The sequence below is a fragment of the Triturus cristatus genome, chromosome 1_2 (genome assembly GCF_964204655.1).
Source record: "Triturus cristatus chromosome 1_2, aTriCri1.1, whole genome shotgun sequence".
Classification (NCBI taxonomy): domain Eukaryota; kingdom Metazoa; phylum Chordata; class Amphibia; order Caudata; family Salamandridae; genus Triturus; species Triturus cristatus.
Genome location: NC_140580.1, coordinates 799250199 through 799322287, shown reverse-complemented (window position 1 = coordinate 799322287; position 72089 = coordinate 799250199).

Genomic DNA, 72089 nt, shown 5'->3' with positions numbered 1-72089 from the left:
AATGCCAAGCTTATAAAGGCGGTTAGTCAGAATGTCGTGATCGACCGGTTAAAACGCCACTGAGAGATCTAAGAGTATCAAAGCAGCATTGTCTGTAATATAGATTTTAAATTATTAGAGGTCACCATGATGCCCTTTCAGAATTCCTTATTTTTTCTTTTCCCCTGTCTTTCCTTCCTGCCACATCTAGTTGCATTAATTTGGTCCTCTTCGTCTTTCTGCATGTATTCCACATACTGGTTTCCATGTGGTTTGAGTTTTTGAAGACCCACATTTTCTGAAACTGTTTAAATGAGTTTAGAATCAGTCCATAATCAATTATTACCTATTTTCCTTATTCTGGTTTCTCAAATGATCTTACACACCCTTGTATTGTCCTGAGTAGGCCATAAATAATTTATCTGAAATGCGTCAATACTATGTAGTTCGAGAAGCTCACTGTGAAGATTTACGAATGACAATTTATTTTTGGACGTTCGCTTTAATTCAAATAGATGCTTGTCATGCAAGTTTATTTGATGGTCACAGCTTGAGAGGACTATCTCCAGATGATTCCTACTGGAAACAACTTAATGACCGTCCCTTGATGTAACTTTGAGCGAAATGCAAAGATAGTGTACAGACCCATCTCCCTGCTCCCGTTCCCAGCGAAAGTCATCAACAGCCAACATTCATCGAAGAGCACAACATCCTCGACTCCTCCCAATCCGGTTCCAGAAAAAACACAGTACGGAAACCGCCCTCCTTGCTGCAACAGACGACATTCGCACCCTACTGGACAAAGGAGAAACAGCAGCCCTCATCCTCCTCAACCTCTCAGCGGCGTTCAATACAGTCTCCCACCGCACCCTAATATTCAGACTCCACGACGCAAGGATCCAAGACAAAGCCCTCAACTGGATCCACTCCTTCCTAACCGGCAGAACGCAGTGGGTCAGACTCCCCCCTTTCCTCTCAGACCCTACACCTACCACCTGCGGAGTCCCCCAGGGGTCCTCCCTCAGCCCTACACATCTACATGGCTCTGCTCGCCCCCATCGTCAGAACCTACAGACTCAACATTGTGTCATTCGCAGACGACACCCAACTGATCCTTTCCCTATCCAACGAACCCAATACCGCTAGACACAATTTTCGAGAAGGCATGGAAGCCGTCGCTAAATGGATGAAAATAAGCTGCCTACAACTAAACACCAACAAAACAGAAGTACTCATCATGGGCCCAAACCCCAATGCCTGGAGCGACACCTGGTGGCCCCCCGCCCTCGGAAGCCCGCCCACCCCCAGGGACCATGCACGCAACCTGGGAATCATCCTTGACTTCGAGCTCAAAATGGACCGCCAGATCAACTCCGTTTCATCCTTCTGCTTCCACACCCACCGCCTCCTACGTAAGACCTTCAAATGGATCCCCCTCGAACACAGAAAGATCGTCACTCATGCCCTGGTCACAAGCAGACTCGACTACAGCAACGCACTCTATGCCGGAATAAACAAAAACCTCACCCGCAAGCTGCAGAACATCCAGAACACCACCGCAAGACTCGTCCTCAACCTGCCAGCACCTGCACATACTTGACTGGCTCCCTATCAAAGCTAGAGGCACCTTCAAGATTGTTTCTCATGCCCACAAGGCCCTCCACGACCCCGGACCAGAATATTTGAACAGCCGACTCAAACTCCACGCACCCCAGAGGACCCTACGATCAGCCCAGCTCTCCCGCGCCGTGGTTCCCCGCACCAGAGAGACCAGATCGGGAGGCCGCTCCTTTTCCTTCCTCGCGGCCAGAGCCTGGAATGCTCTTCCGCTCCACCTCAAACAGACAACATCGCTCCCCATCTTCGCAAGAAACCTCAAAACCTGTCTCTTCGACATACCCCCCCCTTGATGGACTAGAACCTGCTAACCCCCCCCCCAGCACCTTGAGACCCTTATGGTGAGTAGTCGCGCTTAACAAACGACTGACTGAATGGTGTATAATTCTTTCACAAATGACTTTGAGATTTGTCAATCAAGGATTTATAAAGCACAGCAAATCACCTGTGAGGGTCTCAAGGTGCTGGAGTTGCTAACTGCTTTTTTTTTTAAAACAAGGTGGAAAGTAAGAGTTGGCAGAGGTAGGTACCTATGTCCAAATAGGGATCCTTCATCCTAGTCAGGATAAGGGAGTTACACTCCCAAAATAACCCCTGCTCACCTCCTAGGTAGCTTGGCACGAACAGTCAGGCTTATCTTAGAGGCAGTGTGTAAAGCATTAGCACATAACCAACAGTAATACTGAGTATGCACTACAAAAGGACACCACACCATTTTAGAAAAATATCCAATATTTTTATATACTCAAGACAAGACCAAAACGATAAAAGTCCACAATACAGTATTCAGAAATCTTCAGTTATCAATATAACCATATAAAACAGTTCCTTGAAGTCGATAGTTCCCTCTGGGGCTATCACGGCATCGTGAACACACAAATCCAAACAGTTCTGGCTGACTGCGGCATCGCGGGCCAGCTACGGTGTCGGTAAGACCCACAAAACAGTACCTTTAAAAATGCAGGGTGTCGGCGACCTCTCATTGAGCTTCTGAAAGCACCGTGTCCGCAGGCGTCAGTTCTGGAGGTCGGTACAGGAGTCCTTGGGCCCTTGAAGTCACACGTGTTGCAGATCGAAATCCTCGTGGTTGTAGTCAGGAGCACCGGTAGGCGTCGGGTGCAGTGGCGTGAAGTGCAGAGGTGCGGCATGCAACGCCCTCAGGTCACGGTGTAAAGTGATGCGGTGTGAAGTGATGTGATGCTGGCAGGTCACGGTGCTGACAGGTCACGGTGCAGCCAGCGGTGGCATCGTTGCTGAATCGCTGTCGTCGGCTGACGAACTGGAGTCGATGGCACGGACGTCGGTAGGCCAAGGCTGCGGTGCAGGATGAGGGTGGTGCGTCTTATAACTTTATAAGAGGTACCCTCGAACCACGATGCAAGCAGCGGCGTTGATTTTGGCATGGAGCAGCGGCATCGGGGATAGCAAGGCGGCGTCGTGAGGCGATGCGGAGATTGGTGCCCACAAAATAACAGAGTGAGCCCAGCAATGGGTCTGGCTTGGCTTCAAGAGCTTGTGCACCATTTGATCCTTGGAACCATATCATGTAAATCCTTGAAAAAGGCATGTAAAAATAAGAACTTATAAAAATGTGCATTTCTGCTTACTAGGTCAGATTATATCAGTGCATTGAGAGGCATTTAATTTTCACAAAAACTTTTAAACATGAACTTACAAACTTTTATGCATCCCCCCTCTTCTGCCCAATAGCATTAGCCAAATAAGTAGCAAGTTAGTTGTCATGCACTGCCTATTTGTGGCCCAGATTAATATAATTTATTGAGCAGCAATATGATGTATTAAAATCAAGCAGTAGAACCACTTCTGTACAGTACTCATCCCGAACTCACGCACTTCAAGGTGGTCTCATGTGTGATAAAGAAGAATGAGATCATATATTTGCTATGGATTACACACTGTGGTCAAGCAAGTATGTTGGTATTGAGTCACTGTTTTATAGTTTCACAGTGTGCAATTGATCAACTAGGTTTGTGGCAGGAAGAAGCTGCATGGAATCTGTGCTCACTTTTGACTCTATGGTCCCTGAGGACCTAAAGCTAAGCCAGACATAATGCATGTGACTTGAGCCTTCAGTGGTTCACCACTTCTAGAATGCTCTGCATTGAAGTTGTAATTTGATCCCAACTAAGGGGCCGATTCCAATCCTGGAAAAAGGCTGTACAAATCGTTGTATGGAGCGTTTTTCCCGTACAACTCGTACCCGGTAAACTTTTCTTACAACCTAGGAAGTACGATTCGTACAGAAAGCCTCTTTCCATACAAATCGTACAAAAGACCATACAGCTAAAACAAACCAACAATTCTGATCCGGAACAGCTTGCACGCGACGTCTGTATGTATTTAAGCAGCGGTTTCCAGCCCAGCAAGCACGATTCGTCCCTACGGCACTCCGTATGGCTCTTTTCTTACGAGGGCCAAAAACAGCTGTAAAAGCAGAGTCCCCAGGGGTACGAGTCGTACAGACATACACCCCCGTGCACTGTGTATGTACAGTGCGTACCCCAACATCGCGTATGTACTGTGCGTACCCCAACATCGCGTACCCCAACATCGCGTACCCCAACATCGTGTATGTACGGTGCGTGTTGGGGTACGCGATGTTGGGGGTACGCACAGGGCATTCGCGATGTTGAGGTACGCACCGTACATACACAACGCACGGGGTGTATGCCTGTACGACTCGTACCCCTGTACGACTCGCACCCCGGGAACAACTTTTCCCAGGTTACGAGTCGTACAAAGTTCGCTTCATAGCGGGTAATGGCATTCCCCGTGTACGGGACGTTTTCCGCACAAATCGTAAATCGGAAAGCCGGTCTGGATCGTACTAGTACGGTTGGACTGCATTTTTACATTTTGTACGGAAAAGTGTCCGGGTCCGTCTGGTACAACTTTTCCCGATCCAATTTGTAAGGATCGGGCCGATCCGTACAAATCAGATCGGGAAAAGTAGTTTTTTTCCCGTATGAATCGTACTTCATGGGTCGGACGGGACTTGTACGATTTGCATGGAAAAATTTACCGATACGAGTCGGACGGGAAAAAAATATACAGGATCGGAATCGGCCCCTAAATATGAGGTTGAATTAGTTAGGTGAATGTGTTGGGTACATGGAGACTGCAAAAGAGAGTAATTTAGAGAGTATTTTTGAGGTATTCATATAAATATAGTTCAGAAAAAGTATACAGAAGGCACCAGGTCTCTTTCCTATTGGGACAAGGCACGTTGATACAATGCATGCAAGTACATGTACATGATGGGTCAGCACACCTAAAAACCTAGGAATTTGGTTTGACGAAAATCTCCAGTTCTCCACACAGATTAAGAAGCTAGCTGGGCAATGCTTTGGCACCCTCAAATCACTTGTGAAATTCCTTCCCCTCCTCCTTAGGGCAGCCAAGGAAATGGTTACACGTGCCTTAATGCTTTCACGTATTGATTACGTGAACGCCCTTTATATTGGCCTGCCTGGTTGCCTGCTGAGGAGGCTGCAGGTGGTTCAGAATGCTGCAGCAAGATCTCTGCTCAACATTTCTGTGAGATCTAGCACAGCTGTGTACAAACTTGGCCCCGTATACCTTCGGAAACGCTTTAGGGTTTAGGTCCCTGCGCGACAGCTGTGTTCAGCGGCGCAGCTTCTGGCTTCATCCCTTGCTTTCACCGTACGAGAATTGTTCGTAGTTCTCTGGCATACAAGGCAGCGGTGGCCTGGAACTCGCTTCTGCATGACCTTCGCGGTATCCAGGACCCTAAGCTCTTCAGGAAATGGCTGAAGACTCTGCTTTTTATCTAAATGATCCATTCACCTCCACCCCTATTTGGTTCGCGTTGGGACACTCTTCGAGTAGCTGTGGGTGTTATAAGTGTTAATAACATAACATAACATGATTGCAGTGTCCAAAGTTGGACACATATGCAAAGTGCTGCTTTGACCTTGTTTCTTAGTACAGCCATTTCACTTTATTAAATTGATGCACACCTCTGTTGCACACAAACCATTTCAGAAATTAACCATGGCATATTAGATTTGTAGATACATTTGTAATAAGGTAGCTGTTGGTTTAAACCCTATTGAAACATAGCATTTCATTGAAATGCACCAATGAAGGAATAATTAAATTAGCATGTGTAGATTCCTTTGCGGGAAACATCGTTCACAACGCATGTGATACATCGCATGCCATTACAACGCAAGTCGTTATAGCGATGCATTGTTACATTGCATGCCATTACAACGGAAGTCTTTACGACTTACTGTAGCGGGCAGAAGGTGTTGGATTTGTTTGATTTTCAATCTAACACCTTCCCTACTGTTGCACACACTGGAGTTGGAATAGTAAATTATACTATTCCAAACTCAAGCGCCCCTCCTACAGCATGTCGTTGGAATGACTTGCGTTGTAATTGCATGCGATGTAACAATGCGTCATTGTAACGACTTGCGTTGTAATGGCATGCGTAGAAAATGCATGCATTGTAACGAGTACTATTCTTCCTTTGCTAATGCTGGACTGCTGTCAATGCATAACAAATGGTACTAGTGCTCGAAGTTCAGCATAGTTGCAAAACTTTTGTGTTGTGTGTTGTCCTTGCTAATATACTCAGTCAGCTACTTATTTGAAGAAAATGCTCCAGAACATGTCCCAGCATTAACCTCTGCCTGAATTATAGCTCTTTGATTGAAGTTGTAGCAGGTCACTGGACTCTTGCCATGGCGAGGGTAAACTTGTTCTCTTTCTCTCCTTATTGACAATTGGCAGTGATTATTAAAAATGATGATTGCTTTTTCTACATTTTTCCCACTTGCCTTATGCCAAAGATGGTATGCACTGCACATGTCATTGAAGCCTCGCTGATAGCTATTTGATGTCATCACACCACGTAAACAGTGCAAACAAAAACAAGAGCTGTTGTTTTCCTGCAGCACTATGCCTGAGTGTGTTGTCAGGCCTTGACAACAAAAGTAATTGCAGTTTTAGTAGATTTGGGGAGTTGATTATGTGTTTTCTGTATTTAATTTATCCCTACCAAATTAAGATGTTTATTTTTAAATTTTCATCCATCTCTGTGATATCATAAGCTGTGATTTTAGCATTGTAAAAATTTGCATAATGTTGGCTCCAATTACAAGATCAGGTTACAGGTCATGTGATGTCACTTCCTTTGATGTCATTCAGGGGTCAGAGGGCACTTGATGTCACTTTCACTACCCCTGGCATTTTGCTGAATTGACGTCCACTTTTAAAAGATGTCAAATAAATCCATTTTGATGTACCTATTCCAATTTCACTGGATAATGTACCTATATGAGGTGGGCAGTATGGGACATCCATCTAGAAAGATATAATTCAATGTATGAAAAATTGTTAAAATACATTCAATATCATTTAAGGTGTTATTGTTGATAGATAGTTGAGACAGTTTAGTCCCACTAGACCTTTTGGTTTAATACTAAAATTGGCAGCAATAAGGCTGATGGATTGTTATTTGTATTTGTTTATTTAAATAATAAATGCAAAGTTAGTCCCCCATAGCATCAACATGCTGTCTAAATGAACAAATGATGGACGGAATGCTGAACAATGCAAACATTCACTCCCAGTAACAAAGATCTGAGTTTAATCCATATTTCTTTTGCTCATTACGCCACCCCAGTTTGGACCCAGCCATATGCAAATCAGTCTTGATCCTGGTTCTCATTGGAACAATCCAGCCCAAACTGCCAAGACAAATGCTCCCTGGCCCAGAAACAAGCATTCTAGGGCCGGTTTCAGGACGTTACCCTATATCAGCCAGGCTAGCTTGAATCCAGTGGTACAGTGAGCAGGTCTGGGCTTACCCTTCCCACTTAGGGCAACAAAAGCTAAAGAAACAAATGATGAATGGAATGCTGAACAATGCAAACATTCACCCCCAGTCACAAAGATCTGGGTTTAATCCATTGTTCTTTTGCTCACCACACCACCCCAGTTTGGACCCAGCCATATGCGAATCAGTCTTGACCCTGCTCATCATTGGAACATGTTAATCACGGAAGCCAAGTGAGACAGGTGCTGCTGTTTGCATGACTTTAATGCAGACAGTTCTGTGCACTCCTCTGAATATTGGTGCCTTCAGCATGGGCCCTGCTTGCCCATGCCAAAAGCCCACTCTATCCATGCATGCCAACAGACCCAATGAAAGCGTGGCACTCCCGAATGTTAAAGCCAAAATGTTAGCCTTCCACTGCCTATTATTGCATCTGTTTCAATGATAGTCAATGCGGGAAATACATCAGGGGCGGCCTTAGGCATGTGCAAGCTGTGCACCTGCACAGGGCCACCAAAACCCAGGGGCCACCACGAGGAATCAGATACAATACATATTCGTGGCGGCCCCTGGCAGGGATTTGGCGCATGAACGACTGAGGCGTGCTAAATCCAATGTGATGCACGCTGAATGGTTGTTCTTATACTCTTTTCCTTTCTGACCCAGTCTCGTCTTTGTGTGGGGTCGGCCTTGTTTCGGACTCTTCTGGTAGGTCTTGTGCTTGTTTAGAACTTTTTTTCCAGGAGAATCGAGCTTTTTTTAATAGTCCAGATCTGGCACCTCCGGAGGCTCGCATGCGCGTGCATGCGCAGTGCCCGCGAGTCCTGCAGCGAAGGGGTTACAGAAGCACCACGCATCACTGGCAGCAGGAGGGGTGGCAGCATCCGTGCCCGGCGTGCAGCGAGCAGCACCGAGACCGGCCGAGGCCATGCACCGGCGCGCCTAGAGACCGTGGGCAAGAAAGGCCGCCTTGCAGAGGATAGCATGCCAGTGTGCAACCTTTGGTGCCAGCTGCGAGGTGAGCAGCCCGAGGGTCAGGGCATGGGGAGGGGGAGTGAGGAGGTCAGCGTGTGCCACTGCAGAGTGAACCCGAGGGAAGGTGAGCCATTGGACGAGGGTGTGGGGAGCCCAGGGGAGGAGGGCAGATCAGGCGTAGGAATGTATCACAGCCCGTGGGGGTGAGGAGCCGGGGGCGTGGGGAAGGTTGGGTGAGGATGTTATTGTAGATGGTGTGTGCTTTGGGTCTGGGTGGAGGTAAGCCATGTGAGGTGGCGAGCTGAAGGTATTCTGGTGGTCATGGGAAGGGAGGACATGATGAATTGTGAGAGAGAGCCTCTCTCTCACGATTCATCTCTGAGAGGGCTCGGGCCGGAGAGGTGGTCACCGTGCGCCAGGGGTAGGGAGTGGTACAGATCGGCGCTGTATGTTGAGGGAAGAGTGAGTCAGAAGTGCAGGGTCGGTGTTTACTTGTGGCTGAGGGGAGGCATGGTGACTTTTGGAAGTGTAACTTGGGAGGCACGGTCGTATTGGGGGAAGAGGAGAGCAGGGTACGAGGTGTTAGACGTAATGTTAAGGATTCATTAAAATGATTACAATTACTTATCAACAATCATGAAAACAGAGTATGAAGCTGATACTTGTGATCTAATGAGTGGATCTGCCTGCACAAATCTTTTAAAACATCGAGTGTTCGAATGTACTTGGCATTTGGTTATGTCTGTTTATATGGTGTTGAGGCAGACATGAAATGCAAGCACCTATGGATAGACGCCTGGAATAGAATGGCAGTGCCTACCCATGTTAACTCAATCTAATGCCCTTTTGCAGAGACCTTGGTAGGAGACTGGCTTCTTGATCATTTCTTTAATTACATTCCAGTGCTTGTCATGTGACTAGCAGAGAAAACTAGTTTAACTAGTCCTCAGTTTGCAATTGGTGAAGCAGCCTTCTCTGTCCATACTAGGGGCATAGTTACCATTGGTTCAGCAAGTACAGTGGTACTGAGACCCAAAACCCTCAGGGGCCCATTGAACCCTGATAATTGCTATATTTTACTTCCTGAGCAGCAGCCAAAGGGGCCATTTTCCTTGCTTATGCCACGGCCCATGGGGTCGTTGGTACGCTGTGCTAGTGATTCGTACGTCTGCTTGAAAGTTGTCTCCTGACTGGATGTTCCTTGCACATTAATTTTGCTTCAGTGAACCTCTACTGCCTTTTCATACCCTTAGGACTCACTGTAATTAATCCTTGTTTAATAGGTGCTCTGAAAGCGAGCAGAACTGGTTGCTGGAATATGGCACTATACAAGAAACCTTAATTAAATATATTGTATTTTGTCTTTTGACAATGTGGTAAAGTGGACGAGTCTTTGGTTCCCTGTAGGCTGTCTTCAGGATCAGTTAGTGACGTACTGAGACAGGGCTCTGTGTGCCATGATTTCAAGGTAGCTTACTCTCTTCCTGCTAAGGTCACTTCCCAAATAGATCATGAACTATTCTCCAGGCTCTACTGTTCTCAGTGGACTGAGAAAACAGACCTTGAATGCCAAGTCACATGATCTACCCTATAGTTTTATAACACTGTTCAAATAAACCTTCCATATGTGGCTAGTCCTCATAATGTGTCATACATGTAGTGGGAAGGGTAATTACTATCAATCAGTCAGGGTTTGTAAAGCTCAGCTGCTTCACACATAAGGGTCTCGAGGCGGTGTGGGATTCATGCTGCTGGATCATGCTGCTTGTTGGTTGAACAGCGAGGTCTTGTGGTCCTTCCTGAACTGCTGGAGCGATGGTGAGGCTCTAAGGTGCAGGGGGAGGGTTTTCAGGTCTTCACTGCCATGTGGGAGAAGTAGCGGCCTCCACTGTTTTATCAGCGGCTGCATTGGGTGGCTGCTAGGGAGATGGTTCTGGAACATATTTTCCTGGTAGGTTGGTGGAAATTCACTCGTTCATTAAGGTATGCTGGTCCTTCATTGTGTAGTCCAGGGAAGGCATGGCTTGGCAGTTCGGGCTGGACTGTTCCCATGAGGCACAGGGTCAAGGCTGATTTGCATATGGCCATGTCTGAACTGGGGTGGTGTGGTGAGCAAAAAAACGATGGATTTAGGCCCAGATCTCTGTACTGGGGTGAATGTATGACATTGTTCTGCATTCTGTCCATCAACTGTTGTTTTTGCAAGAAAATAAAAATGACACATCAAAATCTTTCAGCAGCCGCCACTGCTGATTGTCTTCTTTTTTTCCCTACCCACTGCTAGCCTCGCCCGCTGCATTGCAAGCAAAATGAAGAGAATTAGAGTACACAAATCTGGTTATTCGAAACGAAAGAGAAAGGTGGCTCAGCAGGCTTTCGTAGTGTCACAGGAAGGAGCAATCCTGAACTTTATCACCCAAGGGAAACCTAAAGATGGAGAATCCTCTGGCCAGAGTACTGCTGATGCACTCGGTAAAACAGGCGCTGACGACCATAAAGAAGAACAAAACAATGATGATATCCATGAGCAGAATGATACTCATGAGCAGACCAATGAAAATGAACAAGGTGACTCTGAAATTGATACAAACATGCAGCAATTACCAACTCAGGATGAGGATTATTACAAAAGACCCTCAGACAGAGAAACTGAAACATCATTCATCGGTCCATCAACATCTGGCATTCTGAAGGAGGTTCAGAGTTTACAGACGGATGATGCTGGTATTGAAAAGGAAACCAAAGAGCAAGACCATGTTACAGACCTATGTTCTGAATATGATTTATGTGATTGGAGGGATCCTGCTTTGTGGCCGAACTCTCTTACGGACACGCAACGTGTTTTTCTTGTTGAAAGGGGTCCCTCCGGAGACCCAGATTCTAAAACAAAGTATCCAAGTGATGAGCACTCAAAAAGTAAACGTCGTTTTTCTGTTACCATGTTACTGGTCATCTAACGCCTTTTCTGGACGTTTTATTAAAAACACCTTCCTGAGCTCCGCCCCGCCCGGACCCCCTCTTCCGGGGCCCCCTACCTGCGCTCCCTGCACAGGGCCACCATGAGCCTAGAGCCACCCCTGAATACATTTCCCGATTTATTTTGGACTAGCTCCCTGATTCGAAATGTTAGTATGCATTCCGTCCTTAACTAGCTGCCTGTTCTTAATTGAAGCCATTTTGGCTTACTGCATATGGATCAGCTAAAATAATGGTGAAAATGCATACCATTATCGAATCAAAATGGAAGCCAATCAATTGTTAGGTAATCACAGTTAAACCAGAAAGAACAACTTAAACACCGAAAGCCATTATTGCTTTTGCTTACTACAAATCACCAACGGCTGAAAGGCCAAATCTAAGGAGCGAAAAGGGACTTTCCAGTCCAAATTTTTCTGCAAATGTTCTGCATTAGTTTAGAAGCAACCCTTATTGTGAATTGCTGGTTGCACAAAATGGACAGCAGTAATCATTTTGGGGTATAAGTAGTTTTTTTTTCATCACCAAAATTTGACCCAAGAGAGAGAAAGGCAGAAAAGGGGAGAGCTGGAGGAAGAGATACATAGAAAACAGTAGAAAAGGGTGAAAACAGTGAAGACAAAGATATTTTTTCCAAACTGAGGACAACTAAATTGGACAGTGTCACAAGGTGCTGTATTTAGTGTAGTAGGTATCGATTAAGCAGCTTGTGCATTGGCACCGGGCCCAGTGGTGAGAGGGGCCTACTACTCACAATTGTGGCTGTCTGTCACCAGCGCACAAGGGCTCATTTCTCTTGTTTGTTTTAGGGCCCCTGACACTCTTCCTAAGGCAATAGCTGTCCCGCCCCATCCCTTGGAAGATGAGTCCTCCAATTATGCATTGGTGGCTGGGCGGTGGATGCTGTGTTCTCTCTCCAATGCAGCAGTAGTAACACGTCTGAGCTTTCTGAGAACGCCGTAAATGAAGATTTAAATAATGCATCAAACGCTTGAAAGCTTTGAGCCAATTACAAGCCTTGCCGAAGGCGATTGCCCCGTTTCATCGCACTGAGTGGCTGGCAGTCTGCAGAGTACGTGTTCCCGATTCTGTGCATCTGTTATGAGTTGCGCTTTTCACATCTGTGTTTACTTCACTGAATCTGCAGGCGCGAGATCTCGGCTACTGAGCGTCTCTTTTAGCCTGGCATTTTTCCAATTTTCTTTATGAAAGAAAGGACAGAATCAATATGGCACTCGCCGGAGGTCCGAGTCTTATTGTTTCTGTCAATGATGAAGCGAGAAGTAAGTCGTGTGTTGCTTCTGAATGAGCTGCGCTGCGAAGGGCCTCAGTGTACTCACGGGTGGCTGGGCGAAATGGAACTAGCATCCCAGGCCTCCACCTCCAACCCACTGCTGGACCTGCAAATCCCCAAACATGCAAATAACCTCCAATATAAGGAGAACGCTTCATTGAGTAATAAGGGGAAATATTAATAATGGCGCAAAATATGACTATTTACATTTGTCACAAATTAACTTTTTAACCCTTCTTATCATTAACTTTTTAATCCTCCTTATATTAAGGCGCTAGTGTCTATGATTTATTAGCTTTCTACTTGAAGATTTACTTATTCACAATGTTTATGTTTTGTTACGTTATGAGTTGTCATGTTATGTTATGTTATGTTATGTTATGTTATGTTATGGTGGACCAGCAGGTCATTGTGGTTTCTGTGGTGCTTGTCTCGTTGTGTTGGAAGGGGGTGAGAACGAAAGATGGGTCCAGTTGGGGAACAAAGTTGCTGTAGATGTTGTTGATTTTGTCACTGAGGTAGGGGAGGAGTTGTAGCCAATATCTCGATACATGTAAATGGTTAAAGGCAGCCATTTGACTGCAGTTATATTATTTAGAGGCAATCATCCAATGGGGCTTTACATCTCTTACTTTTTGCGAAGACGGAAGACACTTTTTATTTATTAATGCACATATTATGCAGTCCCACTCCCAAAGCCTGCTTCATTGGCTGTCATAAGATATATATTGCCATACCCCTTTCAAACAGGCGTAAGCTCTTGGCTTGTATGTCTCTACACCAGACAGTCACTGTTACTAGCAGATGACCAGTTTGTGTAGCCTAACGCTTCCATGCTATAACAATGACAACGGACTATGGATGTTCCGAACTGAACATCTTCAAAGAATGGTGGGTCAGTTTTGCTCCTGACATTTCAATGCGTGGGACTTCAAAAAGCAAAACTGCCTGCACCCTCAAGCAAAAAATGTGCATGGAATATGCAGTCACAAACGTGTTATCACACATCATACATGTGCCATATCCAGGGATTGCACCTCCGCTAAGGCAGAGGAGCAGCATCACCCCACTGCTCTTGGAGAAGTGTAACGGGAAAAATAAAATGATAATAACAGAATTTATTATCATTCTTTTTTTAGAATCAGGTTAGGGCTGGGCAGGGCTGGACTACTGTGACGTCGGGGAGGAGGAGTGGTTGCGACACTCTAAAGTGAGCATGACGGTTTAGCCGACCGTCTTTGGCCAGCCTAACAGTCATGCGAACTTTGCATGTTCTCCTTCAGGTTGTAAAACACAGCCTGGTGAGGAACATGCACAGACTGCTAGCCCCAGTCTGAGCACCGAACCACAGCACTCAGACCAATCTCAACGCTGCATTGCAGCATTGTGATTGGTTTAGGGGAGCCTGTGTGCTTTCTGGAAGAGGAGCAGAGGAGAGGCGATGTAGGAGGGACGGCATGCTGAGGAGTGAATTTTAATTTAAATTTATTTCCCCCCTTCCTCCTCCCTCCTCCCCCGCCCCCCCTGTTCCATTCCGGCCACCACTGGCAATGTCCCTGCATTAATATAATATTTCAGAACAATCATGCAGAACACCAGCTGGAATAGGTCAGAAGAAGGGGGAGAGACTGCTCATCCTGCATGGCAGTATTGAAATATACTAAATTACAGTTTTTTTGTGGGTAGCCAATGAATTTCAGACCTAGTTTTGTAAAACAAATTATCGTCTTCCACTCTAATCTTCAGTCCATTGAAAAATCATTGTTTAAGCCTCTTGTATAATGCTATAGAGAACTGTTAATGTTGTGAGGAATCATAGTGCTGTTATTATAAAAATGTTATTATATATATATATTTTTTTTTAATCAAGTTCATTATTTGCTGTAGAGTACTCTTGGGACTGGTCGTTGCCAACTCATCCAGGCAAAAGAGTAGAGCTGCAAGGATTTCTGGAAGACAAAGTTACACCTTCACCTATCACCGGCAGTAGGTCCACATGGGTTTTTTATAGGTACCAATGGGCGTCTGATGTTAGTGCGCTTTAGATTAGCCCATTCTATAGCCTTGCCCTAGACCCTGACAAGGCCTTTGGTTGGTAGAAACTTACCGTTGCTAGATGCCTGAGAGGGGCACACACTACTTACCAGCTGGGCTAAGCAGAAGAAGGAGCTAATCAAGAGGACTCATTTCCAATCGACTATCTGCAAAGAGAGTGACATCATTGGATTTTCCATCATCCATCTGCACAGGAAGTGACATCACTTGATTTCAACTCCTCCATCTCCACTGCAGGTGACATCACTGGTTTCCCGCCAAAACTGCCTTCACTTAATGAAGACTTGAATGTGGACATGCAGTAGATGCCAGCAGCTGGTGCATCGCTGGCGCACTGAAGGCACACTAAAGGTAAGCCCATCTGCACCCATTTGCGCCCTGTCGAGTCCCAGCACCATTACCACTGATCCTCCTCTCAACCCCACCCCCCCTGTTAATACTCCACCATCGCCCTACATGCCCTGAAGCCCAGTCGCATATGCCATTGCTGCTGCAATGTCTTGCTACAGAACTCTGAAGGTGTATTCTCCTGTGCCACCTAACTTCTCCATGCACCTTACACATCAAACATATTCAACATACATGACCACACAGTTGCAAGCCCCACTATACCACACCACTCATTGTCCTGAATGCTTCTCAACACTCGCTCCCTCATTAAAAATGCCACTGAAATTTGGTATCTTCTACACTACTGCTCAGCTGATCTGCTCTTCCTGACTGAAAGCTGGCTGACTTTCTTGTTTGCCTCCGTCATTGCAGCGTAATGATCCCTTGATACAAGATCACAAGACAGGACAGGACAAAGAGACCAGGAGGCGGAATTGCTATCATCTTCACAGAATGAATCCATTGCACCACCACCTCAGAAAGCACCACCAGCAATATGGAACACTTGATTTTCAAACTCCTCATCACCTCTAACTACACCCTGAGTGGCACCCTTGTCTACTGCTGTTCCGGACAATGCACCAACTGCAGCAGCATCATTGCATACTTTGTCACCCCCCAGATCCTTGACTCCAATGCCTACATCCTCTTGTCCTCCTGTCCTTCTGGAACTGTCCAACCTCAAATTCACCCAGCGAGTTAAAGGCCCAATACACACGCTCCCAGACACCAACTAGATCTCAACTTCAGTAGACAAGCCTACACCAATCACCTGGACTGACCAAATCCTTGCCACTTCAGCAAACCCATCTCATACCACTGCAGAAACACCATCACCAAATCTTCACAATGGCACTAGAAAAAATCTATCTCCAAATTCAATGCCTGGATTTCCACTTGCCCAGATACCCTGGCTCCTCTCAAAGCTACATAAGCCACAAGAACCAGACTGCAAGCAAGCTGGTACACAAAATAGCTCAGGTTCACCTAACAACACAGAGGACAACTTGAACTCAATTAGAGACAAATTCAGACTAACACAGACAAGAGCACCTACACACCTGCCGACAGATGACACCATCAGCAACTCAGAGCTACCAAGCACTCCATGCTCATTGACTGCATTGAAAGCAGAGAACACTCTCATTACTGCTATGGACAACATCCAGATGATTATGGACAGAGGTGGCACTGCTGCCTTCATCCTACTGGATCTATCTTCCTGCAGCCTTCAACGCTTTCTCCCACTCCATCCTTATCCAACAACTGCATAAAGCCAGCATCCAAGGACCCACACTTCTCTGTATTGCACTTTCCTGGTAGGACGCACTGGCTCTTCACCTAGCCCTGACACCAGCTCGGCCCATACAGATCCTACTTCAGTGCCTCCCGGCTGAGTTATGCACCATACAAATACACATACCCTACCCTATCCTACCCTACCATACCATACCATATTATACCATACCATACCATACCATACCATATCATACCATACTATACCATATCATAAAATAACATAACATACCACAACACAACATAACATAACTGTTGCAAACCTCAAAAGCCAGACTCATTTTGAGCTTGTTAAGTTAGCCTGCCTGACTTTGATCCATATTAAGCAAGTCATTATCTTTTGCAAACTTGTGAATGTATCAATTCTTCTAAGCAATGACTTTGCTAACACCTAGGTTGACATGTCTGCTGTAAGCTACATGATATTTACATTTCAAGTTCTTAGAGTGAATGTGTAAAATAAACATGTAGTCCAAGTTGATGTATTTTCATCATGCTGGTTCGGGATTCAGTCAAAATATCGACTTGAAAATGCAGACTAAAACTACTATCGAGTTTTAAATATCGTGACACAGAAATAACGACAGCAAAATTATTGTGGTGAAGAATATCGACTTTAAGGTAAGAAATATTGATTTTTTAATTAGTGTTATATATTTTAGTATATATTTGAAATCTATGTGATGTTTTTTTATGTAAGTATTGTTTATGTTTTTAAATATGTGTTACTTTTTTAGTAGTTATTAATTTTATTTTAATTACATTTTGCATTTTTTAATTCAGTAGCGGGTTGTAGGTTTACAGGGGAATAGGATATAATTAATGTAATAATAATAAATGAATTAATATTTTTGATCTAATAATATTTATTTAATTGAGATTGTATAATATTAATTAATTAATTGACAATAAGTAAGGTAATTGTTTAAATATTATTTTTTTTGTGGGTTTTGGGTTTATAAGGGTGAAGAGTACATTCATTTTACTCACTTTATAATAAGTTGTTCACTACTATTAGCTATTTCATTGAATTTGTTTTTAATTGTGTAATTAATTTTTTTACACTTTCATTTTAGGTGTTGGTTATGGGGTTTATGGGTGTAAAGGCTGGGAATTTAATTACATTCCATGTGTTTTAATTTGTTTTTAGTTAATAATATTTGTTTAATTGAAAAAAAATTATGTTGATTATGCAAATACATGTTTTTCTATTTTCGATGTGGGTTGTGAGTTTTGTGGTGTTGTAGGGTAGGAAGTAAATAGACTAAATCAATGCAATAACTAACGTTTTTGTTAATAAATAATTTCTAAATAAAAATATTCATTTGTCTGCATTATTTTTTAAATGTTTATATATGTAGGTATTTGTAATATGTATTTAACATTTTAATATGTTTTTATTTTTTATTTTTAATATTAAATATATTTGTATTTTTGAACATATTTGTTTTGTATTTACTTCAAAAAAAATATTTATTCTGTTGATGATATTTTGTTTGTTTTTAATTTTGAACTGAATGGAGTGAGAATAGTAAATTTTACCCCTCCGCAATCCAACATTTTCCCTACTTTTGCATTCACTGGAGTGGGAATAGTAAATGTTATCCCTCTGCTATCCAACACTTTCCCTACTGTTGCACTCACTTGAGCGGGAATAGTAATTTTTACTCCTCCTCTACGTAATGCTTTCCCTACTCTTGCACTCATTGAATTGGGAATAGTAATTTTTACCTCTCTGCTATCCAACGCTTTCCCTACTGTTGCACTGACTGGAGTGGGAATAGTAATTTTTACCCCTCCCCTATACAACACTTTCCCTACTGTTGCACTGACTGGAGTGGGAATAATAAACTTTATACCTCCGCTATCCAATACTTGCCCTACTGTTGCACTCACTGGAGTGGGAATAGTAATTTTTACCCCTCCGCTATCCAACACTTTCCCTACCGTTGCACTCATTTGAGTGGAAATAGTAATTTTTATCCCTCCGCTATTCAACACTTTCCCTACTGTTGGTCTCACTGGAGTGGGAATAGGAATTTTACCCCTTCGCTGTCCAACACTTTCCCTACTGTTGCACTCATTAGAGTGGGACTAGCAATTTATACCCCTCCGCAATCCATCACTTTTCCTACTGTTGCACTGACTGGAGTGCAAATTGATTTTATTTTTTGTTAGTTATACATTTTATTGTTGTGTTAAATGTAGTGGTAACACTAAATTGTAGTCTTTTGTAATGTTATATTTTATGTGATTTTATATTTATTGTAATTAGAATAGTAAATCATATTTTTGTGTGGTGTAAAATATTTAGTACTGTTGTGCTGTTTTAGGGGGGAGTAATTATTTTTATATTTATTTAGTGGTGAAATGTTTTCTTTTTAATGTGGTGAAATATGTATATGTATGTATTTGAATCAGTACACATTTATTTTATATTGTAATTTATGTAATTATGTTTTTTATTTATCCTAATAATATTATAATTAGCAATTTTTTTCTTTGTCATTATGTTTAATTTCATTGTAAAATATGTGTTGTTTAATTTTTATTTAAATTACATTGATGCCCTTTTGAAATATTTTATGTATTTAAATATGTTTACATATATTTTTGATAATATGCTATTTTTTTTTTAACTATAATATTATTAAAATATTAGTTTATATTTTTTATAAATGTATAATTATATATACTATTAAATATCACCTACTGGCTGTCGCCAGTAGGCAGTTATAGTTAGGACCTAGTTTCCATAGGAAAAGCGTTTTTTGATTTGCCAATATCTTTACAGCCTTTTAATGAATCTTCCCAAAACTTTCAAAACTAATGTCCCGCTCACTTCAGCTGCTGTTTAGAAGGCTTCAGGGTGATTCGTTGAACAGGGGCCGAGAAAACAGGGGGGTCCCCAAACGCGTTTTCTAGATGTTAATTTCCATAGGAAACTTTAGACAAGGCTACAGCCTGAACTGCTGAACGGAATTACACCTTACTTGGCAAAAAGAGAGCTCTTGGTTCAGAAAACATTCTTCATGTTAAATGGTGTAAATCTGTTCAGTAGTACTTGAGAAATTTAAAGAAATTGCAAATTGTATATCTAGGTACAGGAAGGACCCGCAAACCCTCCCGTTCTGATTGGCTGCCAACACTTCAAACCAGGAGGTGTTGGCAGCCATCTTGTGACTCGGTTGAACCAAGCCACAAGAAAAAAGGTTAAAAATGAAGAAAAGGGGGCAGGGTAGAAACACCCTGACCCCCTAGGCCTGCTTAGGGGGTCCCACAGGGACCCCAAGGCCCATAAAAAGCATTTTTGTTTTTACATTTTTGGCAGGTGTCACGTTGCGTATGCGAATCCCACCAATTTTATTTTAAAATGAAGGGTGGTCTCCCTTGCTTTGTTTCATTTAAGCCCCCGGGTGGGTCAGGTCCCAGGGACAATTTCTATTTGTGATTCTGCACCGGTGACCACCACTTCCATGGGGCGATCATCAATCAATGCATGGGCACACGGCCCCCTGCAGCACAGGGGACTGCCTCCTCCTCAGGGCTTTATTTTTATGTAAAATAGCCTGGGGGCTCTTTCCCCACCAAGCAGCTCTGGGGACTGCCACCTTCTCAGGGCTTTCATCATTAAATGTGGGGGGCCACACTCCACGTCCCTAGGGCTTTAGTATTATAAAAATTGCATGGGGCTCTTGCCCTCCCACACAGCCCTGGGGACCGCCACCTCCCCGGGGCTTTAATGATTAAATGCGGAGGGACCATGCAGCCCCCCGCAGCCCCGGGGACCGCTATATCCCTGGGGCTATCTTGAAAATTGTGGCGTGGCGGGCTAGTGCCCCCCCACACTGCCCCTGGGACCAGCACCTCCCCAGACTACACTTTTTTATATGTTGGGATCTGTTGCAAACCCCCAGCCCCGTGGACCAACATCTCCTGAGGCTTCAAACATGATGGAAGGGGGGCTGTGCGGCCCTCCTCATAGAGCCCTCCATTGCCCTAAGGACCACCACCCCCCAAAGCTGGCTCCAGCAATGTCCCTCGGTGCCCACACCTGGGACATTGCAGTTTGCTATGGCATGGCGGTAGCACTGCTCCTGCCATGCCATAGCAAACTTCTGCTTCGCTTTATGGAAGCAAGAGGAGGAAAACTGCTCTCTCTTCCATGAAACAAAGCAGAATTACTTTTGGGCACAGGGAGCTGCATCTCAGCAGCTCCCTTTTCCCAAAAGCAATGCGAATCCCACAGGAGGCGGGGAGCGTGCAGGGACCGCAGGGGCCTTGGGGCTTCCCCTGTGGTCCCCAACGTGAGCCCAAGCCCGGGGATGGGGTCCCCTGGGGTCCAAAATGGCCCAGGTAGGAGATAGGGCAGGCCACCCCACCCATATAAAAAAAATAGTAATAAAGGATTGACTATGCCATGGATGATGGGGTCTCTGGTGCTATATCAACCTCAGGATAGGGGCCACTTGTGTCCTAAGGACTTCAGGACTAAAATGGCCTTCATCCCCCAAGCAGCAGTGTGCCAGGAGGTGCATCTGCAGAGTGGTGTAAAAAGGAGGCTTGGCCTCTGATCACATCCCAGCAATCCAGCCGTGTAGTGCTTAGTAGAGATAACAGGAGGTCTAGTTGGCCCACAGGGACCCTCCAAAGGCAAGGAGACTTCATCCCCCAACCAAGAGCGTGCCAGGAGGTGCGTTTGCAGAGTGGCGGAGAAAGGGGGCATGGGCAGCATCCATGTCTCAACAATCCCACTGTGTGGTGCTTACTGGAGGTACCAGGTAGGCTAGTTGGCCCCTAAGCACCCCCAGCAGCAAAGAGGACTTCAAACCCCATCCAAGAGCGCACCATGGAGCGCATTTGCAGAGTTATGGTCAAAGGAGGCGTGGCCTATTCTCAGAACTTTTCAATCCTGCTTAGTTGAACTTAGGAGGGGTAGTTGGCCCCCAAGAATGTCCCTGGGGGGCAACTACCCCTTCTGTTACCTCTAGTAAGTCTCACACAGTGGGATTGGAAGAGGTCTTCAGAGGTCACGCCCCCTTTCTCCACCACTATGCAAAGGTGCCTCCTGACACACTACTGGTTGGGGCATGAAGTCCACTTTACTCCTGAAGGACTTTGGGGGCAACAAAACCCTCCTGGTACCTCCTATATGTCCTACACAGTGGAATCCTGAGTGCTAGTTGAAGGCCCAACCCCCTTTCTCCACCACTCTGCAAATACGACTACTACTTAAACAAGCACTTGCAATGCAATAGGTCTTGCATTTGTGAGAGTTAGAGCTATGGCATTATAAATGTAAAGGTTTTTTAGTAATGTTTTTTGGAGTGGAGTGGATTTACTTTGTAATGTGGTATTTAGTGTATAGGAATTATGTGGAGTGGGATTATGTGTTTGTGGTATTCAGTGTATTGGAATAATGTGGAGTGTGATTATGTGTTATGGAGAGTAATTATGTGGTATGGAAGTCTGTGTTGTGGAGTGGTAACCTCAGGTTCAGTCTTCCTTGTTTCCATAGAAGCTAAATTATAAACTCAATGAGACACAAAAAAAGAAGCAATCACAGAGGTGCACTTCTGGACCTAGTCAGAGGTATGAGGAGGGCCACTGAATTGATGTACCTGTTCGGCTGCATCGAATTTTGCATGATTATACATTTTTCACATCTGCAGCCTAATCTGCAGATTTGAACAAAAAAAACATTGTTTCTAGCTCAAATGGCTCAAATGTTACCAAAAATGCAGCAACACGTGTTACAGTGTGGTGGAAGGCCCTTTCCAAAGCTGGAATGGTCACGTGTTACTGATAAATGTGAGTGTTAAATTGGTACTAATGGTGCACAAACCTCTCTTGCTTGTTTCTGTACCTCTCTTGCTGCTTTCTGCACCTGTCTTCTTCTTTCTGCACCTCTCTTGCCTCTTTCTGCACCTCTCTTGCCTCTTTCTGCACCTTACTTGTCTCTTTCTAAACACTTCTTGCTTCTTTCTACACCTCTCTTGCCTCTTTCTGCACCTCTCTTGCCTCTTTCTATGCCTTTCGTCCTCTTTCTGCACCTTTCTTGCCTCTTTCTGCACCTTTCTTCTTTTTGCAACTCTCTTGCCTCTTTCTGCACTTCTCTTCCCTCTTTATGGACCTTTCTTCCTGTTTCTGTACCTCTCCTGCTTCTTTCTGCACCTTTCCTGCTTCTTTCTATACTTCTCTTGCTTCTTTCTTCACCTTCCTTCCTCTTACTCTACCTTTATTCCTCTTTCTGCACTTCTCTTGCCTATTTCTGCACCTCTCATTTGTCTTTCTATAACTCACTTGTCTCTTTCTGTACATTTCCTGCCTTTTTCTGCATCTCGCTTGCCTCTTCCTGCACCTCTGTTACCTATTTCTTTACCTCTCTTGCCTCTTTCTACACCTCTCTTGCCTCTTTCTGCACCTCACTCTCTTCATTCTATACCTCTCTTGCTTCTTTCTACACTTCTCTTGCTTCTTTCTGCACCTCACTTGCTTCTTTCTGCACTTCTCTTGCTTCTTTCTGCACCTTTCTTCCTCTTTCTGCACCTCTCATGCCTCTTTCTGCACCTCACTCTCTTCTTTCTCACATCTCTTGCTTCTTTCTCCACTTCTCTTGCTTCTTTCTGCACATTTGTTCCTCTTTCTGCACTTATCTTGCCTTTAAGCATCTCACCTGCCTATTTCTGCACCTCTCTTGTCTTTTTCTGTACTGTTCTCTCTCTTTCTGCAGCCCACTCTCTTCTTTCTGCACCCCTCTTGCTTTTTTCTGCACTTCTCTTGCTTCTTTCTGCACCTTTCTTCCTCTTTCTGCACGTCTCTTTCTCTGTTCTGCACCTCTCTTGCCTCTTTCTGTACCTCTCTTGCCTCTTTCTGCATTTCTCTTGCCTCTTTCTGCACCTCTCTTGCCTCTTTCTATACCTTCCTTACCTTTTTCTGCTTTTTTTTACTTCTTTCTGTACCTCTCTTGCCTCTTTTTGTACCTCCCTTGCCTCTTTCTGCTCCGCTCTTACCTCTATCTGCGCTTTTCTTCCTCTTTCTGCACCTTTCTTGCCTCTTTCTGCACCTATCTTCTTCTTTCTGCACCTTTCTTGCCTCTTTCCGCACCCCATTTGCCTCTTTCTGCACTTCACTTCCCTCTTTCTGCACCTCCCTTGCCTTTTTCTGCACTTCTTTTGCTTCTTACTACACCTTCCTTGCCTCTTTATGCACCTTTCTTCTTTCTGCACCTCTCTTGCCTCTTTTTACTCCTCTCTTGCGTCTTTCTGAACCTATCTTGCCTCCTCCTATGCCTTTCTTCCTCTTTCTGCACCTTTCTTGCCACTTTCTGCACCTTTCTTCTTTCTGTACCTCTCTTGCCTCTTTCAGTACCTCGTGCCCCTTTCTGCATTTGTCTTGCCTCTTTCTGCACCTCTCTTGCCTCTTTCTGTGTGTTTCTTCCTCTTTCCTTACCTCTATTGCCTCTTTCCGCACTTCTATTTGATAGAAATTAACTGAAAAAAGCACAGCTTTCAGGGATGTTATAGTTGGAAATTAGCATTAAAAAAACCTTACATATTCACTGAAAAAACCACAGGTTTCAGGGATGTTACCGTTAGAAATTAGCATTTAAAAAACCTTAGAAATTCACCAAAAAAAAACACAGGTTTCTAGGACGTTATAGTTAGTCTGACATTTCACTCGTACAAACTAGAGAAATTCAGTCGTTATAATTAGCTGAGCTAACTGTAACTCATGCCCCAGCAATGCACTGCTGATGATGTCAGTCTTTAAGTCTTTCATGGAGGAGGAGGTTAATCAGGTCATTAATGGGCTGCTTGGCGACAAAACCCCCGGCTTGGATTGCCTTACTGCTGCCTTCTTTAAAGAGTATGCCCCACTCCTCACCCGCACCTCCTAATGATGTATGAAGAGTCACTGTCAACTGATGTGCTCCCCCATTCCTCATGAAAGCCCTGATTGTCACTATACTTAAATAGATAGGGATTCCCATTATTGTGAATCTTACAGACTACTTTCCATGATAAACATGGATAACCAAATCTTGGTGAAGCTGATGGCATTCCAGCTCCTTTTGCTCTTGCTTAGCATAGCATGCCCGGACCAATCCGGGTTTGTACTGGACTGCTCGATGGCCCATAAGTTGCACACCCTCTTTGCCCTTTTGCATACCATTGACCGTGGCCTTGGTGCTGAGGTACTGTTAGATGCCAAGGCGTTTGATTCACTCAAATGGCCCTTTGTGTTTTACCTTCTGGCATGTCTCGGTGTGTGAAATAATTTATTAGACTGTTACAGTTATTATACGCCTGGCTAGACTGCATGTAAATAGGTCCATAATTTCTCCATTTGCGATATCTTGGATGCTCCCTATCACCAATACTATTTGCAATCAGGATGGAGCCCTTGGCGGTTCACCAGTAGCAGCATGACTCTAATCACAGACTGGAGTTCACCCTGCTTAGAGTCCTAGTATCTATGCACGTGGATGACATCACGCTATATGTGATTCACAGGACAATCTGGATCTGCTTTCAGGTAGTTCACTAGATTTGATGGCATTACTTGTGTTAACATCAACTGGACCATATCAATAATATTCCTCCTGATGATGGCAACCCAGGAGTTTGACTTTGAATTCCCTTTAGAATGGGTGCAGTAACCAGTTAGATATTTGGGGATCTGGCTCAGCCATGACCTTGATGGCTCCGGCGTGCCAATTATGGCAGACTGATGGCCTGGCTGGGAGAGTGAGTAGAGGGATGGATGAAGCTCCTCCTGTCTTGAAATTAGGAAAAATTGTGGTTCTTCCTAAACTGCTGTATGTTTTTGTTACCTGCTCCTTCCACTCACAACGCATTTTCGCAAGTGCCTCAAATCTTACCATATAACGTTGGCATGGGCAGGCAGACAGCCCCGTGCAGAGTGGGATATCTGGACACTCACCTTCAAGCAATGGGTCTGAGAGCCCCAGATATGGATTTATATTATTTTAGTGTGCAAGCGCAATTTGCAAATTAGTAGCTTTACCCTCTACAATTCCAACAGCACACAGTGCCTGAATTTGACCACAGTGCCCCATGCACCATTACACCTGATTTTGTATCTCTCGGCTCAGATCATGAGGAGAGGTAGACACGGTGGTGTGCACAGTATGGGGGTGCAATGAATTGAGGAAGAAGACACCACTTGAGTATCTGTTTGCACCATTGGTGCTGATTAGAGGTCCTCCCTTACTACCTATTACTAAGGATGCTGGCACTGGCAGTTGGCTCCACTGACTACAGCTGACAACCTTTGGGGTCGTTCTACTCTGAAGGCACTGTTGTCACCACACAGCAGGTTGTCCAGGGACCTGCAACAACGCTGTTAGGCACATTCTCTCACAATCAGCTGTGGGCCGCCCTGTGAGAGATTCAGGACACTTTCCCGTGGCAAGTTTAAAAAAATGAAAAAATGACTATCTATTAAAGTCTGTTCCTGTGAAACTCTACATGCCACAAAAACATGTCCAAGTGCATTATCCAGATGACATTAACAGATTGAAAGCTTACATTCACTCTTGTGTCTGCACTTGACAGATTGTCCTCCAGAAATCATGCCCTCCTTTTGATCCATCTCATGACCCAACTCAAATTAAAGTTCATAATAAAGCAAACAGTACCAAAGCCAATAAATCTCGATATTTTAAAGCACACATTCGCATGATTACGAAAGGATGTAGTTGGCCCTTTCCCTTATGCAGAACGTTAAGCTGTTAGGAAAGGTCCCTTTAGTCCAACACAGTTCTTCACTGTTGAAGCAGGTTCTAGAGGGTGGACCAGGTGGTCCAGGCCTTTCCAAGAGAAACATCTGGCCCACCCAAACTCTTTCTCAGGTGGAAAGTCCAAAGTTTGCGTGTTTTTTGCAAATGCATCACATGTTACTACAGCCCCACTCTCAGCATAACTTGCAAGATAACAAGGGGTTTTTAGGATCATGTAGGTGCCAAGGTCCAGTTTTGAAATCAACAGGTTGGATGGCAGTGTTATCACATAAGTCTAAAAAGCAGCAGGGTATCCCAAGACACTTCCCTTTCAAAAGAACATTGGCAAAGCCAATAAGTCTCACTTATACAATATTTATTAGCTTTGGTAATGTTTTTAGCCATATTGCACAGCAGCACGGCCACTGTGTAACATGGCTGAAAGCAAAGAAAATAAAAAAAAATGCTTTTATTTTCTCTACCTTTATGGAGAAAAAAACATTAGCAATGCAAGGAAAACCTGTATAGGTGAGACTCGTTCGCTTTGCCAATGCTTGTTTTATCTCTGTATCTCTCGCTCTCAAGGGAAGGTTGTCTCCCAGACTACACACACATAGCCTTGAATGGGATGACTTTGCTGTAAAACTGTGCAGGTAACTCATGCGGTAACAGCGTAAACTGCTGCTATACGAAATTGGTTTACTCACTCGAAAACCTGCCTCTCTGAGAACATACGAGACAATTAAGTGAATCTCCTCCTAAATACAGAATGACTGTCATCTGCAGCCTGAGTAAAGTTGCATTTAGTATACTCAGCTCGTCTCATAGCAGGACACAACAGGTACCAGTGGAAAGGGTGTCATAGCGCTACTTATGGAGTGTCAGTGGGCTTCAAAAGGAAGAACACTGGAAACACAAAGAGCAACAGGAATATTCAGGAAAATACAGTTTCTGTGGGTGTTGATATTGGAGGAAAGAGTTGTATAGCTGCTGGCTTCAGAACAGGAGCCAGGTTCGAGTCTTGGCGCAACATCATCTGATTCTGGGCATATCACTTAATATCCCCTGCCTAAAAAATATGAATGTGCGCTTGTGTAATGTAACTGGAGTTTATATAAAGTGCTTCGGGTCATTTTTGCCATATATAAAAATTACAAAAACAAGAAATATTACCTCAATCACAAAGTGAGCAGCTGATCGACACTTATTAGGATCAATCAATTTGTGCCTGGTCCAGGCTCCACACAAAGAAAAGGAAGAGACACTGAAGTGTTACTTTTACGTGCTGCTGAATTTGAAGGCAGAAAATAAAAGTGATAACGAATGGTAAGTATTTTTATAGGTTTTAAAACAAAACAGATCACCGATAAGCAACATCACATGTGCGCTCGCTGCAGCCGAGACCTAAAAAAGGAACATCACTCTCCCATGATGAGGTAGGTAAGTGATATAACAGAAAGAACCTGAAAAGGATGATTATGAAAAGTAAAGGAAAATGTGCATATAGTTAGAACATATGCAGGGCCACTAAAATGATGTGGTTGTGTGGCTGTGATGTTTTTGCATATTTATAGTTTTGCCACATTTACCAAATAAACCACTATTTGCTGCATAATATGCAGATTCTAACAAAAAAAAATGTGTTTCTAGCTGAAACGGTTCAAAGGTTACTAAAAACACAGCAGCACATGTTAATGTTGTAGTGCATTGGAAAACCCCTTTGCAAAAATTGATTGGTCACTCTTCTGTTACTTATTACTATATTTGGGCATTAAACTGGCGCTAATGAGGTGCAGCCAACGCCCAGACAGTGAAGGTAAAACATGACAAAATGAGGAAGTACAACTTTCTCAAAATGTGCTGCATTACGCTGCTTAATTTGCCTTTTCTTGTCCTATTATTTAGTCAACCTGCTATTTAATTTTGCCCTTCCCTGCCACATAATTCCAGTGGCCCTGAACATGTCTTGGTAGCATTTGTATTCCTAACTTGTGGCAGTATATGAACAAAAACCAAAAAATTAAAGTGAACAAACAGAATATTACATCCTGATGTCGAGCTAACTAAAGAATGGTCTAGTTTTAATTTTAAAGTCAGGGGTGCAGGAGAAGAATTGTTTCAAGGGCTTTAATCAACACAATTTCCTCGACTCAATGAAGCATTCTTAGGATTAGGGTAGTATGATCCCTTGGGCTTGCACTGGTCAGTAGCTGGTTAGCAAAATTTTGCACAAGCTGAACCCTCCTAAAAAGATTTTCTGTCCGTCTCCGGTAGATGGAATTTTCATAGTGCAGCTGTTGCCAGACTAAGGCTGTAGCTACAGGGGTGTGGTACTGTGTGCTGGAGTTGACCACCTTCTATCTCTGTACTTCCAGGGAAATACCCAAATTTAAGTGAATACTCAGATTCCAAACAACTTTAGCTAGAGGAGTGGAGGGTATCCCCTCAGGCCATCAAGTCTGGTCCCATTTGTCTATGGCATTTTTTGTGATCAGCAGTTCTATTTCAATGGATTTAATTTGATAAGAACAAAGGCTATCCATTGACGTATACTGATTATGAAATCAACTGATCTCTCCTGCAGGCAACCAGACAATGAAAAGGGTAGCCGGTGCAGCTGTTAGTTGGGTGTCTTCAGCGTAGATGTTAAACTGATAGGCAAGGTTTCACATCTAAAGAAACGTGCTTGTATGCAATCCTCTCAAATAACCTGTAATACTATAACCAATCTGTCCGTGGGTACTAATTGTGCACCACATTTTACATAATCGTATCTAGGGGAAGCTTGACTATGTGCTGTCTTAATAAGTAACCAGAGTGTCCTAAAAATGGCCGCCGAAAACACGGGAACTTTTCTTCGCATGCGTCTACCACATCACGTGTTGTGACGTTCTTCTGTCGCTTGGGGGGAAATCTTTACAGCTGCGCAATAGCTTCTAATATGGCCGCTTCAAAGTAACATACTAATGCGCATGCCGGGCTGAAACTAACCCATGCAAGTTCTACTAAGCTATTAATGCGAAAGATTTATTAAGTAAATGGGGTTAGAGTAGAAGTAAGTGGTATACAGTGAATTCATTTAAGATTGCATACTAATGTGTTCTTTTCTGACTTTATTAATAGTTCGTATTTGGGCCTTGGAGGGTGACCACGTCTCTGTTCCCTTATGATTTCTGCACATGCACAAAACAACTGCTTGCCCTGGAACAAGTGATGCAAGTTGACTGACTGCCAAACCCTAAGCCAACAAGGACACGAGAACCCAAACTTCTGACCCTACTAGAGGAAGAAAAGGGGCAGCAATGTATAAAGACTTTCCGATCCACATATGAAATGCTTGTGGGAATAAAGCTTGTGGGTATTGAAATTAAGGGACGGGGGATTAGACAATAGACTAAAGAAAAATATTGCATTTGGTTGGTGTGATGTCCTCACCCCACTACTTGGCCCAATCAAATTGCGGGTGAACATGGAATTGAAACATTTGGGGGTGGATCATGCACTCGAATTTGGTATAACACTTGATGCTGAGATGCTGATGCTATTTTGCTGCAATCTGACTGAAGAATCCTACACTAGGGAAAATTTGCGTAACAACCGAGGAGGCACATCTAGGAAGGGGTGCGGATGTGCCCGTGCTGGAGAGAGTAGCACCAGAGAGGGTTATAACGCTGGCGTTGCACTAGAAGAGGTCACCTTTCCCTGTCCCGAACCTGTCCTGAATCCTTGACTCTTTGAAGTCGGGGTCCTCACACCATTCTAGGTAAATATAACTGTAGGGTAAATGCTCCGTTCTTGCTCTCTGTCCTTTCTCTCCTCAGATGCTGTCATTGCATGAATTTATTAATGCAAACTGAATTATAAGCTAACTGTACTATATTCCTGATGGAGATTTCTGGTATATTCATGTGTATTTTGATTTGACTCACAAAATTATTAATTCAGATAAAATTTTAAAACTCCCCGTGAGTCTGTGGTTCTTTAAATTAAAGTTAAACACATTATTATCTTTCCTCCCTTTTCTAATCTACTTCTAGATCTTATCGCACGTTCATTTACTCAGGAGACAGGAATGGTAAGAAGACTGGTGTAAAGGTTTCCTAGGGTAAGATAAAATTGTTGACCAGTGGATATTTGCCGGCTCATTGTGTGTATATATGTATATGGGCCCAAATAAGTGTTATGTGTATGAATGTGTAGAGCTGGTAAACTCTGCTGCATCAAAACTGTACTCACTTAAAATCTAGAAAAGAGGCTAGCAGTAACATATACATTTAAAAAAGGGGAATGTACAGATTGTGAGGCACTCCACATTTAACCTTACTTGGCACTGGCTTGAAACTTGAAAGCAGAAAATTGTCTGGGCATATGCTGTCAAAAAAGTGGAACCATATTTGGTCCATCTTATTAAGGCGAATAACCTCCAGTCTGGAAAGCAACAGTGTTTGATGAGTGGTATCTAAGGCTAAGCAAACGTTCAAAAGAACCACAATCTCATCTAAACTATGGTCCACAGCTTCATCCAGGGCCAAAGTAAGTATCAGGTCTGTGCTACGGCCACATCTGAGGCCTTCTTAAAGGTGTTGCATAATAATATTGGTCTCGATCTTGGTGGCAAGGAACTGTGGCAGTTTGTTACACAGAGCTTGCCAAGGCACAAAGTGGTAATAATGTTTTAGAGTGGACATCAAATCTACAATAACACCGCAGAGCTCTTTCGATGTGTTCGTTGCTTCCATAATGTGGGAGGAATAGTAGTTTTATTTCACTAAAATAATTTGTTGATTTTATGAGGTTATTGTCATGATATAAAGTAGTTTTGACACATTGGTGTAATTTGAACACCACCTTCTTTCTGCTCCCTTGTGTTTGAGTTAACAGTTATTTAGTTAAAGTGTAAACCAGGGGTTGTTCACTTGTGAGAAAGGTTTCTGATGTATGCATGGGACTTAACAGGTAATGTTATGTCAAATTAGTTTTTTTGATTACTATTAAAAGCAGCTGATGCACAATTTAGGTAAATTGGATTGAATGCAATGGAGATAAAGCAAAGATATATGTAATTAAGTCACTTGCTCCATGGATAGAGAAGCATCTCCAACATCTGTTTGTTGTTATGACCTTCCTTTCACTTGGTTTTCATAGTTTTAGATATTTTGAGAGATTGAAGAGGACTCTGTGATGGTCTGGCTGTTGTAATAATGCACAAAGGTCTATGGTGTACTCTAGGTCAGAGGAGGCAAATATTGCCTCGGGATGTCCTGAAAGATAGATGGGTTCACTCTTCATAAGTGTTACATTGTAAATCCTGAACAATTTTAAAATACAATGGTCTAACCCAAGTAAGCTTTTTAAAAGATAGTCGAAGTTGCCCAGAACAATGGAAGGGTTATTACCAAGGGTGACACGTCGTGTACCTTATTTATTGGAAGTGGAGACAATGGCACAAAATTGTGTGGGGGGAACAAGATAACATATAAGAAAATTGATTGGTATGCATACAATTTTGCATTTGCATGCAAAAGTGGCTCCTTGAAATGTTTGTTGAAAATGTTTTAGTTTAATATCTCAGTTTTTCTTAGAAATAATGGCTACCTTGCCTTTGTGTTTATTAGTTTGAGCAACTCTCAAGAACTAATAGTCAACTAGTAATAGCTCAAGTGAAGTGTTGTCTGAATTTCTTGGCACACAAGTGTTCGTTAAGCAACAGAGGTATAGAATTTCAGATTCGCAGAGATCAGCAATTTGCCATTGATCTCACAATGCTCAACATAACTTTCAGGTTGTACGTGAAGAATGACAAAAAAGATGACATGGAATAATTAGGTGGTGAGTAGGATGAGATTTTTTACAAAGAAACACTGTGGTATGAATTCTCTGAATTTTGAGATCTTCTGCATACAAAAGCATATAACAAGGTTCATTCATTGGTGCTATAGATAAGAGTGTGAACTACATCACCATCAGTATTCCTTATCCCTAGTAAAACGTGGCTCAGAGAAACAAGGTAAAAAGAGTTGGCAATGACTCCGCTTTTCACAAATGCTGATTGTAAGAAGTAATGGTAAAAATTTGAACTTTCATCACTTTTGGGATGACAAGCATCTGACGGACTAGTCATATACACCTAATTTGTTCGATCCATTACCAATTTGATTTCACAACAGCTTGGATTCTAAACAGACTGTGGCACCACAGCCACAACTAAACTGTCACTGCTGACTTGCCACATTGAGGGCTAGAGCTTGACAGAATGAGTGCTGAAGCATACACCTAATACATTGAGCACAAAGAATGGGAAGGTTCAGAACTGCTTGGGGACAGGATTACCCAACTGGCAAGTAGAATGAGTTGCCATGGTTAAGATGTTCCCTTAATGAATTAGCATTTTGTCTATTCTTGCATTCTTCTTCATGGCCCATCCTCCTCCTAGATTCCAAATCCTGGCCCTGTGTTGAAGGCTGCACGCACTTGAGCCATTACTGAGTCTGACACAAATGCTTGCTCTACAAGACTTAAGCAACTTAGGCCAGATTTGAGGTTCCTGAAATCAGATGCAAGTCTTTGCTTTACCAGACTACAGAACTATGAGTGATTTGCAGAGGTCTCAATTCAGACACAAAGGATTGCTTTACCAGGCTGCAATACCTTTGGCATTTCTACAGGGTCTTGAGACAAATATAAATGCTTGCTTACAACACCTACATTACCGTGTGCCATTACTAAAGGTCTCTTGAATTAGACGCCAATCTTTGTTGTACCAGGTTGCAGTTGATTAAACTCTCAATTATGAAGAGATCAGTGCTCTAGAATGTTTTTATTTTGCTGAGGATGGAAAAGAAAATGGCAAAGAATCACTCCAATGGAATTATATTGAGCAGGCACACCATACACTTTCAGAGGTCTAATGATTTTGATTAGCTTCCTATGGCCTAAATACATATCTCAATACTGGGATATGATGATGAAAGTCACTCAACAGGTCACTCAACAGGTCACCCTTCACCAATTGTGCTGGTAATTTTAGAATTGTTTTAGCAAGACATTCCTCAAAGCCTGTCTCTTCTAATTCTTTTTGGTAATGCTGCCCTTCTTTAGAGTCCCTTAGCTCCAAGAGAACCTCTGGGGGGAGATTCAGTCATGCTTTATAAATGCATATAAAATAACAATGAGGGATACTCTGATCACAACTCTATTATATTGTGGAAAAACTCACCCTTAACCCATCAGTAGTATAAATTATGTGCATATTCCAGTTCATTAAGTCTTTATTCGATTAAAAATCATAAAAGACACAGCATCACAATATATAAGCCACATCAATAAATTAGATAAAAAAACATTAAATACACCCAGACTAGAATAGTTACAGTAAATCAGAGTTAGCAATAAAAGGGTCAAAACCCAAAAAATAACTTTTACGATTGCAGATGATCTAGATGGTTCCTCCTTATGGCCCAACACGTGGACCAGAACTTTGCCATGGCAACCACAATCACCTCCTTGGTATCACACTTAAGGATACGCAGAGCTGTTTGCACTGTGCTTATGCCTAACTGTTTACACAGTGGCTTGATCCATTTCAAACGAGGAGCTCTATATGCTGGACATACAAATAAGACATGTGAGATGGTTTCAGTTGATCCCTGACAACAATGACAGGAGGAATCTGCATTTAAAGCCTGGTTGTTACCCCATTTTTTAGTGAAGGATTTTAGGGGCAAACAGCCCACTCTATATTGGTGGTACAACTTCCTGTCAATGGTTCCAATAATAATGTCCCAATAGGGTTCCAATGAATAATCGGCCTTATGGTCCATAAAGAGGTCGGATAATGAATCCCTAGGGGACTTGGCAAGGGACCTAAATAAAAGCATCTCAGCACACAATCTCTTAAGTTCACTCTTGGACGGGAAAGAAGAACCTTCTGGATCTGACCAAAGATGGCCTAGGCTCAGAGCCTTAAGAGCTACTTTGATGTTACATAACCAAGAAATTTGACGGCACTTGTCCACCCCTATAAGATATTTAAGGGCCAAAGCGTGAGGAGCTAACTCTGGGGTTGTCCACAGGCGTCTCCAATATGCCAATGGTCTAAACCCAGCTACCTCTTCAAAGGATACACACCCCAAATCCTGCAACAATGGTTTTAAGGGGGTAGATTGGGGTAAACCAGTGAGAGATCGCAAGAACTTATTTTGGGCCAGTACCAGCGGACGCAAGTTTTTGAAACCCCAGAGTTCTGCGCCATAGAGAATAGACGCTCTAACCTTCCCTTGATACAGCTTCATTACTGGAGCTATTGGTTTGGTTAGGGAGGATCTATGTTCTTTTAAAAGAGCCCCCACCAGTTGGTTGTGTTTGATAACTAGGAGATCCAACTGATGGTTCCAATTTAGTCTCCGCCCCAGGGTCACCCCTAAATATGCAAAAAAATCAGTTTGCTCAATTAGAGCATTATTCATTCTAAGTGTAGTACTGATTGTTTTCTTCTTGTGAAGAACCATAAATTTTGTCTTCCCGACATTGACCTCCAGCTCATTATCACTGCAGAAGAGTTGGAAGCGATCCAGGGCACGTTGTAGGCCTGGTTTAGTTTTAGACAATAAAAGGGTATCATCTGCAAACATTAAAATCGGGATTCTTAACCCATCAAGTATGGGGGCATCAGTAGGAAAATCAGTGAAATAGGAAACGACATTGTTGATAAAAAGGGAGAATAAAGTGGGTGCTAAAACGCACCCCTGGCGCACACCTTTATCAACTTTAAAGCTATTAGTAATCTCCCCTTGCCCTCCCCATCTCACACAGGCAGTGTTATTTTCATGGAGCCTTACAATAAATGATAAGATCCCTTGAGGCATCCCAGCCCTTTTCAAAGAGTCCCAAAGCTTGTTAGGTGGAACGAGGTTGTTGTAATCTCTCTCCTTTTTCCCCTGTTACCTTCCCTGACGTGTCAAATGCAGATTTAAGGTCCACAAAAGCTGCATATAGGGCACCACCACCCAGCACTACTGTGTTCCAGTACAGCATCATAAATCTAAAAACCTGATCGATAGTGCTAATGTGGCTCCGAAAACCCGCCTGAAAGTTGGATAATATTCCATATTCGTCTATCCACTCCAACACCCGATTAAGTACCATTTTAGCCACCAGCTTCTGGGAAGTATCAATCAGGCTGATGGGCCTGTAATTAGATGGGAGGGCCCGGTCACCTTTTTTTGTAAATTGGTATAATTACGGCCCCTAACCATGAATCGGGTATTGGGGCACCTCCTGCAATACCATTGATCAGGAGTTGAATGTATTTGACCCAGTTTTCACGTTCAAATTTAAATATGTCGGAAGGGAGCCCATCCGGACCGGGTGCTTTCCCGACCGGCAAACCATTCAATGCGTGTTCCACCTCTAAATAAGAAAAGGATAAGGTCTCCACACAAGGATTAAATGGAAGGGAAAACGGGATCGGAGTATTGGAACTGGCAAACTGGGTTTCGAAAAAGATGACCCAATCTTCTGGAGGAACATGGTTTACCGGTTTTGAATTGTCGATGCCACTTCCCCATTTAATTTGATGCCAAAATTGACTCCAATTCCTATCCCTACAAGATACCAGTAAGTCTCTCCATCTTGACTCATCAAACATCCGTTTGGCTGAGTATTGAATTTGTTTGTATGCCGCTCGGCATTCCCTTATTTCTGGAATTGACCCCATTTTAATTGAGCAAGAGAGAGCTCTAAAAGCCCTCCTGCAGTCATCATTGTACCATTTGGCCGACTTATGTTTAGTATTGTTAGTGCTTTTGTGGCTTTGACCCGGTTTAAAAAGAATTGGTCTCATCTTCTTAACCAACTCTAAGTGGAGTGATGTTAATCCATAAACATCACTTCCTATGGCATTAGAATTTAACCGAGTGACAGCAGCTAGGGTATCTAGTAAGATTTGCCTGATCAAAGAGCAACTTACTTCATTGCTTAAAATCTGGTCCCACTTAACTCTACGACAGTTATTGGATAGTGAAATAGAGGGCGTAACATCATCTCTCTCAATATCTACACTCACATTGGTGGAGATGTTCAACTGTGCTAGGAGAGGGTCATGATCACTCTCTGTCCTAGAACGCACCTCCATTTCGATCAGTTTGGGCCATAGTTCAACACTTAGGATAAAGTAATGAATCCGGCTGTGCTTGCAACCCATATTGTATGTGGATTTACCATGGGGGTCTGATTTGGACCTGCCGTTAACTGCCCTAAGCCCGAATCCCATAGTAAGTGCCTTTAGTTGAAGTGCAGCTTGCGTCCATGATTTGATCGGATCTAATGACAAAGACGGGATACCCCAAGCCGTGTCCTCGTCACACGAAAATTCACCATCTTCGAACCCAAAGGGTTCAAAGGTACAATTAAAGTCTCCGGCAATAATTAGGTTGCCAGAATTATTTAAGGACTGTAAGAACATGTCAAGAGCAACCACTGTGGGAGATATTCTTCCACCCGCCTGACCTCTGGCATATACATTCACCAGAGTGCACTTATGGGCATTACCAAATGAGATGGAAAGAGCAAGAATGTCCAGATCCTCCGTTACCAGCTCCTTGACTGAAATATCAGCCCGTTGGCGAACCAAAATTAAGAGACCTCCCATAGATCTTCCCCTATTCCTAGTTGCAGGAATAGCCTGCTTCCCAAATGACAGAAAACCTGGTCTAAAATATGTTTCCCTAGCCCAAGTTTCTTGTAACATTATAATGTCCGCCTCTTCTATAAATGATGACCAATCCTCTGAGGCGACTTTGGACCCTAAACCCGCTATGTTCCATGAGAGTACTTTAAGTGTACTAGGTGTGAATGAACAAAGTAACCCCGGAGTAACAACTCTCTCATCTGCATATTCATTAGACCTGGGTTTGACTTTTGTAACAGTTCTTAAGCTGTTCTCTTGAATGTGGGTGGTTTCATCCACCAGTGCAGCAAAGCCTGTGAATGATAGACTGAGAAACAATGAAAGGAGAGTGAACTTGGGGCAGAGTGGTTTGGGAGAGCAATGCACAGATTCCATGGAAAGAGGCAGGGGTAGAAAGGCATAACTTGCAGGCTGTCTGAAAGAAGTGTGCAGCAGGAGCAAGGCCAACATCCCATCAGGAAGAGAGGAAAGTGATCACCTGGACAAGGAGAATGATGAATTAGGAGGGGAGAAAGTGAGGATTAGCAGCAGGAGAGTCCAGGAAAAGAGCAAGAGGAGGTAATGCCTGCTGAGGAGAGTGCTAAAATAAATGTGAAAAAGGCGAAGGAGCGTTGCCCCACTGCCTTTCAGCAGTGAAAAACAGGAAAAGGAAAAAAACACGATGTTATTATCATTTTATATTTCATTTCCAACCAGGTTAAGGTGGGACTGGGCTGTCACAGCAGGGGGAGGAGGAAATATGTGCAGTTTAGTGCACACAACAGTTTCACCGGCCGTCTTGCGGACTTAGAATGTTTTCCACCTGGTTGTATTGCACAGTCTGGGTGGAAAACATGCACAGACTCCGACTCCCTCTCTGAGCGCCGAACCACGCCACACCGACCAATCACGGCGCTGCTGTCATGCTGGGGACAGCAGCATCATGATTGGCTTTGAAGAGCCTGTGTGCTTCCTTCTTCTAGGAGCTAGGAAGAGAAACAGAGGAGAGACGGAGGAGAGACGTGATCATGCAGAGGTGTTATATATTTTTTTAACCCCTGCCTGCCACCTCAGTGCTGTACCAGCAACAACTTGTCATGCATGATTATATGCAACTCGTCCAGTCAAAATGTAGTGGGAGCTAAATATTCCAGTGATGGGACAAATACAAGAATAGTTAGGAATGCTATTGATTCAGAATGAAAGAGAAGAAATAGACAAGAAAGCCATTGAATTGTAAGAGGCAGATCCTAATCCCATGAAGTACCATAAAAATAAACTAAAGGACTATACCTACCCATAGTCCCAATACCATTACCAAATAATCAATCAGTTGGCAGTGAAGGAGGTTCAATCGTTTATTAAACAAAATACTCTATAGAGGAGCCTCTCCGAACCTCACCCATCAGGTGCGCCGAGAAGACTGTTGGCTCGTATTCAAACATGAAGTTATATACTTTTCGGTTCAACACATACAATCACTGTAAAAGGAAAAACACCAGTTGGCCCTCGAGCTCCAGGAAAACCATATATGGCACACATCAGACCAGTACAAAGGCTTGACTATCTATTACTGATGAGGTCAGGAGGGGTGAATCCCTTTCGTCTTGGTGCCTGGGAGTGTAGACACAGCGCCTCCAGGAATACGCTTATCGCCCCCAAAGCCAGATGCAACCTTGCTTCTTTAGAGCAATCAAGTAAACAGCCTATCTTCAGCTGCTACCAGTAACTCAAATGAACTGGGGCCTGACAACTGCACGTGATCAACACGTGATCACGGCCCATGCTCGAGCATATGTTCAGAAGATGGCGTCTGTATGATTCTCGGCCTACTCTTTTAGCAATAGATATACAGGGAGGAAATAAACGTGTTTCCTCCAAGCAAAAGCATACATATATATATATCAAACAGGGAGTGTAAGTATAGATGCATCATGCTAACATAATATATGTCCGATACTCCTTATATATGGGAAATCTACTTTTTTATCCCTCACCCATGCAAAGTTTACATTAAAATGTTGGCAACCATATGCCTGCAACAGAGAGCTTTAGCTATTTATGGCAAAACCAACTCTGTGATGCGTTGTTGATAGATAATTTGCGCACACGTGTGATTTCAAGTTCAGCTGAGATTAAGAAGCACACATTCGACACTAGGATTGAACATACATGAAAGTGACACATGGAATCACCAGCAACACAATACTATTTACATATGTAGCGATCGTTAGTCAGTCAAATTATACGTGTGAAGCCAGAATTTAAATGTTCAAATGAGGACACATCAACAGATGCTGCAGCAGAGATTAGTGTTTATTGTGTCGATATTAAGTCAACTGCAGTATTTATTTGAATGGCATGGTTTGCAATGTTGATTTTGTTTTAGATAAATATTATATTAACTTTTGCTTTTGAAAGTCATGACAGTTCAATGCAAATATGAATGGAATTTTCTTTGAACATTGTGACACAATAGATGGGGTGAAATCAGAGGTGACTGTTGAATTTAGGAAGCCTTGGGAGCTTAAACTGAAACCATGAATTTGTTTGAGCAAGCAAGCATGACCCTCCTGAAGGGGCAGGTAGGGGTTCTCCCCCACAAGAAAGACTTTTAGCAAATGGGGTAAAATGTTTAACGTTTTGCCCCATTTCTATAATGAAATGACCAAAAAGAAATAGCTTTCTCGCGAGTTTCCAAAAGAACGCTTAAAATATTTGAGAACATTCCTGATTTGCCATGCAATCCATTTTCTCCACAGCTGCAGGCACCAGACAAAAGGGATTGGGGTTGGCACCAAAAGCCCATAAGACTGAGGCTAGTAAGTCACCCCATCTCTTTCTATTCGACGTGCGCTAATTCTCTCATGAAAGAAAATCTTCATCCAAGAACGCTGGCCTACACCTCTGTAAGTACATTTTTGGGAAAAACAAACTACCCCATACTACTTCAAGGCTGGTTGCTAATGCCTGAACATTTGAGTCCATTCTCCCGACACTTCTACTTGCAAAGATATGACCTACAATTTTCCTTCATCTGTATTGGAAGGTGAAAGTACACCAAACCTGGTCTGCCAGGAAAGACTAGTCGAAAAGTCTTGGTCTAGGTGTTTTATTTTTTAATAGCGCCTAAGACACTGGCCTACCCATTAGACAGAGATACCTGGTTTGTCCTTATTTGAATGAGAAATAACTTGATTTGATTATATAGCTGGACTACCAAAGACCCATGAATTTCTTGCGCTTCTAGTCCTAATCAGATATGCTCCAAAACAGAAAGGCGGTCCTGATTTATTTCAACACGTTTTCAGCCACTTGGTTGTTTGTCTCTATTTGTGTCCTGTCTAAACACCTTGATGTGGAGGCATGTACCGGAGACATCACTACACCGTGTAATGCACAGAACTGCATTTTTTATTACATGTCATTACATGCAACAGATAACTTACATTTGCTATCTGAGTCCACACAGCCCTGTAGGAGCAGCGTGCAGTTTTGCTACAAGTGCACAGTGGTGCTGTCTTTACAGCGGCACATGTAATCAACCCCCTTTGAAATAAATTGATGGGGTCCCTGCCCATCTGGATCTGGAAGACAAAGCCTGCTCACATTCGTTGCTGACTGTTGGAAAAAAAACTCCGAGTTCAGCTGCTCCCGTTTATGAAGACACTTACCACTCACAGGCCTTTAAGAGATAAAAGCACAGTCCATGTATTATTTTTCTCCAAGTCCGGACATTTGTTGATGGCACAGACATGATTTACATCTTTGCCCTTAGTCTGGAGTATGTTGGAGGGTTGGGCTACACAAGCCCGGCCCATAAGCAAAGATGTGTTTTCTGAGAAACCTTACAGGTGCCTGAAGGCTTTATCTGTGGCTGCAACCCAAGGCAAGACTCTGGCTGAGACACAGGCGGTATGTGCTGAGATCACTGTTTTCAAATGTGGATTTTTGCTGTACATCTAAACTTAATTAATCCCATTTGTGCAAAAAATTAATGAATTCTGCTTTTTTGCATATTAGAATAATATATAATAATATACTTTATTTCGATCAAGAGACAATAAAAGTGCAATTGCAGTAAATATATTATAATAAATAGAGCATACAAAAAACCTAAATACAACACATTGTGATAAACAATGATCAATGGGATGAGCATTGTAGAGGACCTCAGGGAAAGCAATTATCACTATCAACATAAACCTCCATAATAGCCTACAACTGAGCTAAATGTTGGATCGCCCAGATCGGCCGCCCTCCATTATCTAGGAAGAATTGTCCCATTCAATAGGTCCATCAATAATAAGTGCTGTGGTCTACTATTAAATAGTTTATAAATAAAAGTTCACATAAAAAGAAAAGGTTAAAATCAATTTTGAGATTGTTCACGGATGTAGAACTTTTCATACGTATCGACCAAGCCCCCCCCATAGAAATTGTGAGACCACAAATTCTAATAGCTCATTTGTTTCAGTTTTCTATGATCACAAAGCCTCCCAATGATTTCTTATGCTCTTCAACATTCGCCATGCAATTATAAAAAAAATCTGTAAGATAGAGTATCAGGGACAAAGGAGCAGAAAGTGGGTCTCTGTTTCCTTAAAGAGTGGGCAAAGGAGCAACTCTTTAGATCACATTCCATATTATGCCATCTCGAGTTGAGGGATCTTAATGGTAGCGTACTGAATCTAAATTGGATGTGCACTCATTTTGCACCTGCAGGATAAATCATGTCCATAAAGAACTCAAACCTTGGTGACATTTATGAAGCAGAAATTGCCCTATTATTGAGCCCTTCCTATGCTCAACCTAAATTCTGGTCAGATCCCATTCCCAATAGATTTTAATTAGGAACAACTTATTACCTTTGGTGACTTCATCATGGGTAGCCCGCAAATTACCTAGGTTAAGCAGTTCAAGCTGCTTTTTGACATGCTTCAAGTTGCCTCAACCTTGCAACATGGCGCATAAAGACCATTGAAAGAAAAATGGCTGTATCTAAATTCACTCATATGTTGTGATTCCTGGGTTGCAGTTGCACATGATTCTTCCTTCAAATTAAGGCCCCGAGTTATCAAGATTCATTTGCCCTAACATTGCAGCTTTGCATTCCATAATCAATTGACCACCTTCATTTTTTTACCACTCTTGAATGATTACATACACCATACTCACACTAAGAGGGTTATTTATGAGAGCCCTGTATTGTATTGTAATTGCATGTATAGAGCTTACTACCCCTGATGAGGCATTAAAGTGCTTTTTTGGCAAGTAGCAGGCTACTCAGGAACCCATAAAGGATTTGTGTTGAATTAGTAAATTGAAATATGAAATAAATTTGAGTGGTGGATATGTTGGTCAGTTATTTGGATTCAGAAGTATAGCTGAGGGATAGAAGAGGGAAAAAGGTTTGCATTTATACAGCGCTTATTACCCCTGATGGGGTGTTAAATCGCTTTTTTGGCAAGTAGCATGCTACTTCGGAACCCATAAAGGATTAGTGTTGAGTTAGTATAGTGAAATATGAAGGTAATTTGAGTGGTGAAATTAATCAGTTCTTTGGATTGAGAAGGATAGCGGAGGGATAGAGGAGGGAAAAAAGGTTTGCATTTATATAGTGCTTGGTACCCCTTGTTGGGGTTTTGAAGCTTAGTTTTGGCAAGTAGCACGCTACTCTGGAACCCATAAATGATAAGTGGTGAGTTAGTATAGTAAAATATGAAAGTAATTTGAGTGGTAGCCTGCTTCACTTTTGCACCACATAAGGCTCACGTTCCTATTTATGAAACCACACAAAGCCACACTGTGGGGCTTTGAATGGCCTCATAAATCATAAGTAAAGCAATGCTGCTAAAATCACTATATCTCCTTACTCTGCAAGTTGAAGCATTCCATGGGCATTGTAGTGGGTTTTCCAACACAACACCCATGGAATTTGAAGCTGCCCTAGATTTACAAAAACATGTAAACCTGGGGAAGTGCCAGATCCACACGCCTCCAGAGATGAGGTGTAACAAGGAGAAATATGCTTACATGGAGTCCTACTAGGGTTGTTTGTGAAGTTTTCTCTCCACTATACTCATTTATTGTGATTCCTCACTAGCCAGCACAATGTATTTCAGCACTGTGCTCACATCAACCTTTGTTTCACAAATCCATTTTCATGCAAAAGTTGATCAATGCTGTTGTTTGAGCCCCTTTGTATTGCGTAACACCCCAATGCATCACACCAGTGCGCCGGCTAATATTTAGTAAATCTGGACCTCTGTCTGTTACAGTCCTCTTAATGTAGCCCAATGAATCCTCACTTTTTATCATTAAAGACTGCCCTCCTCCCATGCTGGCTCTTCTTAGCACAGACCTTGAGACTCACAGTCTGTCTCTCCTCAGCATAGACTAGGGGTGGGCGGAAATTCCGTTCCGCTCACAGAATTTGTGAAATTTCGACAGTTCTGCGCGAAACGCGGAATTGTCGAAAATTCCACGATCCGCGGTAGAATGGAATTCGTGGCCATGGTGATGGTGTGAGAATGTGAGTACAGCAGAGGTATTGCTCAAAACGGTGGCGTCTTCTTGGATAAATGTAAATGCTGGGCAGGATTCATTCTGGCACGATGCTCCTGTCACAAAAATTAAACCTCAACCGGAAGCACTTACAGATAAAGCAGGTGCCTGAGTTAAAGCTCAGATTTGGTAATGCATTATTAATCAGCCCAAAAATATCGTGCACTCAGTCGAGGCTGGGCAGGTATGCTTTCTTTCCTTATCTACCGTCAAAAAGTAGCTGTGATGCTTGATGGAGGTCTTTGCATCCATGACTTTCTCGAGCGAAATCCCCGTGTAGTTCCTGTGACCAGGAGGTTCTCTCTCCTCATCTGCTGCTCTGATCAGTCTCTGACCTTTCATAAACAGGAGGCATGTGAACTCGCATAGAAGCCCCGCCCCACACACGGTAGCGGTATGCAACGTCTTCCTGCCCTTTACCCACTATGATGGACAGCTCACTCAAGGGACCCCGGCACCTTTCAGAGCGGTGGCAAAATTACAGACACACATGGTCACTGGAGACAACTCTTCTGGTCCGGTCTTTATGCAGCTTTAGTGTAGGAAAGGCACTATACATTTACTCAATGAGGTAGCACTTACCTGGGCTTGCACTTGTCGGAAAACTACAAAGGCTTGGTTGGGTGCACTCTTGTCCACTCACCCCATGCCTGGCTGCAACCTCAATGCCCTCTTGCCACTTGCTCCTCCACCGGCAATGAAGGTGGGGTCAAGGCGGGAGTGGAAGCCTTTCAGGGCTGCCAGCATTTTCCAAAATGTCCTCCACTCCTTATTCCACGCTCAGCTCGGCTTGACTCTGCCGACGATGTTCACTGTCTGCGAGTCCGGGAGATGTAGACTGGGTGATGATGGTTGTAGCGGCGGTAGTTCCTAGGCCCCGGACTACCCAAACAGCGTTTGCCGCTGCTCCTTTCTTACTTACCCCTTGCTGCAAATAAGAAGACTTGCGCCTCAGCATCCGGATGCCCCCAAGTCACATCCAGACGTAGCTGGGTCACTTCTGCGGGCTGCTTGGCTCACACTTACAGGGGCAGAGTATAGCCCCTTTCTCAGAGTTTACCTATGCTTTGTTTAATTTTTTACTGCCAATGTCCTGAAACTGGGCTGCACCCTTCGCCTTGTTTTGTGCCTGAGGTGCTCAGGTTCCCTTCCTCTTGCTGGACCCTGCTTGCAGGTTGGAGAGCTAACACTGCCCCTGCAGGTGCCCATAGTACTCCCGCTAGCCTCCAGCCTTATTTTGTAGAAGTTTTGGCCGTAGTGCCAATGAAACGGTGGTGGAGGGAGGGGCACCTGGTTATCTGATGTGGGTGAGAGAAAAAAGAACCTTGAAGCAGGGCAAGTTCTCAAATGCAATCCCCGTGTAGTTCCTGTGACCAGGAGGTTCTTTCTCCTCATCTGCTGCTCAGATCGTGCTCTGACTCTGACCCTTTAAAAACAAGAGGCATATGAACTCGCATAGAAGCCCCGCCCCACACACACAAACACAGTAGCAGTATGCAACGTCTTCCCGCCCTTTCCCCACTATGAATATGATGGACACAGCTTACTCAAAGGATCCCTGCACCTTTCCGGCGTGGTGGCAAAAGTAAGGCTGTAGTGTAACGGGCGGAACAAGCAATTTCATGAGCATGTGGAATTCCGCGAGCTCGCTGAGATTTTTTGTAGTTTCGCAGAACTTTGCATAGCGCGACTACACAAATTCCGCCCACCCTTAGCATAGACTGACCAGGCGATACACTCTCTCCTCACTTACTGCACAAAACAACTCCTTATATATATATATATATATATATATATATATATATATATATATATATATATATATATATATATTCAACAACCTCGATGACGCTGCACCTCCAACTTTGGCGAACAGAGACACCACGAATCCCAGGAATAAGGCAAGATGTTCTTTATTTAATCGAAATGCACAAAATCCGACGCGTTTCGGGCGGTTGCCCTTGCTCACAGATAGTCAGTGCCGAGAATGCCGTTTTTTTTAAATTTGCTTTGTGTGTACCACGTGGGATAATCAACATAGATAAGCTACTGCGTGCCTTAATGCACTAACATGGTTCAGTCTTTCTTCTATTCAAAACAGAAAGATAATTTTAAAACATCGAATGGGAAGATCTAAAACCCATACTTGTAAGCTAAGCATAAGTCAGAATAGAGAAATATACAGCATAAATGCGGAAACTCATTTTGAGATGCTAGCTGGGTACAATAGACTGCATCAACAAGATAATTCATGGACATAGGACATATGTGACAAATCAATACTTAAATATGTGCAAATTCTGCCGATAAATATGTGCAAAAATAACGCCGTTGCAAAATGTGCAAATTACGCCGTGCAAATTGTGTCTTTGCAATACATTTCATTTAGACAATCTGCCAGATGTATGTGCAAATACTGTAAGTAATGAATAAAAAATGTCACATAATTTAACGTTGTACTTTGTCACTCATTTTGATGTAAAATAATTGGCATGAATGCCTAGTCCTATTGTTTAATGTTGATCCCAACATAAAAAATATATTGAATGTTAAAATTATTGAACCATGTCTGAATCGTTGTAAACTACAACGAACGTGAAAAACTAAATAGAACGAGTGAAAAAATTTTTTTAATATGCCCAAAAAGTGTACCACTAATATTTGATATGACAATACAAAATTCTAAAAGTAGAATAAAAAACATATTCTTGGCACCAATTGGCATTGTCATAGGGAAGCAGCTACATGTAAAAAATGCAACTAATGTAATAAAAAGTGTAATATAATGCTCAGTGTCATTTCATAAAAAATGATATAAATCCTCCGTAGTGTATTGCTTACCATGCACCAACTTCAAAGAGATATGGCTGAACCCGTGGATGCCTTATCAACACAACAAGAACTAAATATCGCCACGATTGTACAAACAGGAGCACATCTTTCTCCTTTCAAGCCAAAGTCCACTTTTATGCCTAATATGCCCAGGGACGCTATAGATACCTTCCATGAGGTGATTGTAGAGGACCTAAAAAAACTGCACTACAAAATCAAACACAGGAGACGATACAAGAGTGAACATGAAAAAGAATACGCAGCATTGATTAAACGACTGAATAATGATCATCATATCATTGTCACGACTTCGGACAAAGGGGGAAATATTGTCATCTGGCCACAAGAGGCATATATTACAGAGGCTCAGAAACAGCTCAGTGATCCCCTTTGTTACGCAAAAACCACACACAAGGAATACAATGCAGCCAAAGATAACATCAAAAAAATCCTTTTCAAATGGAAGAGAGAAGGAATGATATCGGCTGAAGAATTCAAGTTCCTACAAGTTGACAATCCTGTATTACCCAGATTATATTTAATCCCCAAGGTGCACAAAAACACATCACCGGTCCCTGGAAGGCCCATCATATCGGCCATGCAAGGTATTGCAGAACACATCACCCAATACATAGATTACTTTTTGCAGGACATAGTCACGGGTTTGCCAACCTACATCAAGGACACCGGGGACTTTTTGAAAAAGATCAGAAATTTAGTTTGGACTCCGGATTTGATATTCATCACTTTGGATATTGAATCCCTTTATACCAGTATTGAACATCATACGGGTTTGAAAGCATTGGAGTACTTTTTGAGTAAAAGACCGATACAATGTTATGGACATAACAAAATGCTCATAGAACTAGTAACCTGGTGTCTTGACAATAATTATTTTTTATTTGGCAAAAACCTGTTCCTACAAAAGAGAGGTGTTGCAATGGGGGCCTGCTTTTCTCCCAGCTACGCGTGTTTGCACGTGGGCTGGTGGGAGGAGCAGGTCCTCAAGAACACACATCGTTCTGCTTATCATGATCATGTTGTTACATGGCTGCGTTATATTGATGACGTTTTTATTATATGGAAAGGGGATCATCACAGTGCAATTGAGTTTGTCAGAAATATTAATATCAATGAGCAAAATTTAAAATTTACATCTAATATTAACAACCAACAAGTAGATTTTTTGGATGTAAAAATTTATATACACAAAGGACAAATAGCCACCACTCTGCACAGAAAAAACACTGCTGGCAACACAACTCTACACGCCAGCAGTGCCCACCCCAGACACGTCATCAATAATATTCCATACGGAGAGCTTTTAAGACTCAAACGCATCTGTAGTACCGAGGAGGATCTGTCATACTGCACCGCACAGGCACTGAACAGATTCAAAGCCAGAGGGTACAAAGACACCATCTTAAAACAAGCCATGGCTAAAATAAAAATGAAACCTAGAGAGGCTTTGCTTGATATTAATCCCCCATCTACACTAGCACCAGATTCAGTAGCTAAAGATATGGAGGGCACTCCTAGATTTGTGACTACTTTCAATCGTCAAGAAAGGAAGATCAGATCAATCTTGACAAACAGCTGGCCAATACTTTTGACTGATGGGGTGTTAGCCCCCAAATTATCAACTGCACCTACCATTACTTACAGAAAGGGCCCTTCCATGAGGTCACAAATTACGAAAAGTTTTCCTGAATTAAGTACAGACTTAATGTGGTTACAACCCCGGCCGGGGTTTGTTAAATGTTCCAGCTGCAGGGCCTGCAAGTTCGGAATCAATACCACGCAATACGCTACCCCCTTCAGCCCAGATACGATCAAAATTAGGGGTACTTACAATTGCAAGACCGAGTACGCAGTTTATGTTCTGACATGCACCTGCGGCTTAAGATATGTGGGCAGCACGAAGCTTCAGGTGCATGTCAGAATTCTCCAACACCTACGAGCCATCGTAAATAACGATACTGCTTACCCTGTGGCCAGGCATTTCAAAACAGTCCACAGTAACAACTTACAGTGCCTTAGCTATTATGTGATCGGAGCAATCCCCAAATTACAAAGAGGGGGGGACAGAGATAAATTGTTGAGAAAACTGGAATCCAAATTAATTTTAGAATTGGACAGCAAGTTCCCCAACGGGTTGAACACTACGGAGGATTTATATCATTTTTTATGAAATGACACTGAGCATTATATTACACTTTTTATTACATTAGTTGCATTTTTTACATGTAGCTGCTTCCCTATGACAATGCCAATTGGTGCCAAGAATATGTTTTTTATTCTACTTTTAGAATTTTGTATTGTCATATCAAATATTAGTGGTACACTTTTTGGGCATATTAAAAAAAATTTTTCACTCGTTCTATTTAGTTTTTCACGTTCGTTGTAGTTTACAACGATTCAGACATGGTTCAATAATTTTAACATTCAATATATTTTTTATGTTGGGATCAACATTAAACAATAGGACTAGGCATTCATGCCAATTATTTTACATCAAAATGAGTGACAAAGTACAACGTTAAATTATGTGACATTTTTTATTCATTACTTACAGTATTTGCACATACATCTGGCAGATTGTCTAAATGAAATGTATTGCAAAGACACAATTTGCACGGCGTAATTTGCACATTTTGCAACGGCGTTATTTTTGCACATATTTATCGGCAGAATTTGCACATATTTAAGTATTGATTTGTCACATATGTCCTATGTCCATGAATTATCTTGTTGATGCAGTCTATTGTACCCAGCTAGCATCTCAAAATGAGTTTCCGCATTTATGCTGTATATTTCTCTATTCTGACTTATGCTTAGCTTACAAGTATGGGTTTTAGATCTTCCCATTCGATGTTTTAAAATTATCTTTCTGTTTTGAATAGAAGAAAGACTGAACCATGTTAGTGCATTAAGGCACGCAGTAGCTTATCTATGTTGATTATCCCACGTGGTACACACAAAGCAAATTTAAAAAAAACGGCATTCTCGGCACTGACTATCTGTGAGCAAGGGCAACCGCCCGAAACGCGTCGGATTTTGTGCATTTCGATTAAATAAAGAACATCTTGCCTTATTCCTGGGATTCGTGGTGTCTCTGTTCGCCAAAGTTGGAGGTGCAGCGTCATCGAGGTTGTTGAATCGGTAATACGGACGGTGGTTACGTCCGTGACGAATCCACTCCCCAGAAGTTGGCCGCCACGTTTAACCAGCAGTTTTTTGAGTTTCTTCAAACATATATATATATATATATATATATATATATATATATATATATATATATATATATATATATAGCATAGACTGACCAGGCGATACACTCTCTCCTCACTTACTGCACAAAACAACTCCTTATATATATATATATATATATATATATATATATATATATATATATATATATATATATATATATATATATACCTACTAGTGGTCGCCAGAAGGTAGTTATAGCTAGGACCTAGTTTCCATAGGAAAAGCGTTTTTTGATTTGCCATTATCTTTGGCGCCGTTAGACGAATCTTCGCAAAATTATCAAAATTAATAGAGTGCTCCGGTCAGCTTCTGTCTTGAATGTTTTGGGGTGATTCATCAAGCGTGGGCCGAGAAAAAAGGGAGGTCCCAAAACGTGTTTTCTCCATGGTAATTCCCATAGGAACTTTTGTGGCGGCTACAGTCCAAACTGCTGAACGGAATTACACCAAGAGAGGTGGCTCTTGGTGCAGAGTGCACTCTTTGCTTTAAATAGTGTAAATCCGTTCAGTAGTTCCTGAGAAAAAAAAAATACTGATATCTGGTGACTGAGGAGGATTCTAGAACCCTCCCGATAATGAGTTTAATTTTGATTGGCTGTCAACACTCGAAACCAAGAAGTGTTGGCAGCCATCTTGTGACTCGGTAAAACTGAGCCACAAGAAAATAGGGAAGAAAATGGTTTAAAAAAAAAAGAAAAGGGGGCTGGGTTCGCGAATCCCGCCGAGAGAATACAAAAAAATACAAAGCGCGGTGTTCCACACTTCATTTAAAGATCCCCCGGGCGGGCTAGGTCACAGGGGCAAAATGTAAAATATATGCAGGGGTCCACGGGGGCCACAGCAGCCCCAGAACCGCCAACTACCCGGGGCTTGATTAATTATGCCCGGGGGGCACGCAGCCCCCCAGCAGCCCCAGGGACTACAACTCCCATGGGCTTTTCATAATTATGGGCGGAGAGCCTCATGGGCCCAACCAAGCCCCAGGAACCACTACCTCCCTGGGGCTTTTATTTATTTAGTGGGGCCTAGCAGCCCCCACCAAGCTCCCGGGACCGCCACCTCCCTGGGGTTTTACTTAATTATAGAGGGGACCACACAGGCCCCCCACACCCCGGGGACCACCACTTCCCAGGGGCTATTATAAAAAGTATGTGTGGGGGGGTCGAGCCCCCCCACACTGCCCCAGGGACCACCACCTCCCAGGGCTTTAAAATTGTTGGGAGGGGGCCACGCAGCCCCCCTCCTGGAGCCCTAGATGGCCCAGGGGACCGCCACACCCCAGGGTCAGCTCCAGCAATGTCCCGGGGTGCCCACCCCCAGGACATCACATTTTGCAATGCCAGGGCGTGAGCACCGCTCCAGCACTGTCATTGCAAACTTGTGCTTCGCCTCATGGAAGCGAGAGCAGGAAACCTGCTCTCACTTCCACAAACCAAAGCAGGTTGCTTTTGGACAAGGGGAGCTGCATGTCAGCTTGCCAGGCCCGAGGGATGAGGCCCCCGGGGCCATAATTAGCCTCAGGATGGGGGTTATGTGATCCCCCTCCAAAATTAGTTAAAAAAAGGAAATGCTGGCCAGGCCCCGGAGATGGTGTCCGCGGGGCTAATTGTGGCCCAGGGAAGGGGGGCCACGTGGCCTCCCTCCTGTAATTAAAACATTTCAAAAAAATTATAAAGAGTCAGAGCCCTGGGGGATGGGGCCCCTTGGGCCAAAATCGGCCTCGAGAGGGGGGCCGCGTGGCCGCCTTCCTGTTTTTTAAAATTAAAACATAAATTGTCTCAGGCCTTGGGGAATGGGGTCCCCAGGGCCAACAAAATATTAAGAGAAGGGGGCCAGACAGCTCCCCTTCTAAGCAAAAAAAGAAAGAAAAGAAACCCGGCATCTCGCCGGAGGACCCGCCCACTCCCAGCACCACTTTGCAAACCCGCCTCCTGGTGCATTCTGGGTTGGGGGATTAAATCCCCTAGAATCTTTAGGGTCCTTAGGGGCCAACTAACCCACCAGGTCGGAGGCCACGCCCCATTTTACATCACTCTGCAAATGCACCTCTTGGCGCATTGCTGGTGGGGCGATGAGGTCCTCTTGTGTCCTGAGGACCTGAGGACTAAAATGGACTTCATCCCCGAGCAGCAGTGCACCAGGTGGTGCTTTTGCAGAGTGGTGTAAAAAGGGGGCATGGCCTCGGACCACTCTCAGCAATCCAGCTGTGTGGGGCTTACTGGAGGTACCTGGTGGGCTAGTTGGCCCCCAGGGACCCTCAGGATTCAAGGGGTCTAAATCTCCCAACCCAGAATGCACCAGGAGGCTTATTTGCAGAGTGATGGAGAAAGGGGGTGTGGCTTGTGTCCACCTGTCACCAATCCCAATATCTGAGGCATACTGGAGGTATCAGGTAGGCAAATTGGCCTGTGAGGAGTGCCAGCAGCGAAGGGGACTTTAATCCCCATCCAAGAGCGTGCCAGGAAGGGCATTTGCAGAGTGGTAGGGAAAGGGATTGTGGCCTGCTATAAGAACTTAGCAATCCTGCTGTGTGGACTTACTGGAGGTAATAGGAGGGGTAGATGCCCCCCAAGGTTGGACTTAGGGGCCAACTACCCATCCTGTTACCTCCAATAGGTCCCACACAGTGGGATTTCTAAGAGGTCTTCGGAGGCCACGCTCACCTTTCTCCACCACACTACAAATGTGCATCCTGGCACAGTACTGGTTTGGGGGACAAGTAGCCCTTCTGGTACCTCCTGTAAATCCTACACAACAGAATTTCTGTGCACTGGTCAGAGACCCAGGCCCCTTTCTGCACCTCTTTGTTATAGTTAGTTGGACATTTCACTCTTATAAAACCAGAGAAATTGGGCCGTTATAGTTAGTTGATCTAACTATATCTAGCATATGGTAACAAGAGGAAACAACTGATCAAATGGTTAAAAGTTTTCATTTAAAAACTGCTGATTTTAAGACAATTAATACAAAACTGAATATCAGTCGACATATGTAGAAAATACAGAGCAAGCTTTATTTGTCGTAATCCAAACACATCTAAAATAGGTTTTAAAACCTTGCTAGTTACTGATGCATACAATTCACACCAAAAAAAAAATTGTGCTCAAGGGATGTCACTGACCATGTCATGAGTGATGTTATATGTGAGGTCACAAGCAGTGCATTGAGGGGGCATAAGTTGTAGTTAGGACAGGTAACTATAACTGCTGAATGTCACTGGCTGTGTACGAGTGGAGTCTGAGCCTAACTATAATGTCTGTGAAACCTTTGTGTCTTTCATTGAATATATATTTATATATAATATTACCTACTGGCGTTTGCCAGTAGATAGTTATAGTTATAGTTAGGACCATGTTGTCATAGGAAAACATTTTTTGACTTGCCTATACCTTTGCTGAAGTTTGACTAATTTTCACAAAATCTCTCAAAAAAGTACACCGGTAATTCTTGTTAGGCATGGAAAGTTTCAAAGTGAGTCAAGCAGGTAACAAAAAGAAAGTTGTGGGGGTTAGAAAATGTGTTGCCAATGATAATTCCCATATACTCTTTAGACATGCCTGCAGCAATAACAGCTGGACAGAATTCCCCCAAATTTGTCAGAAACCTAAAGTTTGGTCTGCAGATTGTGCTTTTTGTTAATTGAGGTAAATCCATTCAGAAGTTTGTGACATATAAAGGAAATCCTATATTGTATATCTACGATTGTGAATAAATTGCAAAGAGTTACGAATGTGTGCGCCAACAGGGATGACGTAATTGGCTGGCCACAACCTGAGCAGAGAGTTGTTGCTGCCATTTTAGTTTATTGGGACTGTCCCCGAGGCTCAAATTGAATGGTTAAACTTGGCATAAGGGGTCAGGTTTGATGTGTACTGACCCCATGGGAGGAATAATATGGATCTTTCAGGGACTCCACATTTGTTCTTGTGTCACTAATCAGGTTTCTTTTCTTCACATGTGATATTCTTGAGTTTGTGGCACCTGTATGTCAGCCTCCGTGCAATGCTGCAGTGAACTTTTGAATCCTGGTGAAATTTAAAAATAAAATACAATCACAGGCCCACTCAGAGACTCATGCACCCACTCACATACCCATACAGAGACTCATGCACCCACTTAGAGACTCACACACCCACTCACAGACCCACTGAGACACTCATACACCCACTCACAGACCCACTCAGAGGCATGCACTGACTCACATACCCACTTATGCACCCACTCACAGACCCACATCCTGAGCAGAGAGTTGTGGCGGCCATTTTAGTTTATTGTTAGAGTCCCTGGGTTAAAATGAAATGGTAGAACTTGGCAGAAGGGGTCAGGTTAGATGTGTCTGACCCCATGGGAGGAGTATAACAACCTTTTAGGGACTTGAAATATGTTCAATATGTCTCTAAATAGGTTTATTTTTTCCATGTTTGATATTCTTAAACTCCTCGTGACCATCAAGACTTCCCTTCATGCAATGTCGCAGAGACTTCACAAATATCTGTGAATTTTCTTTCTTAAAACATTCACAGACCCACTCAGACAATGATGCACCCACTCACAGACCTACTCAGAGACTCATGTACCCACTCACAGACCCACTCAGAGACTCATGCACCCACTCACAGACCCACTCAGAAACTCATGAAGCCACTCACTCTGAGTGGATCTCTGAGTGGGTGCGCAACTCTCAGATACTCATGCACCCACTCAGAGATGCACTCAGACTCACGCACCCACTCACTGACTCACTCAGACACTCATGCATCCATTCACAGTCCCACTCAGAGACCCACTCAGAGACTCATGCACCCATTCACAGGCCCACTCAGAGACTCATGCACTCACTCAAATACCCACTCGAAACTCATGCAGCCACTCACAGACTCACTCTGAGTGGATCTATGAGTGGGTGTGTGAGTCTTGGATACTTAGGCACCCACTCAGAGATGCACTCAGACTCACTCACCCACTCACAGATCCATTCAGAGACTCATGCACCCACTCACAGACCCACTCAGAAACTCATGAAGCCACTCACTCTGAGTGGATTTCTGAGTGGGTGCGTGAGTCTCAGATACTCATGCACCCACTCAGAGATGCACCCAGACTCACGCATCCACTCACAATCTCACTCAGACACTCATGCAGCCATTCACAGTCCCACTCAGAGACCCACTCAGAGAGTCATGCACCCACTCAAATACCCACTCAGAAACTCGTGCAGCCACTCACAGACACACTCTGAGGGGATCTCTGAGTGGGTGTGTGAGTCTTGGTTACTTAAGCACCCACTCAGAGATGCACACAGACTCACTCACCCACTCACAGACCTACTCAGACACCCATGCACCTAATCACAGATCCACTATCACACGCACTCACAGATGTACTCAAACACACTCACATGCCCTCATAGATCCACTCAGATACTCATGCACCTACTCACAGACACACTCATACTCTTTCACACCCACTCAGAGACCTAGGGGCATATGTATGAAACCAAATTTTAGTCGCAAACGCTGCAAATCGCAAAAAACAGCGTTTCATATGTATGACACACATACCCAGTGCAAAATAAGAAATCTCTAAATTTGCGATTTCTTATGCTGTGAATATCCTTGCGAATTCCTAATTTGCGATATTCTCAATTTGCGAAAACCACAAAAAGGATATCGCAAATTAAGAAATCGCAAGGACATGTATGGAAAAATCGCTAATTGCGAAATTGTGAAATTCGTAAAATAAGAAATTGCAATTAACACCAAGTGCATGCAGGTGGTAAACAGGTGCAAGGTACTTAAACCACCCCACAATGCAACAGAACCTTCCACAATGGCAGCACTGTGTGTGATAGCCAGGAGGCTGCGTATTCGGGCTCTTGCACAGAGGAGAATGAGACAGGAATGTATATTCAGGCTGCGCATCACTCTGTTCCAGCAGACTGAAGAGGACATCTATGACAAGTACAGGCTGCACCCACAGACCATATTGGACCTGATTGAGGAGCTGAAACCCTATTTGGAACACCCTACACGCAGGACACAAACAATTCCCACACATGTGCAGGTCCTGTGCTCCCTGCACCTCCTGGCGTCAGGGAGTTTTCAAGGGGTCATAGCGGAGGTTGGCGGGGTGTAACAGAGTGCCCTTTCACGCTTTTTCCATGCCTTTCTAGATGCAATGCTACAGAGGCTATCACATCACATGTACTTCCCCACCACCCAACAGGCATTACAGCAAACAAAACTTGACTTCTACCAGATTGCACGTTTCCCCCACGTCATTGGCTGCATCGATGGGACCCATGTGGCCATCACACCCCCATCAGCAACTGAATATGTCTACAGAAACCGTAAATGCTACCATTCCCTGAATATACAGATTGTGTGCAACGCAAAGTATATCATCAATGACATTGTACCCAAATACCCTGGCAGTACACATGACTTTCATCTTTAGACACAGTGGAATACACAGACGTCTGAGTGCTGGAGTGTTTGGGGAGGGATACCTGCTAGGTAAATACATGGCACACATCCATACATCCACTACATCACTGGAGGGTGGGGACATTGACTTACCTATTGTGTCTATCCCTGCCTATGCAGTGCGGGACTTCATCCTGACCACGTATCTGGATCCAGCCAATGCAAGTGAGAGGAGATACAACAGGTCACACAGATCTACACGCTGCATCATTGAGCGTACATTTGGAATCCTAAAGAGCCGGTTCCGGTGCCTGCATAACAGTGGAGGTGCACTGCAATACAGCCCTGAGACCTGCTGTAAAATCATGGCAAGCTGTGCAATGTTCCATAACATGGCTTTGAGGAAAGGCACCACAATTGATGTGATTGATACAGACACATCGGTTGACGATTGCCCTGCTCCCCCTGGCAGACCAGCATCAGGAGTCGGGGCAGCTGCTGGACGCCAGAGACGGACTGAGATCACACAAAACTACTTCTAGGTGAGTAATGATGACATGAGACAAAAAATGATTCTAATGTGTGCTGTGTTTATTCACACTTCTCAAGCATTCATTGTTGCTGTACCCAGCACATGTTATGCACACAGTACAGGTACGGCACAAGTAAGTGTTCAATATGCATTGTTGGGTTACATCACCCATTGATGCTAAATTGTCACTCAACAGTTCACCTCCTTCGGTGACGCATTGGTGCTGTTTGGGTTCCAGGCTGAGTGCCCTCCGTGGAGTTCCTAGGTCCTGCACCCTGTCTGGAACTGCGCCTTCTTGCTCCAGGCAATGTAGGTGTGATGCTACTCCTACTTGAGGTTTCCTCACTCTCGCCAGAGACCATGAGAGCGGTGCCACCTGTGTTGGCCGTCTGCATTTGCTCCACTGCACTGGTGACCTGTTCTAGCCCTCTTGCAATGTCCTGACAGCAGTGCGACATTTCCAACTGCATGGTAATGCTGCGACGTGTCAGATTGCTGGTGGTGGTGCAGAGGCGGTTCACGGCCTTAGTGTAATTGTGCAGCCATGCATTGGCACATCGGGCAGCCCAGTCACTGGCGTCTTGGTTGTGCCTCAGGGTGTCACAGAGGTCACGTATGGTACCTGCCATGGCCATGATGCCCTCCCCCATGTTGCGCTGATTTTTGTTCAGACTGCATAGCTGCCTATTGATTGAGCGCAATGATTTACAATGCAGGCGCTGTACCTGCAGCATGCTGTGTTCCAGCCCTGAAAATATGGTGTTGCCCGCATCAGTGGCAGTGCTGCTCCTGGGCCTTGACCTGCGTCTTTCCAGGGCTGGAATGCTCAGCCTTGGTGTTTCCTGACTCGGCATGTGTGACACACCCTGACTCTCCTCTCTTCTGTCACTGTCCTCCCCTGTGGCCTGTATGTCATCCTCCAATGGAGGCAGTGGGGGCACATGTGTGCGCTTCCTGCGCATGATTGTTGTGTGCTCCGTATCATCACTGGAGTCCCCACCATCATGCTGCTCCTCAGGATGTTCATGCTCATCTCCCTCTGCACTGTCATCACGTGCCCTGGATTGTGCTGTGGATGTAAAGGGGACTACATGAGTTTGTGTCTTTGTCTGCAATTTGAACTCAATAAAGTTTTCACAGTTTGTCTATGCTAACTTCTGACACTGTATTGTTCCCTTATCCCGACCCACATGTTGCATTACATTTCCTATGTCTCATGGACACACTGTCATACATATTACTCTACAAGTTCCATGATGCATTGCTGGGTGTGCTGTAAGACTTGGACTGGAATGACATTTGTTGTGTATATTTTGCACATTTGGGGAAGTGTGCATGGGATGGGGATCAGTGCAGATTTATTTGGCATGCATCTTACCTTGGCTGCTGGATGCAGGGTCGGAGCTGTCAATGTCAGCCACACCACAGATGCTCTCAGGCAGGAGGGTGGACTCCACAAGCTCCTTGTGGGGTGTTGGCTGTGCTGCTGTGGATGGTCCTCCCGGGTCTTGTTTGTATCCTTGAGTCTGGATGCCACCCTCTTCTTCGACCTTTGCCGCATGTTGTACCATCGCTTGTGCAATTCCTCGACAGTGCGATGTGTTACACCCACAGCATTCACTTTCTGTTGTATCTCCAGCCAGATCTTTCGTTTTCTTGCTTCTGGGACTCGCAGTGCCTTTTTCCCAAAGAGGAGCTCATGGCTGCAAACCATCTCCTCTATGAGGACCTCCTGCTCCTTGTCAGAGAACTTGTGCTTCCTCTTTCTCTTCTCAGCCTCCTTGGCCTCATGTTGCTTCTGGGACTCCATTGGGGTTTGTTCTCTCCTGGGATGCCTCCTCACACTCTCCAAACAGCCTCTGGGTGTGGCTCAGGTAAGCAGGTGCAGGAAATCACTCCCACTTCCTGGTTGTGATGTCATCAGGCTGCACCTGTATGACAGATTCCCGTTTTAGCGATTTCTTAATTTGCGAATTTCGCAACTAAGGAATCGCAAATAATGTTTCTGAGAATTTTTGCGATTATTAAGAAATTGGTAAACATTTGCGATTTTTTTTTACATCCCGATTTGCGAATTTCAAACTGCAAATCGCAAAATATCGCAATTTGAGATTCGCGAAACGGGAGTTTCATACATATGCCCCCTAATCAGAGATTCACATAGTGACTCACACACCCACTGAGACTCACACACCCTCTCACAGACACACTCAGAGACTCACACACCTACTCACCCACTGAGACACTCTTACACACACACACTCATTGAGACACTCATGCACTCTCACATTCACTCTCAAAGGTTAGGAAAAGTAGAAATTCACTGAAGAAACAAAAGCTACAAGGATGTTAAAGTTAGGACGAATAATACAAAAAAACCTTAGAAATTCACTGAAAATGCCAAAGGTTACAGGGACATTATAATTAGGCTCACATTTCACTTGTACAAAACCAGTGAAATTCAGCAGTTATAGTTAGGTGAGGTAAGTATAACTTACACCCCGCAATACACTGCTTATGCATATATGTATTCAAGAAATTCTTAGGTAACTACAAGCAAGCCTGAAAGTTACTTCCAAACTAGGTGTGACCCTAGGGGGAAGAATTCAGATTTTTCTACCCCTCCCCCTTGGTCTTTGCAGTACTTACATTTGAAAAAAGATTTGCAAGGGTCCAAACTATTTTCTTAGGTAGGCACTATCCACTTCTACTTCTTCCTTTTTTATCACTGCTGCCACCCACTGCCAGTGTGGAGACTGCACCATTGAACACTGTCTTTTAGTGCTAGTGCAACCAAGGCCTACAGGTGTACTGGTTGGAGTGTGGAAAATGACTGAGGTGTGTGACTTTTTGTTGAGTGTTGTTGCTTGTAATATTGAACCTTGTGCACTGATATACACAGTGATGATGGATCAGAAGCAGGAGTGTAGAACACATTAATTCATTGTTTTTCAGGGAGCTGTATCTGCAATAACCTGTTTATTTTCAGTTTGTGCTTGTAAATATGTTTAGTTATCAATATGAGATAACTACATTCCTTTCAATTAATGAAACTCAGAATGATGGTAAGTTTGGTTGACCTTTCTGGGATTAACAATTATGACCTGCGGATCAAAGCAGCGGTCGGTGGTGCATGTTTAATTTATTACATTATTTGCCACCTATAATCATTGTGTCTGTTCGTAGGAGCATCAGCTAAATTCTCTGAAATAATTCTATACTTTTTTTTAACTGAACACTATCAAATAATACAGTGCAGGATTCAATTTACTGCATATTTCCATCAGAAAAAAGCATTTCCTGCTGTTTTGAACTCAACTAATAAAAATATGCAAGACAGTATTTGCATGATAATGTAATTATGACTGCTCAATACTTTACTGAGATATAATAGTGTTTGGCCTGCTACCATTACCTCTAAATGGCCAAATAAGAACATGATACATAAACAATAACTTTAATTTTTAAAGCATGGTTCATAAACAATACATTTTGAATTTTAAACTTTGCATGTTTAAGTACTGGACATAGCAAAATCAGTTTGTATAAAAGAACATAGATGGAGCTTTGCTATAGCATAAAGATGATCTTTATGTAGACACAAACAGTAGAGGGAAATGGGGAAGAACAGGTAGAGAAACAAAGGATCTTCCAGTACTCAGGAGAAATGGACAAATATGCTTGATACAAGTTTGGGTACAGGATTGAGGGGATTGTGTTATCTGTATTTGAGAATCACCATGATATGAATGAGAGAGTATATATTAACAGAGACCATTGAGATCCTTACACACTGGACAAAGAAAACAAAAGTGAAGATTAAAAGCAAACTATTGCCATTCAAGGAAGATTAGATTAACTTAGCTATGGGAAGAGATGTAAGTTTCAGCATCAGATGTAGCAAAGAACTTGATGTTGATTGAAAGGGTGCAAGGGTGCTGGCTGGAAGACTCAGGCACAGACAAGAGTAATTATGAACAGGTGGAAATGCCATGGCCAGAATATGAGCATTAGTTGCATCAAAGGTCTGAAGGGTCAGGATGAAACTGTGAGATGGAAATAATGGAAGAGTGAGATAAAATGCCTGGAATCATGATGAAAAGAAAATGGAGCAAATGAAGGCTATGACAGGAAGACATTGGCAAAAGAGATATGAACATTTGGACAGGAAAATAAATAATAAATAAGACCCTTGGGGAATAAGTTGAAATAAATGTCAGGACTCAAAGTCTTTGTGCTTTGGATTAGCTAGTGTTATCCATGACAAGCTGAAAAAGGACAAAACCAGTTTACCATTTCTGGCATAGTATTATAGCTTTGGACTGGTAAAATATCATCCAAGCCAACTTCAATTGAATAAAAGTAGTCCCTGACATATGGTTCACTCTTATAAGAGCTCGTCAGAGAGGAATCGTTTTGTCCATATTCAAGGGAGCGCGCAGTAGTCAAGACACTACCCTTTCAGACTAAGAGTTCTAGTTAAATTATGCTAAAAAAAGAAGTAGTGAACACTGGTTACTTCCCAAATTTAGGTGGAAAGCAGCTCCTTAATATGGAGCACTCTACAACACTACTGACACTGTGAATCTGCTCTCCTCAAATGGCATTATTTAGACACAAGATTAGTACAGGGTCATCCACACCAAGCTAGAAACGTGACAAAGCCTTCTGCTATTTTTATAGTTAATTTTTTCAGCACAGGATTAAGTAGTGACATCCACACCAACCTGAAAAATGACGACAACCACTGTTTTACTATTCCAGAATGTACTATTATAGCTTTGGATTAGGAAAATACATCCAAGCTTCTAAGTAAACCTGAAATGACTAAATGAATAAAAGCAGTCTCTGACGTGTTTTCGCCTGCGCAGACGTACACACGCAAACACATGTGTGGCTATTGCCATATTTTGGGGAAATCTTGTACATACACATATATATGTAGACATGTATATATATATTCCAACCACTCCCGAATCCTACTACACTAATCGGACTCCGACACAGGGGTAAGCTTCACCATCCAGCTCTTGTTTATTTAATCCGTTTGATGCTTTTCGGCACACCTGCCTTTCTCACAATGGGAAGTCACATAAAAACAAGCATTTTAAACAGAGGATTGAAGGTCACGTGATAGTTGTCAAAATAGATATGGTAGACAGACTATGCAAATGTAGACACCATCATTCAGATTCACTTAGACCAACTCATAAATCTAGTGGTTAGACATAACTACCAGACTAAAATATGTAATATACATATAAAATATGCTAACATTTAATTATTCATAAAATTTATACCGTAATTGCTCAAAATAATTTTTCACTATTCAATCATAGTTAAAGTTTCATTTCCACATCACTATTGCTATTCCTTAATAAAATCTCAAAGTAGCAAACAATTTCCAATGTCACTCATGGTATATTGTGCATCATCTCATCCAATCGAATTTAATGTTGGTCTCAGTGTCCATTTGCAACAGAATATCGGGCTGGTGCCCCCAATTTAAGTCAGATCCAGTCTGTAACTCTGCCAATAAAAAATGATTTCAATTTAATACAGTATCGAAATATAGAAAATAACTTAATGTGCATGTGCATTACAGTGCATACGATATCAAGTGCAAATTTGATACAAACTTTACAGTACCTCTGATCTCATGTGCAAAATAGCAATTTTAGTGCAAATTATTTACTAATCAATCAATGTTCCTATATTTCATACCGTCAAAAGAGTGTTTGTGCTAATACTAAGTACATTCCTTGTATTATTATGCAAATATTACTACTGAAGACAATAAAGTGCTAGTGCATACCATATTCTGTCATATAATTTCATATATAGTAAAAAAGCGCACTAAACATTCCTTTGTTTATCTCTTTATGGTAAAAATTATTATTGGCGAATAACTTAATTCAACACACTTAATTGTTCTTTTGCCACCCCCTCAGGCTACTTTTCTTAGACTTGATCGACATTATACACAATTGTTTTTTAGCCTTCTTACTTCCTCTGAATTTTTTTAAATCCACATTCAACGTTAAAATTAAAATTAGATGAAAATGGAAATAGAATTTTTAATTATAACAAATGTACATGTAAATCCTCTTCTATATTCAATCCATTTGGAATTTTGGTGTTGAACAAGAGTATGTACTTTGATTCTAATTTATGGAGTTTTCTTTCTCTATCACCGCCTCTCAAATTTTTAGGAACTTGGTCAATCGCAAAATAGACAAGATCATTCATGTTTCCCTTGTGCTCTTCATTAATGTGGCGAGCTACCACATAATCCTTATCATTATTCTTAATTGCTCTTAAATGTTGAAGTATGCGAATATGAACCATGTAAATGGTGCTTCCAACATACATTTTTGGGCAAGAGCACTTTAAGATGTAGACAACATATTCACTTTTGCAGCTTAATGGAGTTCTTATCTTCCATGGGCTGTTAATTAAGGGTGATAAAACCTGTTGTTCATTTTTACCGTGTTTACAGGCCTTACATTTATAGCATTTGTGAAAACCAGGGGTGGTCTGTAACCAACTCCCCCCCTTTCCTCACTTCCGGATTTATCTTAAATAAATCCTCTCTCATGGATTTTGCCTTATTAAATGTTAACACTGACCATGTCATGAATGATGTAATATGTGACGTCATCAGCAGTGCATTGCAGGGGCGCGAGATATAGTTAGCTGAACTAAATATAACGGCTGAATTTCTCTGGTTTTGTATGAGTGAAATGTCCAACTACCATAACGTCCCTGACACCTGTGGTTTTTACAGTGAATTTCTAAGGTTTTTGAAATGCTAATTTCTAACTATAACATGCCTGAAACCTATGGTTTTTACAGAAAATTATAAAGGTATTTTTAGCGATATTTTGTAACTATTATATCCCAAAAATATTTTTTGTTCGTTTTTTTTGTTATTAAAATTATGTAATGTTTTGTGTTTTCTGAAATATAAATATACTTTTTATTAAATTTTTTAGAAAAATTGGAGTGGCGTACCAATTGTGTACCTGTCTCGGTGGGTGCACGGATTTAAGCCGCCATATTGCTAAAGATGTGAAGGATGCGCGTTTGGTATGCGACGGGTGCGCAGTGTCCGGCCCTGCATAACGTCATGCACATATTTCTGAGATCGCGTCGGGTGCGTTTTTAGGTTTTAAAACAATATGTATATAATTGTAATATGTATATTAGAGCAACACATTATCTAAACTAATTATAAAATTCATATATTTGTATTTCCAATAAAGTTACATTATTGTTAAATACATATTGCGGAAGTCGCGTCGTGTGCGTGTTTGGTATGCAATGGATGCGCGGTGCACGGCCCCGCGTAACGTTATATATGTATGGGGTCGCGAACGGTGCGCGACTTCTGTAAAAACAAATTATGTTTAAAACCTATATGTATAGTAGTTCAATATGTATATTAGAGCAAGATATTATCTAAACTAATTATAAAAATCATATATTTGTAATTGCAATAAAGTTATATTATTCTTAAATATATTTTCCCGAAGTCGCATCGGGTGCGTGCTGGTTGGGCATGCGGTGCGCAACTCCCATGTGACTTCAAAAGAAAGCATTTAATTGGTTCACAAGATTTTCCATTCTAGAACTTGAAGGACCCCACCCATTTCTTTCATTCTTCCAACATCTTTACAGGAGATGCACCTATTATGTTTTCTGCACGGTTTGCTGTATTTTTTGGGTGTTTTTTGAACATCTTGAAAATGGATATTTCTGTTCCCAAGGTTCAACTCCCATCGGATGAAGAAGAATTGGAAGAACCAGTGAAGAAAAGGAAAGAGTATGGTGAAAGAAAAGTGAATGCTCGCAAAGTGAGCTGTACACTTTGCCTAAGGGTGCTCCCACGGGGGAGTGAGAAGAAATATTCTTGTGGGACATTCAGCATGCTAAAACATACACAGACGATCCACCCTCGTCATCTGGTGCGTGAGCAACACCAACGTGCCCAAGAAGCAATGCAGCAGGATGACAAGGGAGCTGGTCCAAGCACCTTAGGAGACTCAAGCTCCTCATATCGGGGCCCGGACATTCGTCCAGAATTTGCCAATCTGGTACAACACTGCATCAAATGCACTGCTATAGTGTGCTTTGGAGAGCAGTCTGTAAATGCTGTGGTTTCTGCTGCAAGAAACCACCATTGTTAATTTTTTTTTGTTGCAATGACAGTTTAACTGCAAAGTTTAATAGTTTCCTTTGTTATTTTTCCAGTTTTAAAAAAATACACAAATTAGATAAAAATTTGAAAAAAAGAAAAAATAAGAAAAAACGGTTCTGTTCAGAACCACCTTATCTGTTTAAAAAAGAGAAATAACTGCATGGTAATGTCTCCGTGATTGCATGAGTACATGTGTAGAGCTTGAGTAATTGAAACAGTGCATGGGTAGTGTGCGGGTTATTGGAGGATTGCATGGGTACTGCTTGGGTGATTGCATGAGTGCTGGGTAGTGCCTGGGTGATTGGAAGAGTGCATGGGTAGTGCATGGGTGATTGGAAGAGTACATGGGGAGTGCCTGGGTAATTGGAGGAGTGCATGAGTATTGCATGGGTGATTAGAGTAGTGTATAAGTAGTACCTTGGTGATTCCATGAGTGCATGGGTAGTGCTTGGGTGATTGGAGGAGTGCATGGGTAGTGCTTGGGTGATTTTATAAGTGCTTGGGTAGTGGCAGAGTCATTACATGAGCGATTGGGTACTAACTTGGTGTTTAGAGGATTGTATGGGTACTGCATGAGTGATTGCATGGGTAATGCTTGTGTTATTCTATGAGTACATGGGTAGTGCTTGGTTGATTGGAAGAATACATGGGTAGTCCCTGGGTGATTGGAGGAGTGCATGGGTAGTGAGAGGGTGATTGCAGGACTGCATGGGTATTACCTGGGTAATTGAAGGTGTGAATGAGTAGTGTCTAGGTGATTAGAGGATTGTATGGGTAGTGCACAGGTGATTGTAGCAATGCATGTGTTAGTGCCTGGGTCATTGCATGAGTACATGGATACTGACTGCTTGATTAGAGTAGTGCAAGGAGAGTGCATGGTGAATTTATACGTGCTTGGGAATTGGCTGAGTGAATGGATAAGTACACACTACTGGCTGGGTGATTGGAGGAGTGCATGGGTAGTGACAGGGTGATTGCTGGACTGCATGGGTACTACCTGGATAATTGAAGGAGCAAATGAGTAGGGTGTAGGTGGTTAGAGGACTGCATGGGTAGTGCACAGGGGATTGTAGCAGTGTATGTGTTAGTGTTTGGGTCATTGCATGAGTAAATGGGTACTGACTGGATGATTAGAGAACTGCAAGGAGAGTGCATGGTGAATTTATAAGTGCTTGGGAATTGGCTGAGTGAATGGATAAGTACACACTACTGGCTGGGTGATTGGAGGAGTGCATGGGTAGTGACAGGGTGATTGCTGGACTGCATGGGTACTACCTGGATAATTGAAGGAGCAAATGAGTAGGGTGTAGGTGGTTAGAGGACTGCATGGGTAGTGCACAGGGGATTGTAGCAGTGTATGTGTTAGTGTTTGGGTCATTGCATGAGTAAATGGGTACTGACTGGATGATTAGAGAACTGCAAGGAGAGTGCATGGTGAATTTATAAGTGCTTGGAAATTGGCGGAGTGATTGGATAAATACATGGTACTGGCTGGGTGATTGGAGGAGGGCATGGGCAGTGACAGGGTGATTGCTGGACTGTATGGGTACTACCTGGATAATTGAAGGAGCAAATGAGTATGGTGTAGGTGGTTAGAGGACTGCATGGGTAGTGCACAGGGGATTGTAGCAGTGTATGTGTTAGTGTTTGGGTCATTGCATGAGTACATGGGTACTGACTGGATGATTAGAGAACTGCAAGGAGAGTGCATGGTGAATTTATAAGTGCTTGGAAATTGGCGGAGTGATTGGATAAATACATGGTACTGGCTGGGTGATTGGAGGAGTGCAGGGTGACTGCTGGACTGTATGGGTACTACCTGGGTAATTGAAGAAGCAAATGAGTAGTGTGTTTGTGGGTATAGAGGACTGCATGGGTTTGTGCAAAGGGGTTTGTAGCAGTGCATGTGTTAGTGCCTGGGGCATTGCATGAGTACATGGTTACTGACTGGATGATTAGAGTACTGCAAGGAGAGTACATGGTGAATTTATAAATGCTTGGGAGTTGGTGGAGTGATTGGATTAGTACATGGTACTGGCTGGGTGATTGGAGGAGTGCATGGGGAGTGACAGGGTGATTGCTGGACTGCATGGGTACTACCTGGGTAATTGAAGGTGTGAATGTGCATTATCTAGGCAGTTAGAGGACTGTATGGGTAGTGCACAGGGGATGTGTTAGTGCCTGGGTCATAGCAAGAGTGCATGGGTACTGACTGGATGATTAGAGTACTGCAAGGAGAGTGCATGGTGAATTTATAAGTGCTTGGAAATTGGCAGAGTGATTGGATAAGTACACGGTACTGGCTGGGTGATTGGAGTAGTGCATGGGGGTGACAGAGTGATTGCTGGACTGCATGGGTACTACCTGGGTAATTGAAGGAGTGAATGAGTAGTAGCTAGGTGATTATAGGACTGCATGGGTACTGCACAGGGATTTGTAGTAGTGCCTTTGTAAGTGCATCTCTGGAGTCACACAGGAGGTCAGCATTTATGTTTGGAACCAGCTAGGGGGTGGGGTAACTCCTTGCTCCTCCCTAACCAATGGATAAAAGTTCCCATGGCCAACTGAACTCACATTTGCAGACGTTCCTCTTTGCCCTACAGCAAACAATCCCACAGTACACTTTATTTCCAAAATCCAAGTTGAGGAAACCATTCCCCCTTTGTGCATAATCTGTGTTCACACTCATGGGTGTGGCCAGGGTAATGAGCAGTTCCTGCCTTGTAGTTACTCAAAACCTGTTCTGGGGGGAGCATTCCTCCCACTGTGTTTGGTGCCAGCCTTACTAGGGGGGAAACAACCTTTACATCGCAGTGATTACACCGCAATGCCATTACAATGCAGTCATTACAACGACCACACTGTTACCACCTTCTCTACTGTTGTGTAGGCTGGAGTTGGAATAGTAAATTATACATTCCTAATGTTAGCGCACCATCTACTGCAAGTCGATGTAATGACTTGCGTAGTAATGGCACTGCATAGTAACAACGCGATTGTTGTAACGACCGCGTTGTGAAAGCACGCAATGTAATGACTCGTAGTTTAATAATTTTTCTAGCTGGTCTCAACCTAGAGATAGCATAATTAATATTTTAATCTACACTTATAACACAGCCAGTGCCTTCTAGATTGAAAATAGCATTTGGGGGCTGGACACTGCATGTTCCATTTTTTAAAACTATGTACTCTACCTTGTGGGCTACAAGGCTATATTGTGATGACTTATTAACATTTATGGGGAATGTTTTTCCTCTGTCAAAAGGGTTATCTTGACAGGTCCGGCTGCAGTTTACACTGCAGCAGTCAGGCTGCTGTGGTAGACCTTAAGTCATGTTTTCCTGTCACACAAGTGGATGGTGCAATAAATGCTACACTCGACATGTGATATTTAACTATCCATTTCATGGGTGTAGTTTCTAAACCATATACTATGGCTTATAGGAGAATTAAAGATGCCAGTTAGGATTAGGCAATATCTGAGGGCCTTATTATGAGTTTGGTGGTGCGGGAGCGGGATTGACCCATTCCTGCACTGCCAAACCCATGTTTGAACCGCTGGCCAGTTTAGGAGTTTTCTCCTGTCATGGCAGGCTGTTCTTTGGGCTTCCCACAGCGGTGCCAATTAAATAGGCACCGCAATGAGAAAGTTAAAATCAGTATGTGCACAGCATGGACTGCTGCATATCATACTGTGCAGGTACTGGGGTGCATGCAGATAGGGGTGTGTGTTGTCTTATTGTTTATAATGCTGTTTCCATGTTCTCATTAGGTTGCTAAGATCGAATACTTCATTCTAGAACGTGCCTGTTCTTGGAATGTTGATGCTTGAATATTGTCAGTTGTGTCTTGGACCTGGTGGATGAGGTCTCTAAGGATGTATCCTCATTAAAACATCTACTTACTGCCTTTTACGCGTGCTGCAGTTACTTCTAAACAACCCCACTTACTTCATTTTGGCGACGACTGGAAACCACGGACATCCTGCTTGTAGTGACCTCAACTCAGGCTGTTCCAAGGCGACAGCATTTTCAACAGTTCCTGCTCATTTCTACATTGTTTGGCTCTGCGTGCAACAGCCCTTGGTCAGGTACTTTCTATTACAGCTGGTGTCTGGTTGTGTGACTCTTCTGATCTTGGCTTCAGGCCTCCGGTTGTATTGTGGGCCTATTAGCTGCCAGAAGAGTGCTTTTGTTGACAGGCTTATTCAGTGCCAGAGAAACACTTTTGAATCCTAGAGTGATTTAACCCAGCAAATGCTTGTGCCCTCTCTTCATGCTTGTTGTGCGCCCAACTTCACTCTGCCTGGTCCTGACGCACACACGTTAGCGCCTTGTGTGTGATGGCTATTTTGGGCTGCCTCATCTCATTGTCTTGCTGCCTGTCTCTGCCTGATCCTGACGTAAACGGCTACTTGGCGGCCATTTTAAGGTCAAATATACTCCTGGACCATTCCGCACACTTTTGAAGTTAGTGTAAGCTGTGTTCACACCGCAGCTGTGCGTGAACACACAAATCAAGGCTGATCTGCACAGCCGTACTGCAGGTTAGACTCTTTCTCTTTTATTTACGTTTATTTGCACAACTAAGGTGCAGATTGGTTACGCTCGCCTAAACAACCTAGCTGATTTGCACAGCTCATGTGCACTTCGCTTTGCTCTAAGCATTCTGCAGCTGGTGTACAATCAACCACCTTCTCCATCACGTTGATTTGCACAGCTTGTGTGCAGATTGTTTTTTTGTTTGATCTTCACAGCTTCCTACATCACACTGATTTGCACAGCTTATGTTCTTTTGATATTCGCAGCTTGCTTCATCAAGCTGATTTGTAGAGTTTCAGTGCAGATTTGTTTTGGTGTGATCTACATCTCACTCTCTCGCTGATTTGCAGAACTTGTCTCACAACTGCTAACATTGTGGGATCCATTATTTCAATTGGTTTTCAACACTCTTGTGCTCTTTACTTTAGCAGATCCTCGTATTATTATCTTTAAAATCTGTTTCTGGTGCTAGTTGGTTATTTGTTATTTACCATGCAAAATGTCACTGCTCCTCACTTCTTTTTATCATCTCCTGGGGATCCTTCTATACTGTGCCAAAAGTGCAAGAAGGTTTATACCAGAGTTTGCGGCACGTCATTAAGTGCTGAGAGAAAATCGCCTTTGTTCTTAGATTGTTTAGGGTCTGAGGGGCAACAAGTGTTTGAGCATTTGCCAGATCTACTGTACAATGAATCTTCAACTCTAAATGAATACGAGATTTACATAAGAGAAATAGACCTGCATTATCTTCCCAAGGTGAGTACGGTCTTGGAGTGATACCACTTTGGGAAGAGGATGCAAAGTGTCTGTTATGTAACCTTGCTTCTACTTGTTCCTTTGGTGTAAGTTTAGAAGAAAGGTTGAGAGACAACTTAATTCTAGGGTGCATTAAGGACAAAGCCAAGGATAGTCTTTGGCAAAAAGATAACCATCCTCTGCAAAGAGTAATTTCCATCTTCAAAATGCAACGACATTTGAAAGCGTGAGTTGAGGCTATTCATAAGAATGTTCATATTTCAAATGTTGAGAGTGATGTAGTCAAAGAAGTGAGGGTTGGGTCAGCTGATAAGTCTCATAAGCTTTCTGCTGACAGCACCTTTGGAGTAACAAAATTCCCACATCCCTCCTCTAGCCTTAAAACTTTTCAGGGTAAGTGTTACAGGTGTGGAAATTCGGGTCACATGGCGAATTTTAAGGACTGGCCCGGGTGGAAAGTTGTTTGCTCTCTTTGTAACAAAAAGTGGCATTTCTCTAAATGTTGTAGATCCAACTAGAATCAGAAGAAAGTTAGAGAGGTTGATATTTATGATCAGTCCGATCATGATGTAATCATCTGTCACGCTAGGGATCCGACTGTTGAGGGACCTTTTGAACATGTTTTGATTAATGACGAGTCTGATAATATGCTGTTTGACTCGGGTGGGAAGATTACTGTCATTCCAAAAGAATTCTATGAGAAACACCTATCTGGCAAGGTGCTTCTAACTAAACCTGACATAATACCTAGGGGTTATGGTGGTGAAGTTATCGATCTCTTGGGATATTTTTGTGGCACTATAGAGTTTAACGGGAGGATTGTACCAGGAAAAATGTATGTCTCAATGAAGGGTGATTCTCTTATTAGTTGGTGTCATCAGCGGGCCTTACATGTCTATTTAGATCCCAATGAATCCCCTTCAGTGTGTTTGAGAGAGTTACCTGTGGTTGAGACTGTGACTGGAGCTGGTGAAACCTGGTTCACAAAGTTTCCTAAAGTGTTTAGTAATGTTTTAGGTTGTCTCAAGAATTATGTACATCTCATAAGGTTGAAGCCTGATGTCACTTCTAAGGTGGTAAAAGTTAGGAATGTACCCTTGCTTGTTAAGAGCAGTATGAGGGCAGAATTGGATTAGATATTGAACAATGGTGTCATTTAAGAGGTTGAGGCCACGTAATGGACCTCTCTAATGGGGAGGCCAGGTTGTGTATTCATTTGAGGGAACTGAACAAAGCAGTTGCTCTGGACCATTATCCTCTTCCGAACATTTCAGATATGTTGTCACCTCTGGGTGGAGCTACTCATTTTTCAACTTTGGACCTCTCCTCGGCTTACTCTCAAGTCAAACTTCATCCTTCTTGCCAAGACCTCACTGCTCTTATTACGCCCTTTGGAACTTATACATTTCCTAGAATGTTGATGGTATTAAAATATATCAGGATGATGTACTTGTTCAAAAGATTGGCTAAAGTTTTAAGTAAGTTGCAAGACTCTGGTCTTACACTTATTTAGGGCATTCGGTATCAGGGTGTGGTATCAAACCAAACCCTCCTTAGGAGACACTATTTCATGGCTCAGCTATCCTGAAAACAAAGATTACATTTGTGCCTAACTTTGCACATAAATCTGAGAAGATGAGAAGTCTTTTGAGGAAAGGGTGTGAATGTGTCTGTGTCAAGAGTGTTGTGATTAGTTTGATTTGGTCAAGAAGTGTTTGAATGAGTATCTCAATTTTTCAAGTTTCGATCCCTCTAATAAATCATTTGTGATGACTGATGCGAATTCCAAGGGGTTGGGTGCTGTCTTACTACAAGAAGGGGAGTATTCTGAGAGCACGATTGTGTTCATCCCAAGACCTCTTAGAGGTGCAGAATGTAAATATTCAGTGGTAGAAAAGGAAGCACTGGGTGTTTACTGGGCTGTTCAGAAACTCAAGAAGTGTCTGTGGGGCAGGCGTTTTGGTGTTGTTTCTGATCACAAACCCTTGAGAGAAGTTTTTGGTAAAAAAGCCGTAGACTTCATCTCGCATAGAATAAGAAAATGGGTTGTGGCTTTACAAGACTTTGAGTTTGATGTCTCTCTGATTGTCTCTCTAGACTTAGTGGTCCTGACACCCTGGACTGTCTAGATGGTTGTGAGT